General features: G+C 42.6%; 1 protein-coding gene across 1 annotated transcript; it reads left to right on the top strand.

Annotated features, from left to right (window-relative positions):
• Positions 1 to 8,413: 8,413 nt before the first annotated feature.
• On the top strand, positions 8,414 to 41,967 carry LOC124545939 (trypsin-7-like). Its single transcript, XM_047124900.1, has 2 exons — positions 8,414 to 8,803; positions 41,569 to 41,967. The coding sequence occupies exons 1-2, from the start codon at positions 8,414 to 8,416 to the stop codon at positions 41,965 to 41,967; spliced, it is 789 nt and encodes a 262-aa protein (XP_046980856.1).
• Positions 41,968 to 72,089: the final 30,122 nt, after the last annotated feature.

Raw genomic sequence — 72,089 nt, forward strand, 5'->3', positions numbered from 1 at the left:
CTGGCTGCAAAAAGGAGAGCAAAGCGGCACGAATGATCCTTGCCACGTCGTTTCTGAGGCCATCGCCAGTCCATTAGACCCTTAAGTGAACTGTTGATGACAGGTAGCCTCGCCCACGGGGCAGAAGCATAGCTCGCTATTTGTAGCATCATACAGAGAACCTTTGGTTTCGAACCAACTGGAAAGCCTAATAGAAAGGCTCAGACGCTTTGGATCAGTCTTGGAAGAGAATTTCTGGACTTCCAATATCTGGTGGAGAATTATAGGGCCACCCTCAATTGGTCAGATTTGCACTATATAAAAGATGTGTCTACTCGGGTCGTAGAGTGTGTATGGCGTGCAAATACTGCCTTTTAGTTTAGAGGAATTCCTCCTTAGTGTCAAGCCTGCTGAAAACAAAGAGAGATCAGTCACATTAAAGTCAAAAGAGAACTTCGACCACGCATATCGAAAAAATAAAATGTTAATCTGATTTAAGCAAACTGCAAGAGCATCCATAGTACGGTCCTAGCATTAGAACCGCTTCTTAGAAGGTAACAACGCCAATACAGTATTATGAACAGAAAGCTGGCTGAAACTAGAAGTAAACAAAACGAAATTTTAAGTTCATACTGTAATAAATATCGCAAGTATAGGCTCGATGCCACTCGTATTGTCTTATTCATGGCCATAAAGAACACAGTGGTACCTTTTCTCGAGACTAGAAATCTACTCTGTAGGAATCAGCATGGCTTTCGAAAAAGACGATCGTGTGAAAACCAGCTCGCGCTATTCGTCCACGAGACTCAGAGGGCCATAGACACGGGTTCCCAGGTAGATGCCGTGTTTCTTGACTTCCGGAACGCGTGATACAGTTCCAAACAGTCGTTTAATAAACAATGTAAGAGCATGAGGACTGTCAGACCAATTGTGTGATTTGATTGAAGAGTTCCTAGGTAACAGAACGCAGCATGTCATTCTCAATGGAGAGATGTCTTCCGAAGTAAGAGTGATTTCACGTGTGCCGCAGGGGAGTGTCGTAGGACCGTTGCTATTCATAATATATATCAACGACCTTGTGGATAACATCGGAAGTTCACTGAGGCTTTTTGCGGATATTGCTGTAATATATCGAGAGGTTGTAACAATGAAAAATTGTACTGAAACGCAGGAGGATCTGCAAAGTATTGACGCATGGTACAGGGAATGGAAATTGAATCTCAACGTAGACAAGTGTAATGTGCTGCAGATACATAGAAAGAAACATCCTTTATCATTTAGCTACAATATAGCAGGTCAGCAACCGGAAGCAGTTAATTCCATGAATTATCTGGGATTAGGCATTAGGAGTGATTTAAAATTGAATGACCATATAAAATTAATCGTCGGTAAAGCAGATGACAGATTGAGATTCATTGGAAGAATCCTAAGGAAATGCAATCCAAAAACAAAGGAAATAGGTTACAGTATACTTGTTCACCCACTGCTTGAATACTTCTCACCGGTGTGGGATTCATACCAGACAGGTTTGATAGAAGAGATAGAGAAGATCCAACGGAGAGCAACGCGCTTCGTTACAGGATCATTTAGTAGTCGCGAAAGCGTTACGGTGATGATAGATAAACTCCGGTGGAAGACTCTGCAAGAGAGACGCTCAGTAGCTCGATACGGGCTTTTGTTGAAGTTTAGAGAACATACCTTCACCGAGGAGTCAAGCAGTATATTGCTCCCTCCTACGTATATCTCGCATGAGGATAAAATCAGAGAGATTAGAGCCCACACAGAGGCATACCGACAATCTTTCTTTCCACGAACAATACGAGATTGGAATAGAAGGGAGAACCGATAGAGGTACTCAAAGTACCCTCCGGCACACACCGTCAGGTGGCTTGCGAAGTATGGATGTAGATGTAGTGTAACACAAGCTGTGAGTGGAGTGGGGTTTGGTTTGGAAATTGTGCAAGCTTGGGATTGTACTTAATATCCTTTTCGTAACAGTCATACATCGTTACCAGGAATCACCTACAAGTTACAATCTCTGTATTTCATAACGAAGCTATCCTTAAACCGATAGTACCAAAAATAAACAACATTCCGCCCAGACACTAAAAATTCTTACTCAAAATGGGCACAGTAATATATGATGAAAAAACTCGTTCTAAACGAATTCATATATTTCATAGCCCGTTATGTAAAGCAGACCAGGTGACATTATCAGTAGGCGTCAACAAAGGGGTACCAATATTACACAGTAATAACTTTACAAACACACATTCACAATGAATAAATATGACAAGTAACTGCTACTGAAAGATCTATGTTATATAACCAATGACCTCGACTGTCTACCGAACTAGTGCTAATGAACAATGCAACTATGCAAAGATAACTGCTATATAAATAAGAAAATGCAACACACTGCACAATAACTTATGACTATGATATACTGGTAAAAATGACAACTTCATGAGCAATATCGTCACAATACAATAAAGTATAACACTATCATGCACCATGGTTCCACTGTATGATACAGTAATTCACTTGACACAATTCACAACAGTTTCATTGTGCCTCAAAACCACCACAACAAAAGCAAGTCAATTTCACCTCTTTTGGCACGCACTGTATCACTAAAATTTACTCCGCCAATAATTGCTGGTTTCCCACTGGCGCACGTGGCCCACAGAAGTACAAAACGTCGCCCTCAGCACAGTTTTGCGGTAACTAAGCTCTCCACCTTTCCTTTTCTGGGTGCGAGCTGTCGTCTTCTTCTGGGCACCAGCAAAATATTAAGCCATCCGTTCTCCATGTAGGTGGTGTCTGTGTACAGCCATTCACGCTCCGCGTCGACCACTATGACTCTGCATACTACACTGCCAGGCTACACTTTCCCGAACAGTTTACTTTTTAATGTGATTACCCCACTGACAGTGACTTCCATATATCATGCATAATACTACGGAGTGGCTCCTTAATTCTTTTAAAACGCAAGCTATCATTCGTGATACTGTCCCTCTGTGCCGATTTTGAATTAATTAATTACTTGTATTTAAAAACATATGTGTTCTGTTCTATCTGCCACAATACAAAATTCCGAATGAAAACGGTCTCTGCAGCGTATGGCATTGTTTGAGGTAACAAGGCATCAACATACGTAGAAAATATGTCGAGAAATAAGAGCAACGACCATGTGATTCTGTTGCGACGCAAAACGCTACTGATTAAGTAACGGATGACAAGATGCCTTCTCCTACGGCAGCAAAGCAATTTAATGTTCGGTGTAACACGCTCAACAGTAGAGTCTTAGAAAAAAAAATAAAGGTGTAGTAGATGATTAAAACGTTATGGGAGGAGTAACGAGTGTGTTCAGTGAAGAACAACGATAAGTAAACCTTAAGTATATTTCTGAAATGAAAAAGTTGTTTTATGGATTTACAGCTACGGCTAGCAGTATTCCATTTGACAGAGCAGAATAAAATACCACATCATTACTACACTGTAAGTAAAAGCCAAGTGAAAACGAAATACATGGAAAAAAGTAAGTAAGCTGTTTAATGATTCATAAATAATCGTCATTACTATTAATACACACTCTGAGACAGGGCGAAATGAGTAAGTAGCAAAGAAGAAATAAATTTAAACGTCATGCATGATGCGAAACTTTTTCATGCGTCTTAGAGTTTACGACGTCTTAATGATTATAGAGAATCCGCCTCGAATGCAAATTGAAACCGGATATTGACCTAGGTTTCGGCGCGGATAAGCGCACCTTCTTCGGAACTCACTAAAACTACAAACTGCCTAAAAAGGCATGGTCCAACATTTATACAGGACGCTCAAAAGGGCAAAAGACTCGCATAAAATGTAAAATTTTGGACGTGCTGTATTAATGTTGGACCATGCCTTTTTAGGTAGTTTTTTAGTGTGTCCGAAGAAGGCGTGGTTATCCGCACCGAAACCTAGGTCAACATCCGATTTCAATTTGCAGTCGAGGCGGATTTTTTACCATCATAAAATGATTCACGAATGCTGACGCGCTGCAATGTTAAAAGTTCTTATGACGACTTATCTACTGAACTACTTTTTTCCTTTTTTTTTAAATCTTCAGTCTAACCTCTCAATCTCAGAGTAGTACTTGGAATGTAGGTCGAAATGTGAAAGTACTTACCACTACACTTCGAATGTAGATGGAATGTAAAAGTACTTACCACTGCATCCTCCATTTTTTGCTAGATATATTCTAATCTCAGTTTCCTCCTACAGTTTCTGCCCTCTACAGCTCCCTTCAATAGCATGGACGTTACTCCATAATGAGTTAACAGTTGTCCTAGCATCCTGTTGCTTCTTCTTGTCAGTGTTTTACATATATTCCTTTCCTCGCCAATTCTCCAGAGAACCTCCTCATTATCTTACCACCTAATTTTCAACAGTCTTTATCTCAAATGCTTCGATTCTCTTCTCTTCCAGTTTTCCCACAATCCATGTTTCAGTACCGTATAATGCTGTGCTCCAAACATACGTTCTCAGAAATTCCTTCCTCAAATTGAAGCCTATGTTGGATACTAGTAGACTTCTGTTGGGCAGGAATGTCGTTTTTACCAGTGCTACTCTGCTTTTTATGTCCTCCTTGATCCATCGATCATGGGTTATTTTGCTGCTTAGGTAGCAGAATTCCTTAGTTTAATCTACCTCGTGATCACCAATCCTGATCTTAATTTTTCTGCTTTTCTCGATTTCTGCTACTTCTTATTGCAATGATATAATTTGACACATTCGTTGGGATATGTACATACTGTTTGAAAATTTGTGAAAATACAGTAAGTAGGAAAGGAGTAATAAATTATAAAGGCATGCCTCATGCAGTACTTTCACTGCATGAAGAGTGGTAAGTGATAAATTTTTCCTTTCATCATTTTGTAGAGGTCCTCAGCTACAAAAAATGTCGTAAGGATTTAAAATTAAGTGGAAAGTTTGTTGCAAGTCGCTAAGTGCTCTCATACTCAAATACTGCATGAATAATGTCTTCTTTTTCACTCTCATCCTCACCCCTTTGACACGCAGATGGTTCTTACCCACACAGCGATAGCTGCCTGGTAGTAAGTGTTTTGCGTACCAAATTAGCTTGAAATCGGGCGTTAAGTTTAGGAGGAAATGTGGAACACACACACACACACACACACACACACACACACACACACATACACATACATCTTTCTGATATGTACGAGGGTCACTCCAAAAGAAACGTATACTATTTTTTTTAATCCATCTTTTATTCCATATCTTTGAAAGTTTTATAGTGTGCAGATACATTCTTTAAGAACAATATTTTCATTTATCCACATAATTTCGATCCCTCTGAACTGCCTGACGTCATCTTGGTAACAGCCCCTGTATACCCGCACGGTAAAATTCTGGACCAACCTTGTGGAGCCACTGTTTGGCAGCGTGCACAAGGGAGTCATCATCTTCGAACCTTGTTCCACGAAGGGAGTCTTTCAGTTTCCCAAAGAGATGATAGTCATATGGAGTCAGGTCAGGATTGTAATGCGGGTGTTTCAGTGTTGTCCATCCGAGTTTTGTGATCGCTTCCACGCTTTTTGACTGACATGTGGCCGTGCATTGTCGTGCAGCAGCAGAACATCCTGCTTTTGCCGATGTGGTCGAACACGACTCAGTCGAGCTTGAAGTTTCTTCAGTGCCGTCACACATGCACCATAATTTATGGTGGTTTCACTTGGCATGATGTCTACAAGCAAGAGTCCTCCGGAATCGAAAAACACCGCAGCCAAAACTTTTCCAGCAGAAGGTGTGGTTTTGAATTCTTTTTCTTGGGTGAATTTGCATGATGCCACTCCATTGATTGCCTCTTCGTCTCTGGTGAAAAATGATGGAGCCATGTTCCATCACCTGTCAAAATTCTACCAAGAAATTCATCTCCACCATTCTCGCACTGTTCCAAAAGTTCGCTGCATACCGTTTTTCTTTTTTCTTTGTGAGCCACTGTCAACATCCTGGGAACCCACCTGGCACAAACCTTTTTTAACGCCAACACTTTCGGTATTCTGCAAACACTTCCTTCCCCTATCCCAGCGTAGCGTGACAATTCGTTCACTGTGATGCATCTGTCAGCAGTCACCAATTCGTTAACTCTCTGCACATTGTCTGGAGCGTGTGCAGTATGAGGCCTGCCGCTGCGAGGACAGTCCTCAATATTGCCGTGCCCGCTTTCATCACGTACCCTGCTTGCTCACCGACTAACTGTACTGCGATCGACAGCAGCATCTCCGTACATCTTTCTCAACCCCTTGTGGATGTTTCCCACTGTCTCGTTTTCACAGCACAGGAATTCTATGACAGCACGTTGCTTCTGACGAACGTCAAGTGTAGCAGCGCTTCTTGAAGACGAGCTGTGACGGCGCCACTCACGCGAACAGGTTGAACTAAGTATGAAAACAAGCGGGAAGGATGTATCTACACACAGTAAAACTTTCACACATGCAGAATGAAAACTGCATTTTTTACAAAAATAGTGTGCATTTCTTTTGGAGTGACCCTCGTATTGATGTCATGTCTCTATGTCAGTTCATGTCAACAGACTGATTTAATACAACTGACTGCCAGATACACTACTGGCCATTAAAATTGCTATACCAAGAAGAAATGTAGATGATAAACGGGTATTCATTGGACAAATACATTATACTAGAACTGACATGTGATTAGATTTTCACGCAATTTGGGTGTATAGATCCTGAGAAATCAGAACCCGGAACAACCACCTCTGGCCGTAATAACGGCCTTGATACGCCTGGGCATCTAGTCAAACAGGGCTTGGATGGCGTGTACAGGTACAGCTGCCCATGCAGCTTCAACACGATGCCACAGTTCATCAAGAGTAGTGACTGGCGCATTGACCAGACGTTTTCAATTGGTGAAAGATCTGGAGAATGTGCTGACCAGGGCATCAGTCGAACATTTTCTCTATCCAGAAAGGCCCATACAGGACCTGCAAGATGTGGTTGTGCATTATCCAGCTGAAATGTAGGGTTTCGCAGGGATCGAATGAAGGGTAGAGCCACGGGTCGTAACACATCTGAAATGTAACGTCCACTGTTCAAAGTGCCGTCAATGCAGACTAGAGGTGACCGAGACGTGTAACCAATGGCACCCCATCCCATCACGCCGGGTGATACGCCAGTATGGCGATGACGAATACACGCTTCCAATGTGCGTTCACCGCGACGTCGCCAAACACGGATGCGACCATCATGATGCTGTAAACAGAACCTGAATTGATCCGAAAAAATGACGTTTTGCGATTCGTGCACCCAGGTTCGTCGTTGAGTACACCATCGCTGGCGCTCCTGCCTGTGATGCAGCGTCAAGGGTAACCGCAGCCATGGTCTCGGAGCTGATAGTCCATGCTGCTGCAAACGTCGTAGAACTGTTCGTGCAGATGGTTGTTGTCTCGCAAACGTCCCCATCTGTTGGCTCAGGGATCGAGAAGTGGCTGCACGATCCGTTACAGCCATGCGGATAAGATGCCTGTCATCTCGACTGCTAGTGATTCGAGGCCATTGAGATCCAGCACGGCGTTCCGTATTACCCTCCTGAACCCACCGATTACATATTCTGCTAATAGTCATTGGATCTCGACCAACGCGAGCAGCAATGCCGCGATACAATAAACCGCAACCTCGATAGGCTACAATCCGACATTTATCAAAGTCGGAAACGTGATGGTACGCATTTCTCCTCCTTACACTAGGCATCACATCAACGTTTCACTAGGCAACGCCGGTCAACTGCCGTTTGTGTACGAGAAATCGGTTGGAAACTCTTCTCATGTCAGGACGTTGTAGGTGTCGCCACCGGGGCCAACCTAGTGTGAATGCTCTGAAAAGGTAATCATTTACATATGAGAGCATCTTCTTCCTGTCAGTTAAATTTCGCATCTGTAGCACGTCATATTCGTGGTGTAGCAATTTTAATGGCCAGTAGTGTACACATCACTCCACTGCCGCGAGTTCATTGACCTTTTGAGGGTCATGTAAGTTCCTGGAACCAGTCCTACACCAAAAACAGCCTTCAAAGCGAACAGTGTGCTCTGTTAACTGGGTGCCTGTGTGATTGTTCGTCTCACTTGTAGCCACACTTTCTACTTTCCAGTAATTGTGTGTCACATGAGTTCTATACTTGAAAACAATTGACCAATACAGATTAGATAAACGACCGGATGTCTAAACGTTTACCGATAACAAGGCACTTCATTATATCCATATGCATGTTATCGTCACTGGAGATACGATCTCGGCCGATGCCGAATGTCGCCAGAAGTCGCATTGTTCGCGGAGTAATCTGCGCCCTAACAGCGCCTGGGCGGTACAAAAGCGGCCTCACCGCCCGCGCCTCGCACCCTGCCTCCGCCATGACGCTCGCAGTCCTCGTCATCGCCGCGGCGTGTCTGCTGGCGCCACCGTCGCTGGCGGCTCCGTGGCTCAGGACTCGCGGCCACGGGCGCGTCATCAACGGCACGGAGGCCGACATCGCCGACTTCCCCTGGATGGTGTCGCTGCAGATCCTGGACGACCACGTGTGCGGCGCTTCCATCATCAGCAGCACATGGGTGCTGACGGCGGCGCACTGCGTCTACGTGTGCCAGCTGTACGCCGACCGCCACAAGAGCATGCGCGCCGGCTCCTCCAGCAGGGCCAGCGGCGGCGTCCGCCTCGACGTGGCCCAGATGATCAAGCACGCCGACTTCCAGATGCCCACTGACGAGGACCCTGACGTCGACTACGACATCGGCGTCATCCAGGTGAGGGGGCATACAAGGGTACATTAGTGGTGGTTCTATGTCGCACCCCCGATCCTCGCCGCTAGTCGGCGTGACCTGTTGATGATGAAACGAGCCCACAGGACCTTACCAGCGCATTTTACCTGCACCGTCGCGGGTCGCCCATTGCTCGCTATAACGCCTCTTCTTCTTGATGATTTGGTTTGATTTGTACTTGGCCTCAGCTAAAACTCGGTGACAGTCGGTAGAGTGTTGAGATCGTTATGAAGTTACGAAGACGACGTTACACAAAATAACAGTGCTGAACCGAAATGTTGACGTGCGTGAGATATTTACTTCACCAAGAATCGTAATTAATCGTTCGTAATCGATGTTTAACTGATTAATAATGAAATATTAATGATAAAACCAATACATTCACATCCACAACAAATTCCATACAAGCTGGTCGTAATTTCAAGTATGTAAGAAATCGTAACAGTGGGCTTGTTATTGGAGTCAAAGATTCTACACAAGCGCCAAGCGCTACAGTCAAATGTTATCGCTGCGCATAATTATTACTGGGGAGTTTCATGTCAATAATTTGATAGAATTTTAAATCACAAATGCACGACTTGGCACGAGAGGGTATTTTATTGCACAATATCAGTCACTTCCTAACCGAGCCTTGAGAAGAAAACTTTCCCAGGTGTTGAGGGGATTTAAATTATATGCTTCGGACCTATTACTGAAGTTTCATAAACCACTGGCTATTATGAATGAAAATTGTCTATCAGTGTTCGTTGCCTAAATCACTGTCTAAGTAATGTTTAGTTCAATTATCTAGTTAAAAGTTCACTTTATTCTAGTAGGTAAAAGTCCTCCGTTCGAATTCTAATGCCGTGATATTTGAAGTCAGAAGATCGTATTACTGCGTCATAATAGATCGCAATTATTCAATCTCAAAAACAATATAAGCACGCCTACATCTACGAGCATTCAAATATATAACCTGCTTCGGCTAACTCTCGTAGCGTAGTGAGAATGCATTTAATTATACTTAGTCATTACTCACGATTCCCAATGAGTAGTCACACGGAGTGTTCTTTGGGATCGTTGGTTCTACTTTGCGGATGTTAATTTACGCTAATTTTGCGATTTATTACGATTTTGATTTTAATTTTATTGAAATTTAATCTTTCTTTCGTAGATTGCTAATTTGTCAAGTCTTAGATTCCTGATTTAATTACTTGTTATTGTCCTAATAATAGTGATAAATGGAACTTCGTTCGCTTATTCACTTTCCTGGGAATTTGGGACTTGGGGGGATATCTTTTGGGTATTGGGAGCTAATTTTTGATTTTTATTTCTCGTCCCAGGAAGTGGCATTACATCGCTACGAACCTCGCTGGGCGATTTTTATGCCTGGAATAGCGATCGTCGTTGCCAGTCCCGAAGCTTGAACTGTGATTGGCTGTCTCAGAGCCACTCTAGCGGACCCGTTGTTTAAATAACTACACCTCGCTTTACGCGCTTCCTCACACAGCATCTAAGTACTTTTACAATCCCACCTACGTTCCATACTCCGCAAGTCACTGTGTAGTCTATGGCGGAGAGTATTTATAGTACTGCATACTAAGGTTCAAATGGCTCTGAGCACTATGGGACTTAACTTCTGAGGTCATCTGTCCCCTAGAACTTAGAACTACTTAAATCTAACTAACCTAGAACCACTCGGCCAGCCCGGCCGGCGCATGTTAAGGCTTCTTCCCGTTTCATTCACGTATGCAGCACAGGCAAAGTAATTTCGTAAATGTCTCTGTAGAAGCTGTAATTAGTCTTGTCTTGGCGATCGCTGTGATTGCCCTACGTAGGGGGCTGTAGCATATTCTTAGGTTCCTCACATCATGCCTCAGAACATGTCCTACCAACCGACCCCTTCCTCTAGTCACGTTGAGCCACAAACTCCTCTTCTTCCCAATTTTATTCAATAGCTCCACATTAGTTATGTCATCTAACCATCTAATCTTCAGCATCCTTCTGTAGCACCATATTTCGAAAGCTTCTACTCTCTTCTTGTCCACACTATTTATCGTCCATGTTTCACTTCCATACATGGCTACACTCCATAGAAATACTTTCAGAAACGACTTCCTGACACTTAAATCAATACTCCATGCTAACAAATTTCTCTTCTTCAGAAACGCTTTCCTTGCCATTGCCAGTCTACATTTTATACTTCTCTACTCCGACCATCATCAGTTATTTTGCTCCCCAAATAGCAAAACTCCCTTACTACTTTAAGTGTCTTATTTCCTAATCTAATTCCCTCAGCATCATCTGATTTAATTCGACTACATTCCATTACCTTCGTTTTGCTTCTGTTGATGTTCATCTTTTATCCTCCTTTCAAGACACTGTCCATTCCGTTCAACTGCTCTTCCAAGTCCTTTGCTGTCTCTGACAGAATTACAATGTCATCGGCGAACATCAAAGTTTTCGTTTCTTCTCCATGGGTTTTAATACCTACTCTGAATTTATCTTTTGTTTCCTTTACTGCTCGCTCAATATACAGATTGAATAACATCGGGGAGAGGCTACAACCCTGTCTCACTCCCTTCCCAACTACTGCCTCCCTTTCATGCCCCTCGACTTTTATAACTGCCATCTGGTTTCTGTACAAATTGTAAATAGCCTTTCGTTCCCTGTATTCTCGGAGCCACTCTAGCAGACCCATTGTTTAAATAACTACACCTCGTTTTACGCGCTTCCTCACACAGCATCTGAGACCTTCACATTCCCATCTACGTTCCATACTCTGCAACTCACTGTGTAGTGCATGGTGGAGGGTACTTATTGTACCACATATTAAGGCTTCTTTCCACTTCTTTCACGTATACAGCACAGGAAAAGTAATTTCATAAAGGTCTCTTTAAAAGCTGTAATAAGTTTAGTCTTGTCTTCGCGAACGCTGTAATTGCGCTATGTAGGGGGCTGTAGCATGTTCTTAGGTTCCTCACATGATAGTAATAATCGAAACTTTGTAACTCGTGTTTTGGCAGATAGTTCCCATCTATCTTCATACAACTGCCAGATCACGCTTTCCTGCATTTTCGTGACGCTCTCTCGTGGATGAAACAAACACGTGAGTACTGATGCCGCTCTTATTATTTATGTTCAATATTGTCTGGCTGTTCTGACCCGCCAGGGTAGCCGAGAGCGCAAACACGCTGCTTCCTGGAGTCGGGTAGGCGCGCCGGCCCGGATCGAATCCGCCCGGCGGATTAACGACGAGGACCGATGTGCCAGCCAGCCTGGATGTAGGTTTTAGGTGGTTTTCCACATCCCACTAGGTGAATACCGGGCTGGTCCCCATGTTCCGTCTCAGTTCCACAGCTCGCAGACATCTGAACACATTCTCACTATTCCATGGATTACACTCGATGCAGACATTTGGGGTACACTACTTCCATCCCAGGGGGTACGGGGTGGCGGCAGGAAGGGCATCAGCCACCCCTTAAACATTAACAAGCCAATTCCGATTAACGATGGCTGACCCTGCATTACTACGGAACAAGGCTCAAGCGATAGAAATTGTCTGACTGTCGTACTTGGTTTGGATCCAACACAATTGACCAGTATTCTAGGATGATGTTTTATAAACAGTCTCCTTTGTACGTTGACTGTTTTTCCTAGTGTCCCACCAATGAAACGACCATACAAGACAGTATTGTTTGTTGTCAGCTTATGAGAGCTATATGCGGCGATTTTAAACACGTACATATTACAGCCTTATTTGGACACAACGTTACCTGGGAACACACGCAAACGTATTATAGGGTTACCGTTAATAGGTCAGCCGTGCACTACAAGCAGATATCAGCTACTAGCGTAGCAGAGGACGCGTGGCGTGCCCATATCGTATTTTTAGGGTACAGAAACCCCTCCACAGACCGATAAGATGCCTTCTTGGTCCAGAAAGTGTGACACTGGTCACAAATATTGGAGAAAGAAAATGTTAACACAGTATTAATTAACAGTAGGAACATCTACATAAAAGTGTTGGAACTAGTCTCGCTTATAAACGAAAGTATTTCCCACATAATATTACGGACAGAAAGGTCGCTCAAACTAGAAGTCAATAGCAATGGAATTCAACATTTCGATTGGAATGTATATGGCAGAGACAGGCTGAACGTGATGGTGGAGGTGTTTTTTTATTTCTATAAGAAATTTGGTGATATCTAGCGAGGTTAGTACAGATTCCAAATGCGAAATAATTTGGGTGAAGACATGCGTTAATGGTTGATCAAATAATATTATCCGATGCGCTTATAGACGTCCTGCCTCAGCTGTAGAAGTGGTGGAACAGCTAAGGGGAAACTTGGAGAATATTTCGCGCAAATTTCCTGGCAATGTGACGGTTTTATGTGAAGATTTTAACCTATCAGCTGTATGCTGGTTTCGGACATAATCATGTTAAATTATTCTAAATGCTTTACATAAAATTACTGTGAGCAGTTAATCACAGAATCGACTTTTGAAGATAATATCGACGACCTGCTAGTGGCAAATAGACCCTAACCTTTCGACTCATTTAATGTAGAACAGGGAATCAGTGATCACAAGTCTATTACAGTATCACTGGATTAGGCAGTAAGTAGGAAGACAAAGAAACAGATTCAGATTACCTGAGCAGTCAGCAAGAAAATGTCATCTCCAGCAATACCAACACAAAGTATCAATGGAAAAAGTTCAGGAGCTGCCCGGGATTAGCCGAGCGGTCTGGGCCGCAGCAGTCATGGACTGTGCGGCTGCTCCCGGCGGAGGTTCGAGTCCTCCCTCGGGCATGAGTGTGTGTGTTTGTCCTTAGGATAATTTAGGTTAAGTAGTGGGTAAGCTACGGGACTGATGACCTTAGCAGTTAAGTCCCACAGGATTTCACACACAAAAAGTTCAAGAGCAAATGGTTCAAATGGCTCTGAGCACTATGGGACTAAACTTCTGAGGTCATCAGTCGCCTAGAACTTAAAACTACTTAAACCTAACCAACCTAAGGACATCACACACATCCATGCCCGAGGCAGGATTCGAACCTGCGACCGTAGCGGTCACTCGGTTCCAGACTGTAGCGCCTAGAACCGCTGGGCCACCCCGGCCGCCGTTCAAGAGCGTTCTGCAGACAACAATCTTTAGACAGTTATGAAAAGACCCACCGATGTTCGACAGTCATGTTAGAATGCTGCTATTAACGTAAAGAGAGATTCACAGCAAATTTAAACGTAGCCAAAGCCCCACGGACAAAGTTAATGAAGCCAAAATTAGCTTAAGGAGAGTCATGCGTGAAGTGTTAAAAAAATTCGAAAGTAAAATTCTACCTACCGACCTGACACAAAATCTTAAGTAATTTTGGTGTTACGATAAATCAGTGAAGTGGTCGAAGTCATCTGTCCAGGCATTCTGTGACCATAGTGGAAGTGAAGCGAAGGACGACAGAAAATGCAGAAATACTAAACCTCTCATTCCAAAACTGTTACGCGGGGGAAGACCGTACTGTAGCGCCTATTTTAAATCGTCGCACAAACGACAAAATGGCTGATACCGAAATAAGTGACCATGAGACAGAAAAGAGCTCAAAAGGCGGAAGGCCATTAGACCTCAATGGATACCAATTCGATTCAACTCATGGTTTGGGATAGGACTGGTCTCTCTTCTAGCAGGTCTCTAGAGGAGCGTGGCGTTACTAATGACTGAAAAAAAGTACAGGTCGTTCCCGTTTTCTAGAAGGGTCGTCGATTCACAAAAAATGTTGGCTTAAATTTCTTACCTCGGTCAGATCTAGAATTTTGAGGTATTTTTCTTGCTTGCGTGTTGTGACACTTCTGGGGGCCCGAAATCTCCTCTGTAGTAATCAACATGGCTTCCGAAAACAATGATCGTGCTGAACCCAGATCATTCTGTTCGTCCACGAGACATACAAAGTAGCAGGTACGGGAACCTAGGTAGATGCCGTGTTCCTTGACTTCGGGAAAGCATTCGGTTCAGTTTCGCACTCCCTCGTAATGAACAAAATACGAGAGTACGGTGCATCAAATCATCTGTGGGATTGGATCATAGAGTTTCTAGCAAACAGAACGCAGCATGGCATTCTGAACGGAGAGATGTCTTCAGAAGGAAATGTGACTTCGGGTGTGACCCAGGGGTGTGTTATAGGAGCATTACTTTTCGCAATACATAGAAATGACCTAGTAGCTAACACTGAAAGTTCCTTGAGGCTTTTCACAGATGACGCTGTTGTATTCAAAGGAGTCAAGACGCTAGAAAATTGTAGCGGAAGGCAGGAAGACCTGCATAGGACAGACACTTGCTCCAGGGAGTGACGGTTGATCTTCAGTGTAAAAAAGTTTAACGTATACCTAATACATAGGGAATAAGACCTTTTATTGTATGATTATACAACTGAAGAATGTTGAATGGAAGCAGTTACTTTCAAAAAAATACCCAGGATTAGGCGTACGGAACGATCTGAAATTGAGCGACCACATAAGATTAAACTCGAGTAAGGCAGATGTCAGACTGACAAGGAAACATCATCAAATCGACCTCACTTTTTAACGGGAAAAAATACCCATGTAAGATTTCAGCCATAGAAATCGATTCTGAGCGAAAAGTTTGGCCATATTTCTAATAGTGTGCGCTTATGACCTACCGAACGTACAGCTTTTAAATTTCGCGCGCACCGGTTGTTTGCACTCGTTCCGACCCACTGCAGCCGTTTAACACACGAGCGTAAAGTACAGTACAGCGTACTAACAAGTTTGTGAAATACTGCTGTGAAATTGGTAAGGTGCTTCGTCAAAGTACGCGTTTTCCAACTTGTAGCCTATACCAGAGATCTCTGTATGGTGAACATTTTTATGCTGCAAGTGACAAATGAAATGAATGTGTCGTAGAAGCAGCGAAGAGTTATTTCACTATTAACTTCGCCGCTGTGCGTCATTTCCCTTGGATTTTGAAGCTGACATTGCTAAAGTAACGTCGATATGCAGAAATACGCTGTTCTTCATCTTGATTGGTCTGATGAAATTGTAAACTGAAAATGATGAACTTCATTATAATTATTCAGTCACCTAGGTTCACCCATTTTGTTTCTGAGGCATAAACGATGTTGAATATCATTACGAGAATATTGTTAAATAGTACTGAATAAATATGTTCGTCAGGTTAACACATTATGTTCTGTACTTACCTATTTTTCGCATAGAACGGCATGTATTCTTGAGCAAGATTTCATTACACGTTTGGCAGATGTGTCCAAGTTGTCCCTCCTCTTCCCTCACCTTCAGCATCCCGCAAATAGGAGGTCACTGGTTGTCACTCCTATGTCAATGCTTCGCGCTCAGGCATGAGGCGGAAAAGCTGTATATTCAGAAAGTCGTAACTGTGTACTACCAGAATTATGGCTCAAATCTGCTCACGGGATTGACTAGTGGGGTTGATATATTGCGCGTGTGCTTTCTTCTCCTTGAAATATGAGATCGAATTGGTGACATTTCCTTGTGACATTCACTGAAAAATCCTGAGGAAATGTAGTCCATCAATAAAGGCAGTAGCTTACAAACACACGTTGAATCAATACTTGAATACAGCTCGTCAGCATGGGAGCTTTGTCAGATAGAACTGAGACAGGAGGAAATCTACAGAAGAGCAGCGCATTTCGTTGCAGATACAGTTAGCACGAAAGCGTCAGAGAGATGATAAACTAACTCCAATGGCACACGCTGTAAGAGGCGTTCTGCATCACGGTGTGGTCTATTGTTAAAGTTTCGAGATTACACGCTCCTAGAAGATTCAACAAATATATTGTGTGCTCTTACACTACTCGTATACCTTGTGAAAAGACCATGAAGATTAAATCAAATGTGTGTATATTCCTAAGGGACCAAACTGCTTAGGTCATCGGTCCCTAGACTTACACATTACTTAAACTAACTTATGCTAGGAACAAGACACACACCCATGCCCGAGGGAGGACTCGAAACTCCGGCGGGACGAGGAAGATTAAATCACAGAGATTCGAGCCGACTTGGATTCTTCCCGACAATCTTTCTACCCGCAACTATTCGAAACTGGAACAGGAAATGGGGAAAGCGAGAGTGGAACACACAATAATTTCGTCATACACCCCAAGGTGGCTTGCGGAGTATCGATGTGTAGGTAGATCATCACAAACTCTTCTTGATTTACAGAGTTAGGTGTAATAAATTTTGGAAATTCGTTCCGCTGATTCACCTAATCTATCATTTTCTCCTTTTAATGAAATATCACGACAAAAATTTACAGGTGGCAGATGCAGTACATGAAGCAGATGTGGATACAAACTGACGAAATAATACGTCAGAGTGAGTACTCCCATGAAAAGCTCTTCCACAGAAGCGAAGTTAACAAGATTGAGTCGAACTTTTGTATCTAACTAGTCTGGTTCAATAACGTTTAAATAAACTGGAATACTTGTTGCGACTGTCTTCAAAAGTTCTCAGCATAACATTAGAGATGTTGTTAGAACTGGTGAAAGTATCTGCAACGCGGACAGTCTTCAAAGAGTGCAGGCGTATCTCTTCTTCTTTCTCCTAGTCACTAACCACATTTTCGTTGCCAACGAAGCATTATCCCTGTCGTCAGACGATGGAGAGAAAATCTTTTTGCTGCAAACACTGCAAGTAATCCACTCAACTAGCAACGTAAACAGCCGCAGGGTAGACGCTCCCAGAAAATAGAGAGACGCCCGTGTGACCAGCCGTGTCTCAGTAGAGAGCCTGCCGCGTAAATGTGACTGTAGGGTAAACGTCCTCAGCGAGTAGCGAGATGCGGCAGGCTGCAGCATAAACCTGCCCTTGAACCTGCACAGTCCCTTGTGGAACACCGCTGCTCGCCGCTGGAACATCGCATCTCGCTTCTGGCTGGGAGCCTTTCCCCCTCAGCTGTCCACATCGTCAGTTGGAGGGATGTTCTCCGCATTGTCTGGGGACAACGATATTGGTCGCTTCCATACAAAAATATGTTGAGTGTCGTGGACGAAGAAGAAATATGAATGTACACTTTGAATGTAGTCTGCCCACATTGGAGATAATCACCCCAATTCTATCAATAGCCAAAAGTTACCCAGAGAACTTTCCCAGAAAATTGCGAGGGTCACCACAAACGTTCCAGTTTATTTAAAACAATAGCAGACAAACCCGGCATTGTCCAGGCTTTCATTTTGCCAGTTCTCTATTAGAAACGAAAACACAAAATGAAGTGAGTTTCTAATGAAGTATCTAAAAAATTTCATTTCCATGTATTGGCGAAAAAAACCTTTGAAATTATGAAACAGACCTACAAACAAATACTCATAATATACAAATTTATAAGTGCAGTACCCAAATTAAGAAACACTTCTCTGGACGGTTTCTGTACGCTGGGTGCAGGTACTGCACGCGTCTACAACGCTATTTTGTAAACTTCTCTATGGTAACGCCTTTTCATCCGTTGTATAGACGGCTGTCGTTTCCGGCTACGGCCGTTTGTGCTTCGCATCCGAAATCCGTTAGAATCGTTGCCAGATGTCAGGGATTTTCCTAAGTTGACTCGACTACACGAGTATCTTACCAGTAAAGAATGAATATGTTAAAGCTTCAGGCACAATATTGCATTTTTTGGCGTATTTCAGTGTTTATGACTTCATATTTCTTGAACTGTGTGTCCTACAATGATATATTTGTGTAGGTACTTTCAGTGGCATAAATGGATACTGTCTGCGAAATGCGTTGCCAATATATTTAGTAGAAACGAAACAACAAATTTAAACGTCATTCAATATGCGAAAGTTTTTCATGCATCTAAGTGATTAAGACTTTATATCCCTTGAACTTTGATTGGTGGGCGGTTCTTATCCCCACAGCGATTGTTGTCTGACAGCAAGGAATATGTGTGTACAAATCGGTCCAGTGGTTTAGGAGGAAATATGGAACACACACACACACACACACACACACACACACATACCTGCTTTTATAAGATGTATGAATTACCGAACCGGAATAGTTAAACATATTCAGATGCGGACCAACAATATTAATTTAATTTGTATGGATGTGTGATTCGTAAGCCCACTCAGGCTGTGGTAACATATCTTCAGATCGTGTTCCCGCCTGCTTCACTTACTGCAGTATGTTTCGGTAATGCAAGCAAACGATAAGGTCAAGTACAGAACAATGAAACAAGCAAGTAATCTTAATTATCATAATCCAGAAACCAGTGATTTCCCTGAGGCTTCGTATTATGCCTGAGTATGTGAACATCTCCAGGGGATCCACATTGCAGATGGGCAATAGAGGACAAGCACGCTACGGCAGCTGTTCCATATGGCCACCGTTCATGTGAGAGCAATCTCCAACACGTCTACTAATTGATGCCCCTACATGTTAAGAAATCTCACTCACGTTCGAAATGCATTTAGAGTCATCGAATTTATATTTCCGGAATTCATCGGCACTATCAACAGAGCTCGAATACACCAAAGCTTTTAAATATTCCGACTGATGACCACAGATGTTAATCCCATAGTGCTCGGGGCCATTTTTTTTAAAAATATTCCACCTAAAGGATCTGGGAGGCCATAGTATTGGCGAGACTCGACAAATATACTTGTAGTCGAAAGGCTGTTCATCAGCGCTTCGGTTTCCGGAGAGCGGTTTGTTGTTTTGTAATTAACACCTCACTTGCCGTGTTTCCAAGTAATCGCGGTCTTAGACATTAACAGTGTTGTAACATTAGCACGACTGCACTTATGCATACATCGTATCAGGCAAACCATTGGTTTCTGAACTCATGTCTACCAGGATTGCCGGCCGGAGTGGCCGAGCGGTTCTAGGCGCTACAGTCTGGAACAGCGCGACCGCTACGGTCGTAGGTTCGAATGCTGCCTCGGGCATGGATGTGTGTGATGTCGTTAGGTTAGCTAGGTTTAAGTAGTTCTAAGTTCTAGGGGACTGATGACCACAGTAGTTAAGTCCCATAGTGCTCAGGGCCATTTGAATCTACCAGGATTGTCTGCTTGTTTCGTTGTACTCTACTCGCCTTTAATTTGTAACTGTAATGCAATTTAATGTAATTAGAAAATCCTCTATATCGGCTGCTTTTAGATTTTGTTCCTGACATTTTACGAAAGAAAAGACAAAACAATAAATCAGGTCAAACGGAGGAACTGATTTCTAAAAATTATTGCACTAATATTATCGGGGATGAGGCGATTGTGATACTCTGTATGCCTTTTGTCATAACTAGCTTTGTTTCCACAATCAGCTGAAATAAGTGCCTGTTTAAAAAGTCAGTTGTAGTTCTCACTTTTGAAGTCACCTCGTAAGCTCGCAACAAGCATTTCATTCTTGTAGATGTAGGTTTCATCCATAGGATACTCGGATAATGCAAACAATCTATAAGGTGAAAACTTACAAAACAATGGTCCGACCCATGATAGAATATCGTTGACGTGTGTTGGATCCATATCAGATCACAGATGGGACTATCAGTACAAACCGAATGTATACAAGGAAGGGTAGCTGCAGTGGTAACATGTTTGATCCCCCAAGAGAGTGTCATGGAAATGCAGAAAAAATCGAGGTGGCAAGTGTTTCGAGGTAGATACAGACTATCTCAACATATATTAACAGTTACATATTTTCAAAGCAGACAGTTTGACAATATAAAAATTATTACACGAATTTTTTAAATCATGACAATCATATTACTGCGAACAAAAAAGAAATGAAATAATTATTTTTCGTCTAGCAAGTTGAGATCTACTTACTGTTTATTCTAAAAGGCATTATTTCAAGCCCACAACAATAATGTAGACTCGTAAATCCAGAAATTTCACAGATGTGCCGTTGCTGGTCCAGCGCTGCAGATGAACGACTTCATGTGTATGTTTGAAATGATCTTTTAACTTCAAAATGACAAACAAAAACTTTAAATAATCTTGGGTTGACGAGTGTTATTGTTCAGTACATAAACAACATCAAATCGATGCACTGAACCACAGAGGCATCGCAGCTGCTGCCTCACTGAATCAATGTTATCACCTTCACCTTACGTAAAAACAGTGGAGTGCCATCTTGGAAACATACGTACGACTGTCGTCTTCTAGAGTGTCTCCCACGACTCTCACCACAACAACCATCCAGACTTGTTTTGCTGTGGGTGCTCACCCCCCCCCCCACCCCCCCCCCCCCCCCCGCCCCCCACACCCCCCACACACACACTTTTCCGTCTGCCTCGCCGTTCAGCGGAGGCTGCTGCGTGTATTCTAGTGGCTACTGACGTCACTCCCACAGCGTCAGGACTACGATGTGTCTAATGGTTCAAAAAGTAAACTGTAATCTAAGTTGGTAACTAATAACTGTTCTGTGCATCCAAATGACAATGGGAATCCCTCACAACCTGCCATTTCTGACCGGATAGAAATTCTATTTATGGCGTTTTGATTGTGTTTAAAATAGTAGGAACAGAAAAAATATACAAAATCAAAAATCACTATAAAAATACCTAAAGGAACATTAAAGAGAATGTTATGATGATGTACATCAAACGATTCCATTTGCTCAGGGGATGATAAAAATTTCATTGATTCCGTTTATGTAAAGTCTAATGAAAGTTATTGAGACGGCTTTATTGATGTTTTTGTTAACTAATAGTAATTAAATCATCGTATTTAAGTGAAACTAGTTTTCAGATTCGAGGTATTTCGAACTCCTATTCCGACCGAAATACATCATTTGCGTCAAAAGGCGTTTCTAGAAAAATGTGAAAAAGTAATACGAGCAAGGTCTTTCTGTCAGGATTAGCTGACCCACAACAAAAACTATTGCGCTAATGCGAATACGAGTTGGTTTCGACTTCACATACATGTTAGTAAGGCTGTGGAAAATTTCTAAACTAGAAACCAAATATCTAATTTTTAACCATATGAAGAAATCTGATAGAGTAAAGTTATTTGAATAAATAAGTAACAGCAACAGCTGTCGTGAGAAGATTTATTGAACCACTGGTTCACAAGTAGTCCACGACTATAAAGTCACCTCCTCTGGCGCCAAACAGTTGAACTAAAGAAGATGCAAAAAGCCTTTTTTTTAACCTACATAGGGTAAACTTTCTGAAAGAACTTTTAATTACGTTATAAATAACGAGAGAGAGATCACAGACCTTTTTAGATATGGAAGCCGCCCCTCAATAAAAAATAGATGTCACCTATTCTCAAGCTGACAGTGCACCACTTGTGATGTGTAACCTAGAACAAATATCGGCACAAAGAACTAGTCAAATTATAAAAGAATCCCAGTGATCAAGAAGGATACCCAGAAGATAATGAAGACTCATCCTGAGAACCCCCCCCCCCCCCCCCCCCAAAGCAGTGCTTTCACAAGCAGCGGTGAGAGGATGTACGAAGAGAGGCCCGGCCCACAGCAAAGCAGGTACTGGCAATTCAGGAGTAATACACTGAAGTACCAACCTGTCATGCAAGCGAGAAATAATGGGCCCAGCTATGGCAGCTCGTAGCTTCGATAGTTATATGAATGTGGCACAATGCCAGTTTAATCTAAATTAACATTTACAGTACCTGCCAGAAAGGAAGCTAGGGTGACCTCTGTACAATGAAACATTGGCACAGACAACAGATAACATATTAATGAAGAACATGTAATTTCCCCTGGAAGAAGTATGTAAGGTGGCAGAATAAATGAAGGTCAGATTCGCACCTTACATGAGAGCTTCATACATCGCAATGGGAAGGTGAATATGGCACCTCACTTAATTTGGCGGTACTGAGCAAATTTGCCTATCAGTATGTAATGCAAAAAGGGATGACATTCAATCGATGGTAATTAACACACTATTCCTATAATGCATGTTTGAGCGGAAGATGAAACAAGCAGCGATAGGTGCTTTAGTTTGGAATTCAGAAGGACAACGCAGAGACACGGTCACGCTACAGGGGGTTCCATGGAATCCACTTAAAGGCGTGTCCCAGACGGAAAGTCGACGACTGACCAGGTGACTGAGATGGGGAGAGTGAGTACAATGGCCCATCTTAGGGAGGACAGGAAAGAAAGCTTTTATAAAACTGCATTTCGAAATTCCAAAGGGATACGAAACAAGACCAGTGACGCATTTTCAATCATGTATCCAGCAAGTGGTACACACATGAGAGAATCAATGTACGCTTTTAGGCATTTGGAACAGGCACAAAACTTCCAATTGGCGGAAACGCGCTAGGAAGGAGAAAAGAGCCAAAGTTTCGACGCAATTTGATGGTAGTGACCTTGCATTGGTAGAGAGAGTTTCCACAAAATAAGAGGAACGCTCCTTTTGGTCGAAAAAAGCTGTGACGTGAAGAACGAAAAAACCCAGGTGGGGAGAGAGTGCGGCTACGAGTAAGACAAGACGGAAATTTTCAGGGACTCTTCTCTGAAGTGGCGTCAAGTGCAGAATGGAGTGCATAACGCTCTGTATCATGCAGAGAAGTAATTTGTGTGAACACTGCGTTCACAGTGGCTGATATCCAGCTAGAAATTAGCTGTAGCATCGCTTAGCTCCAACTGTGGAGAAACGAACCAGTCAATTAGTTAACTGTTCTTGAGTAAACTGAGCGGGCATTATAATACGTACGCTGCTCCAAGCATCCGCGTGTATATCGCCACTTTCTAAGACCATGGATTAGTACATGTTCTCTCGCATATCAAGAAACATAGGGAAAGTTTCTGCTCGAAAATTCAGTAAAGACTTTAGTTTTAGTAAAGACTTTAGTTTTATAGGAATTTCAGCGGAAGACAGCAGCCTAGCAGATGACAGCTCATGAGTACATGTTCTCTCGCATAACAAGAAACATAGGGAAAGTTTCTGCTGCAAAATTCAGTAAAGACTTTAGTTTTAGTAAAGACTTTAGTTTTATAGGAATATCAGCGGAAGACAGCAGCCCAGCAGATGACAGCTCATGAGTACATGTTCTCTCGCATAACAAGAAACATAGGGAAAGTTTCTGCTGCAAAATTCAGTAAAGACTTTAGTTTTAGTAAAGACTTTAGTTTTATAGGAATTTCAGCGGAAGAGAGCAGCCTAGCAGATGGCAGCTCATGAGTACATGTTCTCTCGCATAACAAGAAACATAGGGAAAGTTTCTGCTGCAAAATTCAGAAAAGACTTTAGTTTCAGTAAAGACTTTAGTTTTATAGGAATTTCAGCGGAAGAGAGCAGCCTAGCAAATGGCAGCTCATGAGTACATGTTCTCTCGCATAACAAGAAACATAGGGAAAGTTTCTGCTGCAAAATTCAGAAAAGACTTTAGTTTTAGTAAAGACTTTAGTTTTATAGGAATATCAGCGGAAGACAGCAGCCCAGCAGATGACAGCTCATGAGTATCTCTCGCATAACAAGAAACATAGGGAAAGTTTCTGCTGCAACATTCAGTAAAGACTTTAGTGTTAGTAAAGACTTTAGTTTTATAGGAATTTCAGCGGAAGAGAGCGGCCTAGCAGATGGCAGCTCATGAGTACATTATTGCAAAATTCAGTAAAGACTTTAGTTTTAGTAAAGACTTACGTTTTATAGGAATTTCAGCGGAAGAGAGCAGCCTAGCAGATGGCAGCTCATGAGTACATGTTCTCTCGCATAACAAGAAACATAGGGAAAGTTTCTGCTGCAAAATTCAGAAAAGACTTTAGTTTTAGTAAAGACTTTAGTTTTATAGGAATTTCAGCGGAAGAGAGCAGCCTAGCAAATGGCTGCTCATGAGTACATGTTCTCTCGCATAACAAGAAACATAGGGAAAGTTTCTGCTGCAAAATTCAGAAAAGACTTTAGTTTTAGTAAAGACTTTAGTTTTATAGGAATTTCAGCGGAAGAGAGCAGCCTAGCAGATGGCAGCTCATGAGTACATGTTCTCTCGCATAACAAGAAACATAGGGAAAGTTTCTGCTGCAAAATTCAAAAAAGACTTTAGTTTTAGTAAAGACTTTAGTTTTATAGGAATTTCAGCGGAAGAGAGCAGCCTAGCAAATGGCAGCTCATGAGTACATGTTCTCTCGCATAACAAGAAACATAGGGAAAGTTTCTGCTGCAAAATTCAGTAAAGACTTTAGTTTTAGTAAAGACTTTAGTTTTATAGGAATTTCAGCGGAAGAGAGCGGCCTAGCAGATGGCAGCTCATGAGTACATTATTGCAAAATTCAGTAAAGACTTTAGTTTTAGTAAAGACTTACGTTTTATAGGAATTTCAGCGGAAGAGAGCAGCCTAGCAGATGGCAGCTCATGAGTACATGTTCTCTCGCATAACAAGAAACATAGGGAAAGTTTCTGTTGCAAAATTCAGAAAAGACTTTAGTTTTAGTAAAGACTTTAGTTTTATAGGAATTTCAGCGGAAGAGAGCAGCCTAGCAAATGGCAGCTCATGAGTACATGTTCTCTCGCATAACAAGAAACATAGGGAAAGTTTCTGCTGCAAAATTCAGTAAAGACTTTAGTTTTAGTAAAGACTTACGTTTTATAGGAATTTCAGCGGAAGAGAGCAGCCTAGCAGATGGCAGCTAATGAGTACATGTTCTCTCGCATAACAAGAAACATAGGCAAAGTTTCTGCTGCAAAATTCAGAAAAGACTTTAGTTTTAGTAAAGACTTTAGTTTTATAGGAATTTCAGCGGAAGACAGCAGCCTAGCAGATGACAGCTCATGAGTACATGTTCTCTCGCATAACAAGAAACATAGGGAAAGTTTCTGCTGCAAAATTCAGAAAAGACTTTAGTTTTAGTAAAGACTTTAGATTTATAGGAATTTCAGCGGAAGAGAGCGGCCTAGCAGATGGCAGCTCATGAGTACATTATTGCAAAATTCAGTAAAGACTTTAGTTTTAGTAAAGACTTACGTTTTATAGGAATTTCAGCGGAAGAGAGCAGCCTAGCAGATGGCAGCTCATGAGTACATGTTCTCTCGCATAACAAGAAACATAGGGAAAGTTTCTGTTGCAAAATTCAGAAAAGACTTTAGTTTTAGTAAAGACTTTAGTTTTATAGGAATTTCAGCGGAAGAGAGCAGCCTAGCAAATGGCAGCTCATGAGTACATGTTCTCTCGCATAACAAGAAACATAGGGAAAGTTTCTGCTGCAAAATTCAGAAAAGACTTTAGTTTTAGTAAAGACTTTAGTTTTATAGGAATATCAGCGGAAGACAGCAGCCCAGCAGATGACAGCTCATGAGTATCTCTCGCATAACAAGAAACATAGGGAAAGTTTCTGCTGCAACATTCAGTAAAGACTTTAGTGTTAGTAAAGACTTTAGTTTTATAGGAATTTCAGCGGAAGAGAGCGGCCTAGCAGATGGCAGCTCATGAGTACATTATTGCAAAATTCAGTAAAGACTTTAGTTTTAGTAAAGACTTACGTTTTATAGGAATTTCAGCGGAAGAGAGCAGCCTAGCAGATGGCAGCTCATGAGTACATGTTCTCTCGCATAACAAGAAACATAGGGAAAGTTTCTGCTGCAAAATTCAGAAAAGACTTTAGTTTTAGTAAAGACTTTAGTTTTATAGGAATTTCAGCGGAAGAGAGCAGCCTAGCAAATGGCTGCTCATGAGTACATGTTCTCTCGCATAACAAGAAACATAGGGAAAGTTTCTGCTGCAAAATTCAGAAAAGACTTTAGTTTTAGTAAAGACTTTAGTTTTATAGGAATTTCAGCGGAAGAGAGCAGCCTAGCAGATGGCAGCTCATGAGTACATGTTCTCTCGCATAACAAGAAACATAGGGAAAGTTTCTGCTGCAAAATTCAGAAAAGACTTTAGTTTTAGTAAAGACTTTAGTTTTATAGGAATTTCAGCGGAAGAGAGCAGCCTAGCAAATGGCAGCTCATGAGTACATGTTCTCTCGCATAACAAGAAACATAGGGAAAGTTTCTGCTGCAAAATTCAGTAAAGACTTTAGTTTTAGTAAAGACTTTAGTTTTATAGGAATTTCAGCGGAAGAGAGCGGCCTAGCAGTTGGCAACTCATGAGTACATTATTGCAAAATTCAGTAAAGACTTTAGTTTTAGTAAAGACTTACGTTTTATAGGAATTTCAGCGGAAGAGAGCAGCCTAGCAGATGGCAGCTCATGAGTACATGTTCTCTCGCATAACAAGAAACATAGGCAAAGTTTCTGCTGCAAAATTCAGAAAAGACTTTAGTTTTAGTAAAGACTTTAGTTTTATAGGAATTTCAGCGGAAGACAGCAGCCTAGCAGATGACAGCTCATGAGTACATGTTCTCTCGCATAACAAGAAACATAGGGAAAGTTTCTGCTGCAAAATTCAGAAAAGACTTTAGTTTTAGTAAAGACTTTAGTTTTATAGGAATTTCAGCGGAAGAGAGCAGCCTAGCAGATGGCAGCTCATGAGTACATGTTCTCTCGCATAACAAGAAACATAGGGAAAGTTTCTGCCGCAAAATTCAGAAAAGACTTTAGTTTTAGTAATGACTTCAGTTTTATAGGAATTTCAGCGGAAGAGAGCAGCCTAGCAGATGGCAGCTCATGAGTACATGTTCTCTCGCATAACAAGAAACATAGGGAAAGTTTCTGCTGCAAAATTCAGAAAAGACTTTAGTTTTAGTAAAGACTTTAGTTTTATAGGAATTTCAGCGGAAGAGAGCAGCCTAGCAAATGGCAGCTCATGAGTACATGTTCTCTCGCATAACAAGAAACATAGGGAAAGTTTCTGCTGCAAAATTCAGTAAAGACTTTAGTTTTAGTAAAGACTTTAGTTTTATAGGAATTTCAGCGGAAGAGAGCGGCCTAGCAGTTGGCAACTCATGAGTACATTATTGCAAAATTCAGTAAAGACTTTAGTTTTAGTAAAGACTTACGTTTTATAGGAATTTCAGCGGAAGAGAGCAGCCTAGCAGATGGCAGCTCATGAGTACATGTTCTCTCGCATAACAAGAAACATAGGCAAAGTTTCTGCTGCAAAATTCAGAAAAGACTTTAGTTTTAGTAAAGACTTTAGTTTTATAGGAATTTCAGCGGAAGACAGCAGCCTAGCAGATGACAGCTCATGAGTACATGTTCTCTCGCATAACAAGAAACATAGGGAAAGTTTCTGCTGCAAAATTCAGAAAAGACTTTAGTTTTAGTAAAGACTTTAGTTTTATAGGAATTTCAGCGGAAGAGAGCAGCCTAGCAGATGGCAGCTCATGAGTACATGTTCTCTCGCATAACAAGAAACATAGGGAAAGTTTCTGCTGCAAAATTCAGAAAAGACTTTAGTTTTAGTAAAGACTTTAGTTTTATAGGAATTTCAGCGGAAGACAGCAGCCTAGCAGATGACAGCTCATGAGTACATGTTCTCTCGCATAACAAGAAACATAGGGAAAGTTTCTGCTGCAAAATTCAGAAAAGACTTTAGTTTTAGTAAAGACTTTAGTTTTATAGGAATTTCAGCGGAAGAGAGCAGCCTAGCAAATGGCTGCTCATGAGTACATGTTCTCTCGCATAACAAGAAACATAGGGAAAGTTTCTGCTGCAAAATTCAGAAAAGACTTTAGTTTTAGTAAAGACTTTAGTTTTATAGGAATTTCAGCGGAAGAGAGCAGCCTAGCAAATGGCAGCTCATGAGTACATGTTCTCTCGCATAACAAGAAACATAGGGAAAGTTTCTGCTGCAAAATTCAGTAAAGACTTTAGTTTTAGTAAAGACTTTAGTTTTATAGGAATTTCAGCGGAAGAGAGCGGCCTAGCAGTTGGCAACTCATGAGTACATTATTGCAAAATTCAGTAAAGACTTTAGTTTTAGTAAAGACTTACGTTTTATAGGAATTTCAGCGGAAGAGAGCAGCCTAGCAGATGGCAGCTCATGAGTACATGTTCTCTCGCATAACAAGAAACATAGGCAAAGTTTCTGCTGCAAAATTCAGAAAAGACTTTAGTTTTAGTAAAGACTTTAGTTTTATAGGAATTTCAGCGGAAGACAGCAGCCTAGCAGATGACAGCTCATGAGTACATGTTCTCTCGCATAACAAGAAACATAGGGAAAGTTTCTGCTGCAAAATTCAGAAAAGACTTTAGTTTTAGTAAAGACTTTAGTTTTATAGGAATTTCAGCGGAAGAGAGCAGCCTAGCAAATGGCTGCTCATGAGTACATGTTCTCTCGCATAACAAGAAACATAGGGAAAGTTTCTGCTGCAAAATTCAGAAAAGACTTTAGTTTTAGTAAAGACTTTAGTTTTATAGGAATTTCAGCGGAAGAGAGCAGCCTAGCAGATGGCAGCTCATGAGTACATGTTCTCTCGCATAACAAGAAACATAGGGAAAGTTTCTGCTGCAAAATTCAGAAAAGACTTTAGTTTTAGTAAAGACTTTAGTTTTATAGGAATTTCAGCGGAAGAGAGCAGCCTAGCAAATGGCAGCTCATGAGTACATGTTCTCTCGCATAACAAGAAACATAGGGAAAGTTTCTGCTGCAAAATTCAGTAAAGACTTTAGTTTTAGTAAAGACTTTAGTTTTATAGGAATTTCAGCGGAAGAGAGCGGCCTAGCAGTTGGCAACTCATGAGTACATTATTGCAAAATTCAGTAAAGACTTTAGTTTTAGTAAAGACTTACGTTTTATAGGAATTTCAGCGGAAGAGAGCAGCCTAGCAGATGGCAGCTCATGAGTACATGTTCTCTCGCATAACAAGAAACATAGGCAAAGTTTCTGCTGCAAAATTCAGAAAAGACTTTAGTTTTAGTAAAGACTTTAGTTTTATAGGAATTTCAGCGGAAGACAGCAGCCTAGCAGATGACAGCTCATGAGTACATGTTCTCTCGCATAACAAGAAACATAGGGAAAGTTTCTGCTGCAAAATTCAGAAAAGACTTTAGTTTTAGTAAAGACTTTAGTTTTATAGGAATTTCAGCGGAAGAGAGCAGCCTAGCAGATGGCAGCTCATGAGTACATGTTCTCTCGCATAACAAGAAACATAGGGAAAGTTTCTGCTGCAAAATTCAGAAAAGACTTTAGTTTTAGTAAAGACTTTAGTTTTATAGGAATTTCAGCGGAAGAGAGCAGCCTAGCAGATGACAGCTCATGAGTACATGTTCTCTCGCATAACAAGAAACATAGGGAAAGTTTCTGCTGCAAAATTCAGAAAAGACTTTAGTTTTAGTAAAGACTTTAGTTTTATAGGAATTTCAGCGGAAGACAGCAGCCTAGCAGATGACAGCTCATGAGTACATGTTCTCTCGCATAACAAGAAACATAGGGAAAGTTTCTGCTGCAAAATTCAGAAAAGACTTTAGTTTTAGTAAAGACTTTAGTTTTATAGGAATTTCAGCGGAAGACAGCAGCCTAGCAGATGACAGCTCATGAGTACATGTTCTCTCGCATAACAAGAAACATAGGGAAAGTTTCTGCTGCAAAATTCAGAAAAGACTTTAGTTTTAGTAAAGACTTTAGTTTTATAGGAATTTCAGCGGAAGACAGCAGCCTAGCAAATGGCAGCTCATGAGTACATGTTCTCTCGCATAACAAGAAACATAGGGAAAGTTTCTGCTGCAAAATTCAGAAAAGACTTTAGTTTTAGTAAAGACTTTAGTTTTATAGGAATTTCAGCGGAAGACAGCAGCCTAGCAGATGACAGCTCATGAGTACATGTTCTCTCGCATAACAAGAAACATAGGGAAAGTTTCTGCTGCAAAATTCAGAAAAGACTTTAGTTTTAGTAAAGACTTTAGTTTTATAGGAATTTCAGCGGAAGAGAGCAGCCTAGCAAATGGCTGCTCATGAGTACATGTTCTCTCGCATAACAAGAAACATAGGGAAAGTTTCTGCTGCAAAATTCAGAAAAGACTTTAGTTTTAGTAAAGACTTTAGTTTTATAGGAATTTCAGCGGAAGAGAGCAGCCTAGCAGATGGCAGCTCATGAGTACATGTTCTCTCGCATAACAAGAAACATAGGGAAAGTTTCTGCTGCAAAATTCAGAAAAGACTTTAGTTTTAGTAAAGACTTTAGTTTTATAGGAATTTCAGCGGAAGAGAGCAGCCTAGCAAATGGCAGCTCATGAGTACATGTTCTCTCGCATAACAAGAAACATAGGGAAAGTTTCTGCTGCAAAATTCAGTAAAGACTTTAGTTTTAGTAAAGACTTTAGTTTTATAGGAATTTCAGCGGAAGAGAGCGGCCTAGCAGTTGGCAACTCATGAGTACATTATTGCAAAATTCAGTAAAGACTTTAGTTTTAGTAAAGACTTACGTTTTATAGGAATTTCAGCGGAAGAGAGCAGCCTAGCAGATGGCAGCTCATGAGTACATGTTCTCTCGCATAACAAGAAACATAGGCAAAGTTTCTGCTGCAAAATTCAGAAAAGACTTTAGTTTTAGTAAAGACTTTAGTTTTATAGGAATTTCAGCGGAAGACAGCAGCCTAGCAGATGACAGCTCATGAGTACATGTTCTCTCGCATAACAAGAAACATAGGGAAAGTTTCTGCTGCAAAATTCAGAAAAGACTTTAGTTTTAGTAAAGACTTTAGTTTTATAGGAATTTCAGCGGAAGACAGCAGCCTAGCAGATGACAGCTCATGAGTACATGTTCTCTCGCATAACAAGAAACATAGGGAAAGTTTCTGCTGCAAAATTCAGAAAAGACTTTAGTTTTAGTAAAGACTTTAGTTTTATAGGAATTTCAGCGGAAGACAGCAGCCTAGCAGATGACAGCTCATGAGTACATGTTCTCTCGCATAACAAGAAACATAGGGAAAGTTTCTGCTGCAAAATTCAGAAAAGACTTTAGTTTTAGTAAAGACTTTAGTTTTATAGGAATTTCAGCGGAAGAGAGCAGCCTAGCAGATGACAGCTCATGAGTACATGTTCTCTCGCATAACAAGAAACATAGGGAAAGTTTCTGCTGCAAAATTCAGAAAAGACTTTAGTTTTAGTAAAGACTTTAGTTTTATAGGAATTTCAGCGGAAGACAGCAGCCTAGCAGATGACAGCTCATGAGTACATGTTCTCTCGCATAACAAGAAACATAGGGAAAGTTTCTGCTGCAAAATTCAGAAAAGACTTTAGTTTTAGTAAAGACTTTAGTTTTATAGGAATTTCAGCGGAAGACAGCAGCCTAGCAGATGGCAGCTCATGAGTACATGTTCTCTCGCATAACAAGAAACATAGGGAAAGTTTCTGCTGCAAAATTCAGAAAAGACTTTAGTTTTAGTAAAGACTTTAGTTTTATAGGAATTTCAGCGGAAGAGAGCAGCCTAGCAGATGGCAGCTCATGAGTACATGTTCTCTCGCATAACAAGAAACATAGGGAAAGTTTCTGCTGCAAAATTCAGAAAAGACTTTAGTTTTAGTAAAGACTTTAGTTTTATAGGAATTTCAGCGGAAGACAGCAGCCTAGCAGATGACAGCTCATGAGTACATGTTCTCTCGCATAACAAGAAACATAGGGAAAGTTTCTGCTGCAAAATTCAGAAAAGACTTTAGTTTTAGTAAAGACTTTAGTTTTATAGGAATTTCAGCGGAAGAGAGCAGCCTAGCAAATGGCTGCTCATGAGTACATGTTCTCTCGCATAACAAGAAACATAGGGAAAGTTTCTGCTGCAAAATTCAGAAAAGACTTTAGTTTTAGTAAAGACTTTAGTTTTATAGGAATTTCAGCGGAAGAGAGCAGCCTAGCAGATGGCAGCTCATGAGTACATGTTCTCTCGCATAACAAGAAACATAGGGAAAGTTTCTGCTGCAAAATTCAGAAAAGACTTTAGTTTTAGTAAAGACTTTAGTTTTATAGGAATTTCAGCGGAAGACAGCAGCCTAGCAGATGACAGCTCATGAGTACATGTTCTCTCGCATAACAAGAAACATAGGGAAAGTTTCTGCTGCAAAATTCAGAAAAGACTTTAGTTTTAGTAAAGACTTTAGTTTTATAGGAATTTCAGCGGAAGACAGCAGCCTAGCAGATGGCAGCTCATGAGTACATGTTCTCTCGCATAACAAGATACATAGGGAAAGTTTCTGCTGCAAAATTCAGAAAAGACTTTAGTTTTAGTAAAGACTTTAGTTTTATAGGAATTTCAGCGGAAGACAGCAGCCTAGCAGATGACAGCTCATGAGTACATGTTCTCTCGCATAACAAGAAACATAGGGAAAGTTTCTGCTGCAAAATTCAGAAAAGACTTTAGTTTTAGTAATGACTTCAGTTTTATAGGAATTTCAGCGGAAGAGAGCGGCCTAGCAGATGGCAGCTCATCGCAGCACAAGGAGAATACAGCGTGCAGAGGTGTTAACTTGTTGGTTCACTACCTCGCGTCCACTGCAAACTCGAGCAACCTTAGGTAATCTTTTGCTCAATTTGTCACACAACTAACCATCCTCTGTAGACTTGATTGTCATCCTAAAAATAGTACCGAACTTTGAACCGGAATCGGACTATTTTCGTAGTACTGACCAACATGGTAACGTGAGTGTAGGAACGATTTTGTAAAGAAATTTTTAGTTAAACTTTAATACTGTCGTGTTTAGGATACTTTAACATTCTGACAGTTAATGTTTAATATTGTTGTGTTTAGCATTATTTCACTTTTTCATGGTGGTGTTATCCTGCCAACTGTTTTTTGTTGCCACATTGAAAACTGTATAAAAAAGTGTAATTTTGTGCTAATATTGAGACATTAAACAGGTCATTTCAACTTAAACAGTTGTCTTCAATCCTAGAATAAGTAAACCAGAAGTATTGCACCTTACAATTAGAAGTAATAAAATCATTAAAAACAATTCCGGAACCCACCGTCAATGCGCATTTTGGAGTATACCATCATTCTCTGATGGATAGTTATGATTACCTACAAGGAAAACATGCGAATGAGATCTGACCATTACGTGGAGGTCACTTGTTCTTTCTAGTACACTTTCAATCACTTAGGTCTGTTTTCATGATTCTTAGTTTAAATACCTAGTGTATTCTACCCATCTGGTTCTTTTTTCCTCTAAATACAAGTGATATGTGTGCTAGGCACCTGGACCTTCACACTGCTGCTACAGTCACAGGTTCGAATCCTGCCTCAGGCATGGATGTGTGTGATGTACTTAGGTTAGTTAGGTTTAATTAGTTCTAAGTCTAGGGGACTGATGACCTCAGATGTTAGGTCCCATAGTACTTAGAGCCATTTGAACCATTTGAACCTGCACCTTGGTGTCCAATCTTGGCCTTGGGTTTCCTCAATGTTGTTGGTAACTCTCAGGTTACACAAAAATTTTTTTAGTTTATAATCTTTCTTGCTTTTGTATTTGCTTATACGTTGTGTTTGGCAGCTGTTAAGCACCTACCTACCTGGCGTCTCACATGAGGGCAAGCTGCGTTGGATCCTGCCCAGTTATATCTTGCCGACAGCTGGCGACGGATGTTCCTTTCCAGTCACAAGTAGTCGTTCCGTGCGCCTGTGAACCGACGAACATTTCTTGACATTGCGCTGTCTTGTAAGCGGATCTTGGATTGCTAAGCTCGCAGAAAAACATACAAAACGCTCGAGTTCCAATTCGATCCTAGTTCCCCTTTGCTGCTCGGTCTGTGTGTATACAGACTCATTGGAACAGCGGTCGCATATCAGTTTGGTTGGTGAGCATCTTGCTCGGTCATGTGACGTGCTTGAGCCCACTGGTTAAGCAAACACACTTACAACGGGGGTGTAGCAGTAGCGGCGTTATTGGGTTCTTTTGCTAATGTGCAACTGCAGCACTTGCATTTTGGTGTGTATGTGTTTAACACATGTCTACCAAATATGTGTAGTACATGGGCGATCTCAAGTTTCGTAATGATGCCTTTCATTGAGCCCGCTGAACTGGTATATACTGCCCTTATTTACGTGTGCTGGACAAGCTGAAGTTGTTTTGTTAAGCATGAACCATTTGAGTTGGCTCTGAGCACTATGGGTTCAACTGCTGTGGTCATAAGTCCCCTAGAACTTAGAACTACTTAAACCTAACTAACCTAAAGACATCACACACATCCATGCACGAGGCAGGATTCGAACCTGCGACCGTAGCGGTCGTGCGGTTCCAGACTGTAGCGCCTGTAACCGCTCGGCCACTCTGGCCGGCAACCATTTGAGTCTTTCAGGCTCTACGTCAATGGTACCCTTTTTTAACCTGTTGTTAATTTGTTTAAGTATCATTTAAATTGAAAGGAAACATTTTTGCGTGTAAACCATGACAGCCAAATAATTGGCATTAAAAAATTTTTTCGGCGTAATGTGGCTATTTGCTTGAAGTTTATGGTTATTGAAAAGATATTCTTTAATGTGTACTGTGCGCTTTCTTAGAAGTTCACTATTTTGAGCACAAATGCTCGTGCGGTAGTAGTGATCCCATTTTCTTAACTGTACAACTTGTAAGTTGTACTGCCCCCACTTGTTCTTATAATCTTTGGTTATGAGGGCTTACTGGTTGATATGGTCCGATTCTTAAATCTTCTTGAATATCTTCTGTAATGATATTATTGAGATCTCAGTCTTTTTAAAATTATAGCTTATTTGCTTAATTATTGTTTTAATAGCGAACTCTTTTTTGCTAAAATATTATTCCTCCCTAACTAGCATTATCAGTCTCAATTTTTTTAATTTCTTTAAGACGTAAGAGTGATTCATCCTGCTGCCATAAGCAACCGTGTCTGATAAACTGCAAAGTGGAATATTTCAGTTTTTATGGAAATTAATTTTAATATATATTCTCAAATAAACGTATTTTATAGTGCAAATGTCACTTCTATCCTCTCAGCACCTTAACGCTCCCAGTTAGCTTCCCCATTTGGCGTTGTTAGTTAGTGATTTTTTGAAATTTTGTAACTTCTGTTATTTTTGTTCGCGCTGGTCTTTCGTAATATGTGACAGCTCCATTTAAGACAGTATATAGTTACAATGTATCTTACTATAATCCTTGATGGTTAACTCGACTGGAATTTTGTCTTTCATGAACACTTGGGCTCAAAAGAGTCCTGTCATATTATTTTTATTTTCATTTTATCGGAAGAAAACCTGTTCTACTAATATGTCTGATCGATAATATGTATATGTTCCCCTACAATTTGTCGCTTCCCCTACAGGTAAATATAACTGTAAATATTAGTCTGCCTACACAGTATACCCTTAGCGTTGGGGAAATTTACAGGTTTTTTGTTAAATATTCTCTGTACCAATGTTTCATTGTACAGATGTCCCCTACCTTCCTTCCTGACAGGTACCTTAATTTCAGTGTTAATTTAGATTAAATTGGCATTGTGCCACCTCTTATGACTATCGCGGTTACGACTTGGCGTAGCTGAGCCTATCTTCTCACGCATGCCCGACGGGGCCGTACTTCCATGTTTTACTCCAGAATTGTCAGTACACGGTTTGCTGTGGGCTGGGGCCCTACGCGTACGTCCTCTCACCGCTGCTTGTATAAGCACTGTTTGTTTTTGGGGGTTCTCAGAATGTGCTTTCAGTTTCTTTTGGGTATAAATCCTTATCACTGGAATTCTTCTGTAAGGATTATACCTAGCATATAGGCAACTGTCGAGTTTTTGATGCTTGTGTTTTTATCTGCATGAGAGTACAAAGCACTTATGTTTCATTGACAGAGGATTTCCATGTCTAAAAAAGTCCGTGGTGGTTTGTTATTTATAATGTAATTAAAAATTGTGTCGTAAACGGTGTAACTTAACAAAAGATTATTTGTGTCTTCTTTACGTCAATTATTTGGCACCGAGAATGTGACTTTTTAGTCATGAAACTAATAGTGAACAACAGGTGATCAATAAATCTGTTCATGGCAGCTGTTGCAGTTATTTATTACCATCTTACTGGTTTCGGACACAAGGACATTCCGTCTGCCTATAAACCAGTAAGATCGTATGGTGACACGTACTATCGCGATGTTGGATGTTACACAAATGCACTGAAGGTGGTTATTTATAGCCGAAATCTAGAGTAAGAATGACTAGTGGGATTGCGACTGATTGCTGTGCGCCTCTCCTTCCTCATTGTCTATGGTCGCTGCGCATAGCAGATCCTTATGGAATCGAAGTTCATTAACTGTCTGTGCACGACATCCAGGCTGATTTTTGAGGAGGAGAAACAAAATGCAACAGAAACATGTTTTGAGCCACCTGAAGCTGATGTGTGGTAGGATTAAAGTTCTAGCGAAGAAGATGGGTGTGGAAAGATAGACAGTCTTGGACCAATGCAACAACATGTTGGTGCAGAAGCGCTTTTGACCTATAAAAACAAGTTGGGTGGTGAACATGAGAAGAAATGTTCTCACTATGACAAACCAGAAATTGTCAATACAGATGAAACTGAAAAGCTAGATATCAGAGATTGGAGAAGGAAGGATCTGCAAAGTGATAAAGCTGTATTTACTGAGAGTGGTCATAGTAAATACAGAAGCTTCTCTGTAGTTTAATGTTTTGAACCGTTGTGGAGTGATGAAATAATTAAAATTCTCATTACTGAATCAACAAAATACACTTCGTTCAAGAACTGCCCAGATCCCAAAATAATACATGAAGAGATAAAAGATTTTCTAGGAATTCTAATTCTGTGCTTATTAGAAGATGTTACCGGAATTCAGGATGGAACATGAGAAATCATATGTTGCACAACATGATGAGGAGAGACAGATCTGAAACATTTACGAGATTGATTCATTCATGTCATATCACATAAATCAGCGTAACTGATAAAACGCGGAAACTCCGGCGATTAACAGATATGCTAAGAAAAAAATTTTCACTTTGAGTCTGTATAAGATTTGGATTATGTACCGTATCACAGAAAGTGAGTGTTGTTACCTAAACATAATATAAACAGAAACTACCAACTTCCATCACTGCTGGCTGTTCACCTCCAACTGTGAGTCCGACCAGCCAGAGAGAGTCTCTTACAGACTGCGCACAACGCAGTCAGAGATTTAATACAGAGCGCTACATAGCGCTAACAACATACTAACACATAAACAGGCTACTTACAAAGTGACATACATTGCATTACTTTATTGGGTCACGTATTTCACTTAAAATACACCGCAGAGCCAAGGAAACTGGTACACTTACCTGATAACTTGTATGGCCCCCGCAAGCACGCAGAAGTGCCGCAACACGACGTGGCATGGACTCGACTAACGTCTGAAGTGGTGCTGGAGGGAACTGACACCATGAATCCAGCAGGGCTGTCCATAAATCCGTAAGAGTGCGACGGGGTGGAGACCTCTTCTGAACAGCACGTTGCAAGGCATCCCTGAAATGCTCAATAATGTTCATGTCTGGAGATATCTTCTGAGTAGCGTAACATGTATGTTATACCCTCTTTTATTAAAATTAGTAACTGTGTTTTTGTTGTATTTTTGTTTGTTGCCTGCCAACAAGCATATACCATATTAGTACAATTCATAAGTGAAAATTAATTCAGGGTGAAATAGGTTAATTCTTGGAATATTGTATCATCATCATTTAAGACTGATTATGCCTTTCAGCACTCAGTCTGGAGCATAGTCCTCCTTATAAAATTCCTCCATGATCCCCTATTCAGTGCTAACATTGGTGCCTCTTCTGATGTTCTTAACCGAATCCAGGTACCTTCTCCTTGGTCTACCCCGACTCCTCCTACCCTCTACTGCTGAACCCGTGAGTCTCCTGGGTAACCTTGCTTCTCCCATGCGTGTAACATGACCCCACCATCTAAGCCTGTTCGCCCTGACTGCTACATCTATAGAGATCACTCCCAGTTTTTCTTTGATTTCCTCATTGTGGACACCCTCCTGCCATTGTTCCCATCTACTAGTACCTGCAATCATCCTAGCTACTTTCATATCCGTAACCTCAACCTTATTGATAAGGTAACCTGAATCCATCCAGCTTTCGCTCCCATACAACAAAGTTGGTCGAAAGATTGAGCGGTGCACTGACTTCCTTCTTGCAGAAGAGAGTAGATCGTAGCTGAGCACTCACTGCATTAGCTTTGCTACACCTCGCTTCCAGTTCTTTCACCATGTTGCCATTCTGTGAGAATATGCACCCTAAGTACTTGAAACCGTCAACCTGTTCTAACTTTGTTCCTCCTATTTGGCACTCAATCCGTTTATATCTCTTTACCACTGACATCACTTTCGTTTTGGAGATGCTAATCTCCATACCATAGTCCTTACATTTCTGATCTAGCTCTGAAATATTACTTTGCAAACTTTCAATCGAATCTGCCATCACAACTAAGTCATCCGCATACGCGAGACTGCTTATTTTGTGTTCACATATCTTAATCTCACCCAGCCAGTCTATTGTTTTCAACATATTATCCATAAATAATATGAACAACAGTGGAGACAGGTTGCAGCCTTGTCTTACCCCTGAAACTACTCTGAACCATGAACTCAATTTATCGTCAACTCAAACTACTGCCTGACTATCTATGTAAAGACCTTTAATTGCTTGCAAAAGTTTGGCTCCTATTCCCTAATCTCGTAGAACAGACAATAACTTCCTCCTAGGAACCCGGTCATATGCGTTTTCTAGATCTATAAGGTATAGATACAATTCCCTGGTCCACTCGTAACACTTCTCCATTATTTGCCGTAAGCTAAAGATCTGGGCCTGACAACCTCTAAAAGGCCAAAACCCACACTGATTTTCATCCAATTTGTCCTCAACTAATACTCGCACTTTCCTTTCAACAATACCTGAGAAGATTTTACCCACAACGCTGATTAGAGAGATACCTCTGTAGTTGTTAAAATCTTTTCTGTTTCCATGTTTAAAGATTGGTGTGATTACTACTTTCGTTCAGTCTGATAGAACCTGTCCCGACTCCCACGCCATTTCAATTATCCTGTGTAGCCATTTAAGACCTGACATTCCACTGTATTTGATGAATTCCGACTTTCATCCACCCCAGCCGCTTTATAGCACTGCAATCTATTGACCATTTTCTCCACTTCCTCAAATGTGATCCTATTTCCATCATCATTCCTATCCCATTGTACATCGAAATCTGAAACATTACTGATCGTATTTTCATCTACACTGAGCAACTCTTCAAAATATTCCCTCCATCTGCCCAAGGCATCAACAGGATTCACCAACAGTTTTCTGACCTGTCCAAAATAGTTGTCATTTCCTTCTTACCTCCCTTTCGAAGACTGCTAATTACACTCCAGAATGGTTTTCCAGCAGCTTGACCCAAAGTCTCCATCCTGTTTCCAAAGTCTTCCCAAGATTTCTTCTTGGATGCTGCAATTATCTGTTTGGCATTTTGTATTTGCTAAGAAAAACTTATTACTATTTTACAAAACATTTTCAACAATATATTCTACTGCTCGATTAATTTTACATTCTATTTGTGTCATCTACATCACATTGCACCTTATTTGTTCATGAGACCCAGAATATATTAGATACAGGCTCCCAGGTAGATGCTGTTTTCCTTGACTTCCGAAAGCCGTTCGATACAGTTCCGCACTGTCATCTGATAAACAAAGTAAGAGCCTACGGAATATCAGACCAGCTGTGGCTGGATTGAAGAGTTTTTAGCAAACAGAACACAGCATGTTGTTCTCAATGGATAGACGTCTACAGACGTTAAAGTAACCTGTGGCGCGCCACAGGGGAGTGTTATGGGACCATTGCTTTTCACAATATATATAAATGACCTAGTAGATAGTGCCGGAAGTTCCATGCGGCTTTTCGCCTCTGTAGTACACACAGAAGTTGCAGCATTAGAAAATTGTAGCGAAATGCAGGAAGATCTGCAGCGGATAGGCACTTGGTGCAGGGAGTGGCAACTGGCTCTTAACATAGACAAATGTAATGTATTGTGAATACATAAAAAGAAGAATCGTTTATTGTATGATTATATGATAGCGGAAGAAACACTGATAGCAGTTAAGTCTGTAAAATATCTGAGGGTATGCGTGCGGAACGATCTGAAGTGGAATGATCATATATTCTTTGGGAGAGTCCTTAGAAAATGTACTCCATCAACAAAGGAGGTGGCTTACAAAACACTCGTTCGACCTATACTTGAGTATTGCTCATCAGTGTGGGATCCGTACCAGATCGGGTTGACGGAGGAGATAGAGAAGATCCAAAGAAGAGCGGTGCGTTTCGTCACAGGGTTATTTGGTAAGCGTTACTCAAGTGGCAGACTCTGCAATAGAGGCGCTCTGCATCACGGTGTAGCTTGCTGTCCAGGTTTCGAGAGGGTGCGTTTCTGGATGAGGTATCGAATACATTGCTTCCTCCTACTTATACCTCCTGAGCAGATCACGAATGCAAAATTAGAGAGATTCGAGCGCGCACGGAGGCTTTCCGGCAGTCGTCCTTCCCGCGAACCATACGCGACTGGAACAGGAAACGTAGGTAATGACAGTGGCACGTAAAGTGCCCTCCGCCACACACCGTTGGGTGGCTTGCGGAGTACAAATGTAGATGTAGATGTAGATTCTCAGCATTCCCAGTAGTTCGCAAATACGTCACCGTACTAGCATTCCGCAGGGCGACGGTTCAATCCCGCGTCCGGCCATCGTGATTCAGGTTTTCCGTGATTTCCCTAAATCGCTCCAGGCAAATGCCGGGATGGTTCCTTTGAAAGGGCACGGCCCAATTCCCTCCCCGCCCTTCCCTAATCCGATGAGACCAATGACCTCATAATTTGGTCTCTTCCCCCCAAAACAACCATCCAACCACAAATACGTGTCCACACTTGCAGTATACGTAATTTGGTCTTTTTTTTATTTTGCGCAGGCTTCTGAACCGTTTCCGCTGGGCACGAACATACAAGTGGCGAACCTCGCCGCCGACGGATACGACGCCCCGGCGGGCCTGCCGGTCACCGTCACGGGCTGGGGCGACACCGGGATCGACTACGACCCCGTCTACCTGCAACGGGCGGACATGCACGTCGTGGACCGCGACACCTGCCGTGAAATGATGGCCGACGTGGCGCCGGTCACGCCGCGCATGGTGTGCGCCGGGGACCCCACCATGGCCGCCTGCCACGGCGACTCGGGCAGCCCGCTGGTCGATGGGGACACTCAGATCGGCATCGTGTCCTGGAGCCGGTCCGACTGCATCAGCGCTACGGCCGTCTATGCGGATGTGGGCAACCTCCGGGCCTGGATCAGGAACAACACTGGAGTTTAACAGACACAGTGTATGCCCTCACATCATATATGTGTCCCTTGATTATGAATGTATAATCTGCTTTATCCATGTTATAATAAATATCCTACAAATTTATGCCTACAAACTGAAAATCTCGCCTGCTATTTCTGTCCCAGTACATGAAATTTCCTTGTACGTTCCACAAGGAAACATATACACCCTTATGCTAAGTCATATCTTCTAAACACAAATATCTGATTCTCTTTATAGTTTTCGTTTCTCAAGAGCTAAGATGCAAACCCAGTTCTAAGTAAAGAAGGGAAAGCAGAAAGGTGGACGGAGTATATAGAGGGTCTATACAAGGGCGACATACTTGAAGACAATATTATGGAAATGAAAGAGGATGTAGATGAAGATGAAATGGGAGATACGATACTGCATGAAGAGTTTGACAGAGCACTGAAAGACCTGAGTCGAAACAAGGCCCCGGGAGTAGACAACATTAAATTAGAACTACTGATGGCCTTGGGAGAGCCAGTCCTGACAAAACTCTACCAACTGGTGAGCAAGCTGTATCAGACAAGCGAAATAGCCTCAGACTTCAAGAAGAATATAATAGTTCCAATCTCAAAGAAAGCAGGTGTTGACAGATGTGAAAATTACCGAACTATCAGTTTAATAAGTCACGGCTGCAAAACATTAACGCCAATTCTTTACAGACGAATGGAAAAACTGGTAGAAGCCGACCTCGGCGAAGATCAGTTTGGATTCCCTAGAAATATTGGAACACGTGAAGCAATACTGACCCTACCACTGATCTTAGAAGATTAAGGAAAGGCAAACCTACGGCATGTAAAAGTACTTAGTTGCTGTGTGAGGAAGCGCGTAAAACGAGGTGTAGTTCTTTATACAATGGGTCTGCCACCGTGAGTCTCAGACAGGCAATCACAGTTCAAGCTTCGGGACTGTCAACGACGATCGCAACTCGTAGCATAAAAATCTCCCGGCGAAGTTCGTATCGAGCAACGGGTGAGCAGCGATGGTGCAGCATAAACGCGCTGGTAAGGCAAACCTACCTTTCTAGCATTTGTACACTTAGAGAAAGCTTTTGACAATGTTGACTGGAATAATTTCTTTGAAATTCTAAAGGTGGCAGGGCTAAAATACAGGGAGCGAAAGGCTATTTACAATTTATACAGAAACCAGATGGCAGTTATAGGAGTCGAGGGGCATGAGAGGGAAGCAGCGGTTGTGAAGGGAGTGAGACAGGGTTGTAGCCTCTTCCCGATGTTATTCAATGTGTATACTGAGCAAGCAGTAAAAGAAACAAAAGAAAAATTTGGAGTACGTGTTAAAATCCATGGAGAAGAAATAAAAACTTTGAGGTTCGTTGATGACATAGTAATTCTGTCAGAGACAACAAAGGACTTGGAAGAGCAGTTGAACGGAGTGGACAGTGTCTTGAAAGGAGGATATAAGATGAAACATCAACAAAAGCAAAACGAGGATAATGGAATGTAGTCGAATTAAAAAGGGTGATGCTGAGGGAATTAGATTAGGAAATGAGACACTTAAAGTAGTAAAGGAGTTTTGCTATTTGGGGAGCAAAATAACTGATGTTGGTCGAAATAGAGAAGATATAAAATGTAGACTGGCAATGGCAAGGAAAGCGTTTCTGAAGAAGAGAAATTTGTTAACATCGAGTATAGAGTTAAGTGTCAGGGAGTCGTTTCTGAAAGTATTTGTATGGAGTGTAGGCATGTATGGAAGTGAAACATGGACGATAAATAGTTTGGACAGGAAGAGAATAGAAGCTTTAGAAATGTGGTGCTACAGAAGAATGCTGAAGATTACATGGGTAGATCACATAACTAATGAGGAGGTACTGAATAGAATTGTGGAGAAGAGGAGTTTGTGACACAACTTGACTAGAAGAAGGGACTGGCTGGTAGGACATGTTCTGTGGCATCAAGGGATCACAAATTTAGCATTGGAGGGCAGCGTGGATGGTAAAAATCGTAGAGGGAGGCCAAGAGATGAATACACTAAGCAGATTCAGAAGGATGCAGGTTGCAGTAGGTACTGGGAGATGAAGAAGCTTTGCACAGGATAGAGTAGCATGCAGAGCTGCATCAATCCAGTCTGAGGACTGAAGACCACAACAACAACAACAGTTTTCCAGGAAAGTTGCAGAGCTTAGATGTTGGTCAGCCAGTGCCGCAAGAAGCCAAATCATCAATCCGGACATCGCTGTACTATACATGTGGCGATTTTGCAGGTTAATGGTTGTGTTGGCACCATTGTGCCATGGCGTAAATCGTTATGATATGAGCCAGTGTTCAATTATAGATCTTCTAGCATCAAAATTCATTAACTTCGCAATATTAATTTGATTCTCTGTTAATACAAGTCGAAATTTATTAACAGTTACATGATATAACAACTTTGTTGACGTTCTACAACAATTTTTATTTATAACTTATTTTGTATCCCGCCTGTAAGGCGGCGTGTAGGTCTGTTTCTGAAAACTGAAGGGTAGGCCGAATGTAGGAAGGAAGGAGGAACAGGTGAAGGTGAAGTGTAAATTTAAATCCCCTTTACTACAGGAAGAAAATGAATATATAACTTTGCACTGAGGAGCACCTAGGTGCGAAGCCGGATGTATGAAAACTCACAAAAGTTACACAGGCAAAATCTGTAGTGGCTCGCCCAGTATGAAATAGAAACAATGTTGCTTGCTCGTCTACTCGTAATCAAATGGGTAGAAACTGGAGCGACGCTCGTAGAGCTGTTGTCGGTGTCGTATTCGTAGTGCCAACCTAAGAACTTTTACCTAATCCGTGGCGTCGTAGCTATCGATATCACAACTTGTATGTGTCCAACTTAATAGACTGTCTTCAGAGAGTGTGGCAAGTTATGAAAACATGTGTGTCTCCATGTATTATTTTTATTATTACCGTTTTTCCTAGACTTCTCACTGAGTAATATTGAAACAAGATTAGTTAAGAATCGTCAAGTGGGCATATATTTTCCAGTGGGTAAAAGTATCTTTTCTTAATGATACTATATACCAAAGTAGATTAATGTAGTATTTTATGGGTTCGACTCTAAGCTGGTAAAGGATGGAATTGTCAAGTTAATTGTCTTTTGTCACCTTGGTGAAGTAATCTAGCCTCAACTAAAGATATCAGTATAGACAAGTACTTCAGAACACTCCTGAACACTGAGCTAGAACATACTTCCCATAGAAATCATGTGAAAAGATATTATTTGAGCATCTACCATAACAAACAGCAGATACCTGTCTACTGAATAAGGAATGACTGAAAGAAATAGTGTTTGTGAAGTATTTCATATAGCAGCCTTTGCTTTCATTACGTTATGCTGGTTAGCATTATCGCCTATAGCGACATCTAACAGAGCGAAAAGCTAGTTTTCATTTTGCCTCTTTAGCGTTTATAAATGGATAGGGACTGCGCTTCTTGAAGTCTGGCACAGGGTTAGTGAACTGTGAAACATCTAGAATCTGCGCTGGCCAAGTTCGAAAGGCCTTAGGCTGCTACTCTAAGTTGTAGTGATACCTATGGTGCCGCTGGAATTTCTTGAGAACACAGACGTCACTAAGTCCTCAGATACGCAACACCACACCCGTTTGTCCTCACTGGAGGGTGACTGGCAGCAGAGGTGCGTTTGTATTTCTCTCAGAGAAGAATGAATGTTGAAAATGGCCAGTCTCTTCTACCCTTACCTCTTAACAACATGTAGGAAATGCTTCGCTGTGTTGGTAGCATATCTGAGCCAGCTCAGAACGGCTTGTATGCTGGGCCAGTGGCCAATTTTCGTGCTAAGGTAGGTTTGTTGGTCACTGGAGGCGCCAGAGTTATGTGGATAGTCGGGCCTGTTAAGAAAATAGGAGGCATGTTGGAAAAGAATGCACGTGTGCACTACACACGCTTTCCGAGACCTCTTGTCCAAGATGTGAAGAAGGCTCTGTCAGCAGCTATTGAAAGCATTGGTTGCAACCGGTTGTCAAAAGTCGGCACGAATGGCGCTTGCCACGTGGCTTCTGATGTCCCCAGTTCCTTTGGACCCTCGACTGAACTGATCAAGACAGGTAGCATCTCCCAAGGAGCGGAAGCACAACTCGCTATTTGCAGCATCGTACCGAGAAACGGCTGCGGTATTTTGGTTCGGAGCCAAAGGGGAAGTCTAAACCAGGGGTTCAAATGATACTGCGTCGATTTGGCTGACATTTTCTAGACCTCCTGCATCGGACAGAGAACTGTAGGGCCGCCCTCAGTAGGTCAGGTTCGTGCTGTGCGGCGGCGGGGTTACGTCCGTCCATTACCTGCACCTACCGGTGAACTCGTTGCAGCAGATCGCCGGTAGGAAAGCCGAGCAGAAACCTACCGTACTGCAACTCGCACCAGGCTGCATACAACGTAAGTATTCTAAGAAACGGGAAAAGGTCTTAATTTTGAATGAAAGGTGGTAATCCTGGTAAACCTTCGGTATATTCTGAACCTTGAGATGCACACGTCCACTGCTAAGTCCACTGCTACACAGTCATGCACAAACACGTTCATTCACGTTAGCAAGTTTATAGTAACGTGTTTCCATAAATCTGGACAGCTACTAAGCACGGATTGTTCTTAGATGAAAACGCTCGCCATACTATTAAGTTTATCGGTGTCAAACGCACTCAAGTTTTTAGTCACCGATCTGCTTAATATGCTACATGAAATTACTGTCTTTTCTCAAACACTAAATTATTTAAAAAATGCGTAATTTCTAAAAACCACACCGAAATAAATATGCCTTCACTTTAAAACACTTCATAATTCAAGACCGTATCTTTGAAAGGCTGTAAGCATTCTATACTTCCAAGAGGAAAGACGGGCGAAGAATTCTCCGTTCTGATTGGTCAGTTTCGTTTAAGGCCAATAGAAAAATATTATTCTCCCACATAGTCCGCGCTTTCCGTGACTAATCAAACAACCAATAACGACTCCCGAGCTGTACTTTTCCCTGAAATAAATATTTAACATTCTCATATTTTGTTTATACTTTACGTTATTAACTATTCTGATTTGCACTAGAATTAGCTATCCTTTTACCATAAACTTATTTAATATATTACGATACAAAATTCCCCATCGTCCGCATTCACACTATCTTTAAAACTTTCTCACACTAGTTCGTACACCGTTCATCAGTGGAACAATGATCTACAAATTTACTTTAGACAACATTAATGTATCATTCACACTACTAACAGCATATTCAAAACTGTACAAACGTAAATAAATAAAAAATCCTTCACGAAGTAAACAGAACAATTCACAAAAACATTCCCTTGACCTGTTTCTTGAATGTCTCTGTGCACTACTGGACTCTGGTGGTCAAAATTCCTAACTACATTATATTTCTTTCTGTTCAGTCTTGTCCGCTACTATCCTCTAGCAGATGAAAATTAGAACTACGTACTTGACTGAACCCGCTTCAGACCATCTGTCACTGTGCACGCATGAGTCATTCTCTCGATACACAGGCTCTAGACTAGACGGGCGATTTAAGGCGCCACACCTCAACTGCTCAAAAGAAGCGGCTACTCAGGTAACAAAATATCTGTGGTGTGTACATATTGTTAGAGGAACACCTCCTTCGGGCCAATGACGTATAGGCTGACAAAAACAGAGACTAGTCACTGTACCGACAGAGGAGAGCTTGAAGATTGGAAGAACAAAATCATTTTAATAAACTGCAAGAAAATCCATATCAAGGCCCCAGCGTTAGAACCAATTGATAAAAGATAACAATGGCTACACAGTGTTACGAAAAGAAAGTTGGCTGGCGCCAAAAGAGAACAGCAACGAAATTCTAAATTCAGAATGGAATACGTGTAGCAAGGATTGGCTACATGAAAATGGTGTCGGCTTATTCATTAGCACAAAGAACTCGGTGACGTCTAAAGCAGCACAGACGTTGGGTAGAGTGGGGTTTGTGTTTGGGTTGTGTGAGCTTGGGCTTATTTTAAACATCCTTTTATGAACAAGTGTATATCACACCAAGGAAGCACATACAACTGTAAATTTTTTGCTTGATAATGAAAATACACTCCTGGAAATGGAAAAAAGAACACATTGACACCGGTGTGTCAGACCCACCATACTTGCTCCGGACACTGCGAGAGGGCTGTACAAGCAATGATCACACGCACGGCACAGCGGACACACCAGGAACCGCGGTGTTGGCCGTCGAATGGCGCTAGCTGCGCAGCATTTGTGCACCGCCGCCGTCAGTGTCAGCCAGTTTGCCGTGGCATACGGAGCTCCATCGCAGTCTTTAACACTCGTAGCATGCCGCGACAGCGTGGACGTGAACCGTATGTGCAGTTGACAGACTTTGAGCGAGGGCGTATAGTGGGCATGTGGGAGGCCGGGTGGACGTACCGCCGAATTGCTCAACACGTGGGGCGTGAGGTCTCCACAGTACATCGATGTTGTCGCCAGTGGTCGGCGGAAGGTGCACGTGCCCGTCGACCTGGGACCGGACCGCAGCGACGCACGGATGCACGCCAAGACCGTAGGATCCTACGCAGTGCCGTATGGGACCGCACCGCCACTTCCCAGCAAATTAGGGACACTGTTGCTCCTGGGGTATCGGCGAGGACCATTCGCAACCGTCTCCATGAAGCTGGGCTACGGTCCCGCACACCGTTAGGCCGTCTTCCGCTCACGCCCCAACATCGTGCAGCCCGCCTCCAGTGGTGTCGCGACAGGCGTGAATGGAGGGACGAATGGAGACGTGTCGTCTTCAGCGATGAGAGTCGCTTCTGCCTTGGTGCCAATGATGGTCGTATGCATGTTTGGCGCCGTGCAGGTGAGCGCCACAATCAGGACTGCATACGACCGAGGCACACAGGGCCAACACCCGGCATCATGGTGTGGGGAGCGATCTCCTACACTGGCCGTACACCACTGGTGGTCGTCGAGGGGACACTGAATAGTGCACGGTACATCCAAACCGTCATCGAACCCATCGTTCTACCATTTCTAGACCGGCAAGGGAACTTGCTGTTCCAACAGGACAATGCACGTCCGCATGTATCCCGTGCCACCCAACGTGCTCTAGAAGGTGTAAGTCAACTACCCTGGCCAGCAAGATCTCCTGATCTGTCCCCCATTGAGCATGTTTGGGACTGGATGAAGCGTCGTCTCACGCGGTCTGCACGTCCAGAACGAACGCTGGTCCAACTGAGGCGCCAGGTGGAAATGGCATGGCTAGCCGTTCCACAGGACTACATCCAGCATCTCTACGATCGTCTCCATGGGAGAATAGCAGCCTGCATTGCTGCGAAAGGTGGATATACACTGTACTAGTGCCGACATTGTGCATGCTCTGTTGCCTGTGTCTATGTGCCTGTAGTTCTGTCAGTGTGATCATGTGATGTATCTGACCCCAGGAATGTGTCAATAAAGTTTCCCCTTCCTGGGACAATGAATTCACGGTGTTCTTATTTCAGTTTCCAGGAGTGTATGTTCAAATGGATAGTACCAGAAATAAACAATATTCCGTCTAGATCGTAAAAACCAATACATAAAATGGGCCCAGCAACATAATGATGAAAAGAAACTTAACCTAATCATGTGCAAATATTTCAGTTATCTAATTTAGTCCAGGAGACATTACAAGTGGGCACCAACAAACGAGAATCAGTAGCACCTCACAGTAACCTTACAAAAAGACCCACAGAAACATGCTGACTAGCTGAGACAAAACCTTCCACTGAAAGATCTACCGTATTCGACCGATGACGTCCACCATCTATCACATCAGTACTGACGACAACATAACTACATAAGATTGACTAGAGAAGAAAATGCTTCACAACAGAGAATAACTATGAGTATTGAAACAGTGTAGACAGCGAAGAGCTGGGAGTAGAAAGGTACAGGGTAAACACTCAAGAAACATCTGTACCATGTACGTGCTTCATTGTTTTAGCACACTTCCAGCAAGCGTGAGAGCTTTTAACACATACAGTCAGGCAGATAATAAAATTTTGTAATTTGAAGTTGTACTATTTAGCATTATTTCATGTCAAGTTCTCCAGTGATTCAATTTCCAACTGCATTGCGCAAGCACATAGTAACTAAAACAAATAGGAAAACATCTTTATTAGCAAATTACGTACTAATAAAGCTAATACCAACCACTAGCTGAGACCACCCAGTGAGCCACAATTACAAAACACTGAAATAATAGTTCGCAATTATCAAAATATGTGTAAGCAAATTTCACGGCAGAGCAACCAACTGATTTCAGTAACAAGTCATGTGCACTAATGAATTCCTTAGAACAGAAGGTTCACGGTATTACATAAGCGGACAATAATCAAAATATGTACAAAACGTGAACCAGACCGCGTACACTAACGGGCAGTTGATCTAAATGGCAAGTAGTGAATAACTACAATTAGTCTGAATCCAGAACTGACCTGTTCCAAACAAGCAAATTAAACAAATGGGCAAAGATAAAAGATATATCGGGAAATCCATGAAACGGCCCAGCCGCCTTCCACTAACAGAATATTTGTAGCGTAGTAGACGAAACTCTTAATAAAGAACACTATCTTTTAAAATTTTATCTTCGTGGGGCTCCACACCCACAACGTGTTTTTAGAATGAAATCATGGTCCAAGTACGCTGTATTCTGAATACAACCTACTTCGACCATGTTTTCATTCTTAATGAATGCCACTTGCTCTTTTGCCAATTTAATAAACAAATGTACACTGAAGCGTCAAAGAAACTGGTAAAGGCATGCGTATTCAAATACAGAGATACGCAAACAGAACACGTTGCTGCTATATAGGGCGACAAGTGACCGCCGCAGTTGTTAGATCGGTTACTGCTGCTACAGTGACACTTATCAAGATTTAAGTGAGTCTGAACGTGGTGCTATAGTCGGTACACGAGCGATGGGACACAGCATCTCCAAGGTAGCGATGAAGTGGGGATTTTCCCAAACGGCCATTTCACGAGTGTACCGTGAATATCAGGAATCCGGTAAAACATCAGATCTCAGACATCTTTGCAGCAGGAAGCAGATCCTGCAAGAACGGGACCAACGACGACTGAAGAGAATCGTTCAACGTGACAGTAGCGCAACCCTTTCGCAAATTGCCGCAGATTTCAGTGCTGGCCATCAACAAGTGTTTTCATGGGATTTCAGAGCCGAAGGCCCACTCGTGTGCCATTGATGACTCACGACACAAAGTTTTACGCCACGCCTGGGCCCGTCAACACCGACATTGGACTGTTGATGAGTGGAAATATGTTGCCTGGTCTGCCGAGTCTCGTTTCAAATTGTATCGAACGGATCGATGTGTACGGGTATGGAGACAACTCCATGAATCCATGGACCCTGCTTGTCGGAAGGGGACTGTTGAACCTGATGGAGGCTCTTTAATGGTGTGGGGTGCGTGTAGTTGGAGTGATATAGGACCCCTGAGACGTCTAGCAGCGACTGTGACAGATGACACGTATGTAAGCATCCTGTCAGATCACCCGGATCCATTCATGTCCATTGTGCATTACGACGGACTTAGACAATTACTGCAGGACGATGCGACACCCCACACGTCCAGAATTGCTACAGACTGGCTCCAGGAACACTCTTCCGTGTTTAAACACTTACACTGGCCACCAAACTCTCCAGACGTGAACATTATTGAGGGGTGCCTTGTAACGTGTTATTCAGGAAAGACCTCCACACCATCGTACTCTTACCGATTTATGGACAGCCCTGCAGGATTCATTGTCTCAATTCCCTCCAGCACTACTTCAGACATTAGACGAATCCATGCCACGTCATATTGCGGCACTCTTGCATGTTCGCGGGAGACCTACACGATGGTAGGCTGGTGTACCAGTTTCTTTGGCTCTTTAGCGTATATAAATACAGTCTGAAGCAGGACGCTCCAGTGGTTTCGATATAGACAGGAAATCTGAGATTGTCTACACCCTGAAGACATGCTACAGGAACAACACAGAATCTTTCCCTGTTACCCAATGTACAAGACGCAAAGTCCACAAACGCACATAATCGTAATGAGAAGTCTAATTCACGAACGTAACTACCGGTAAACACGTCTTAACAAGTGGGCCAACTAGAGCACAGAAAACATGCACCCCAAGAGCACGAAAAGACGCTCACCAAACAAGGCCGTATGCTTCCGTCTCTCCACTCTACCTGCGTATCTGCAGGTAACCAACAGCGGTGTGAAACTAAGGCCATATTGCAATTCGAGCACTGTCTATGAGATGTTGAAATGTGTGTGAAATATAATGGGACTTAACTGTTAAGGTCAGCAGTCCCTAAGCTTATACACTACTTAACCTAAATTATCCTAAGGACAAACAAACACACACACCCATGCCCGATGGAGGACTCGAACCTCCGCCGGAACCAGCCGCACAGTCCACGACTGCAGCGCCCTAGGCCACTCGGCTAACCCGCGCGGCCGAGCACTGTCTGTCCGCGCTATGTGAATCTGGCAGGCAATCCAACCTTCCGACTCCAGGGGGTGCCTGCAGTCATCAGGTCCACCATAGCTGCCAGTCAGAGCTTCTCAATGGCCTTCCTCCAGCTAGCGGTAAACAACAACTGAGACCGAGCCAATCCCGAGAGGCATTAGGTCAACGCACCAGGCCGTGTACATGTTCCCTGATAGGACGCTGAGCGGAACGTTACTTGGCTACTGGTAGAGAGGTTACACTGAGGTTTCGAGTAGATATCTAAAGCACACATGTACGAACTATGATGTGATGGTGAAGTAACAATCTCTCCATGGGCAATATGACACTAAACCAATAAAATATAACACTCTTTTCACCAGCTGCGACATGTCGCGTATACGAACAATGATACAATAATGTCAAATGTTTTTTATTCCAGTCTTTTACAATGGTTCAGATGGCTCTGAGCACTATGGGACTTAACTTCTGAGGTCATCAGTCCCCTAGAACGTAGAAGTACTTAAACCTAACTAACCTAAGGACATCACACACATCCATGCCCGAGGCAGGATTCGAACCTGCGACCATAGCGGTCGCGAGGTTCCAGACTGTAGCGCCTAGAACCGCTCGGCCACCCCGGCCGGCTATTCCAGTCTTTGATCACAATATCAATTCTTTTGACGATGACCGGTTTCAGTCCGTAATGACCATCCTCAGATCTTTCCTATACCATGTCCTATAGTGATAAGGCCATAATGGCATCGTCAAAACACATAAATGCTGTGCTGGCTGTATTTATATGTTTTGACGATGCCGTTATGGCCTTATCACCATAGGACATGGTGTAGAAAAGATCTGAGGATGGTCATTATGGACTGAAACCGGTCATCGGCAAAAGAAATGATACTGTGATCAAAGACTGTAATAAAAAACATATAACACTCTTACGCTCCACGTCCCAAATGTGTGATACAGCAATTCACTTGAAGAGCTTCATAATGGCTTCTTCGTGCCTCAAAACCAACACAACACGAACAAGCCTACCGTACCCTCCTCGGCGCACACTGCTTCGCTGTGATTTACTGTACCGATTACTATCATGTTCTTCACACTAACGGATGTGGGACACAGAATCATCATGCTTTCTGTTCTGCACGATCTAGCAGGAACCGAGCTCGCCTCCGTTTCTTGCCTCTGGCTGTAAGCTGCCGTCTTTTCCTGCACACCGTCAAGAAAAGACGCTACCTGCTCTCCAAGTACACGATGGTTGTGTGCAGCTGTTCACCCCCTGCATTGACCATTACGACCGCGCACAGAACGCTGTCCAGATCCATGGCGCTCTTCATTCCACGTTCCTCATTTGCTGGCCATCAACGAACTCTTATTGTGGCACTCACTGTGACACGTTACACAGATGACTACGGCAAACCCCTTCCGTAGCCACGGCGATAAAAGACAGGTCTGGGCAGCACGCCAACAAGACACTGACGCTGCCACACAAGTTGTCTGCCACCGAGCCAGTGGCACGCGGTGCTGGCACAAGGCGATGTCACCTCCCACGCTCCGTACTGCCGCTTCATCTCTGATACAAGAGAAGTGAAAACGCAGCTGACAAACAAAAGCTGAACGAAGCAAAAATGAGCGTAAAGAGAGCAATGAGAGAAGCGTTCAATGACTTTGGAAGTAAAACTTCGTCAACCGGTCTGAGTAAACACCCCAAGAGGTTTCGGTCGTATGTGAAATACCGAGTGATCAAAAAGTCAGCAGAAATTTGAAAACTTAATAAACCACGGAATAATGTAGATAGAGAGGGAAAAATTGACACACATGCTTGGAATGACATGGGGTTTTATTAGAACCAAAAAAAAAACAAAAACAAAGTATTGCTGGACTCGTGAAAGATCTCTTGCGCTCGTCGTTTGGTGATGATCTTGTGCTCAGCCGCCACTTTCGTCATGCTTGGCCTCCCAGGTCCTCAGACCTCAGTCCGTGCGATATTGGCTTTGGGGTTACCTGAAGTCGCAAGTGTATCGTGATCGACCGACATCTCTAGGGATGCTGAAAGACAACATCCGACGCCAATGCCTCACCATAACTCCGGACATGCTTTACAGTGCTGTTCAGAACATTATTCCTCGACTACAGCTATTGTTGAGGAATGATGGTGGACATATTAAGCATTTCCTGTAAAGAACATCATCTTTGCTTCGTCTTCCTTTGTTATGCTAATTATTGCTTTTCTGATCAGATGAAGCGCCATCTGTCGGACATTTTTTTAAACGTTTGTATTTTTTGGTTCTACTAAAACCCCATGTCATTCTAAGCATGTGTGTCAATTTGTACCTCTCTATCAACATTATTCCGTGATTTATTCAGTTTTCAAATTTATACTGACTTGTTGATCACCCGGTAAGTATGTGGGTCAATATCATCTATTCGTTCACTCAGTGACCGTACTGGCACCGAAACGGAAGATAACTCGGAGAAGGGCGAAATAATGAACTCAGTCTTAAGAAATTGTTTCATCACGGAAGGTTGTAACACGGTCCCTCGTTTCAATTATCGTGGTTCAAATGGTTCAAATGGCTCTGAGCACTATGGGACTTAACTTCTCAGGTCATCAGTCCCCTAGAACTTAGAACTACTTAAACCTAACTAACCTAAGGACATCACACACATCCATGCTCGAGGCAGGATTCGAACCTGCGACCGTAGGGGTCGCGCGATTCCAGGCTGTAGCGCCTAGAACCTCAACCGTCATGCAGACGCCGAAATGGCAGATATTGAGACAACCGATAGCGGACTAGAAAAAAAATCGCTTTGTAGTAAAAATGAATCACGACCAGATGAGACACCAATAAGATGCTACAAAGATTATGCGAAAGAACTTTCTCCCCTTCTAGCACTAATTTGTCGCAGATCGCTTGTGAAGGGTACCTAGCGACTGGAAGAAAGCGAAGGTCATTCCCGCTTTTAAGAAGAGCCTTAGGACAGATGCACACAATTATGGATTTACACCGTCGACGTCAGTCTATTATAAAATTATGGAACATGCTTCATGCTCAAGAATTATGACGTTTTTGCAGAATGAAAATCTCCTCTATTAAAATCAACATGGATTCCGCAAAGAGAGATCCAGCGAAACTCAACTTGCTCTGTTCCTCCATAAGATTCACACCGGCGTACGCAACGGCGCTCAGGTTGATGCCGTGTTCCTAGACTTCAGGAAGGCATTTGGCACCATCCCGCTCTGCCGTTTAGTGAAAAAATACGAGCTTATCGAGTATCGGAGCAGATTTCTGACTGGATTGAAGACTTCCTTGCATATAGAACTCAACACGTCGCTCTTAACGGAGCAAAGTCGGCAGATGTACAGGTTACTTCCAGAGTACACCAATGAAGTGTGATAGGACCGTTACTATTTACAATATACGTAAACGTTCTAGCAGAAAGCGCCGGGTGCTCTTTAAGGCTGTTCGCAGATGACGCGGTTGTCTACAACAAAGTAGCAACGCCAAAAAATAGTAACGATTTTCAGAATGACTTCCAGAGAACTGATGAATGGTGCAGGCTATGGCAGTTGACCCTGAATGTAAAGAAGTGTAACATATTGCTTGTACATAGGAAAAGACATCCACTACTGTACAGCAACACCACTGATGACAAACAGCTGGAAACAGATCTGCCATAAAATGTCTAGGAGTAACTGTCCAAGGAGACCTTAAGTGGAATGACATAAAACAAACAGTGCGAAAATCAGATGTCAGACTAGGATACACAGGAACAATCTTAAGAAAATGTATATCACTCACGAAGGAATGAGTTACAAGGCGCTAGTTCGATCGATTCTTGAGTATTGTTCATCAAATTGGGATCCTTACCTGGTAGGAAGGGAGGGGGGGGACGCTAAGTCGGCCCAAGACCGTTACGGAGATTCACAAAAAACTCCATTGGTAGACGTTACAAGAGAGGTGTTGCGTATCGCGGAGAAATTTCGAGAAAGTATTTTCCGGGAAGAGTCGGACAACACATTACTTCCACCCACTTACGCCTTGCGGGCTCCACTAGGAAAAAATTCAAGGAATTAGAGGCGATGCATAGGCTTACTGACAATCATTGTTCCAAAGCGCTATTCGCGAGTGGAACAGGGTTGGAGGGCTCAGTCAGTGCAGTGGTACAAAAAGTACCCTCCGCCACAGACCATTACGTGGTTTCCGGAGTATGACGTAGATGTAGCTGTAGTCCCTTGACGACTCTTTGGTCAGCCAAGCCGATACAAAACAAGTATGGCCACTGCACCGTACAAGACAAAGTAAGAGCCTACTGAATATCAGACCAGCTGTGTGGCTGGATTGAAGAGTTTTTAGCAAACAGAACACAGCATGTTGTTATCAATGGAGAGACGTCTACAGACGTTAAAGTAACCTCTGGCGTGCCACAGGGGAGTGTTATGGGACCATTGCTTTTCACAATATATATAAATGACCTAGTAGATAGTGTCGGAAGTTCCATGCGGCTTTTCGCGGATGATGCTGTAATATACAGAGAAGTTGCAGCATTAGAAAACTGTAGCGAAATGCGGGAAGATCTGCAGCGGATAGGCACTTGGTGCAGGGAGTGGCAACTGTCCCTTAACATAGACAAATGTAATGTATTGCGAATACATAGAAAGAAGGATCCTTTATTGTATGATTATATGATAGCGGAACAAACACTGGTAGCAGTTACTTCTGTAAAATATCTGGGAGTATGCGTGCGGAACGATTTGAAGTGGAATGATCATATAAAATTAATTGTTGGTAAGGCGGCTACCAGGTTGAGATTCATTGGGAGAGTGCTTAGAAAATGTAGTCCATCAACAAAGGAGGAGGCTTACAAAACACTCTTTCGACCTATACTTGAGTATTGCTCATCAGTGTGGGATCCGTACCAGATCGGTTTGACGGAAGAGATAGAGAAGATCCAAAGAAGAGCGGCGCGTTTCGTCACAGGGTTATTTGGTAACCGTGATAGCGTTACGGAGATGTTTAATAAACTCAAGTGGCAGACTCTGCAAGAGAGGCGCTCTGCATCGCGGTGTAGATTGCTCGCCAGGTTTCGAGAGGGTGCGTTTCTGGATGAGGTAACGAATATATTGCTTCCCCCTACTTATACCTCCCGAGAAGATCACGAATGTAAAATTAGAGAGATTAGAGCGCGCACGGAGGCTTTCAGACAGTCGTTCTTCCCGCGAACCATACGCGACTGGAACAGGAAAGGGAGGAAATGACAGTGGCACGTAAAGTGCCCTCCGCCACACACCGTTGGGTGGCTTGCGGAGTATGAATGTAGATGTAGATGTAGTGTTGCCCCACAAGTCTTCAGCTGCTGCCACAGCCATCGCCATTGCTGGCCCAAATAGATATCGTCCGTTTTTCCTGGTAGTGCAGACTTCTGTTCCAATTCCAGGACATACCTGGGCAGGCCATTGAAGGCCACCACGCGAATGACGGGCTTCCGGCGATGCGCCGCAGGATGGTCAGCCATTCCCACAGTGTCTTCGGTGTTGGCCTCAGTCCGTGGAGCTGGTTTCTCTCCGTACAGCAGACGGACTTTTGCTGACTTGCACACAACCAGGAAACTTCAGGGTAGCGGCACAACTGCCCTTGTATTGCCGCACTCAGTCTCTGGCAGGAACATAGACTTTCACACATGCAGGTGCGATATACCGAGCCAGAGAGAGGAGAAACTGCCACAAGACTCAGTTTCATGCCACAGTACAGAGGGTATAACAGAATCCGAAATGTGAATTGGCCTGGGTAAAGGTAAGCATCAAATGAAATCGGATGATTTTATAGGTCACCTGTCTCAATAACCGCGGTGGCAGAGCGCTTCAGAGAATACGTGGAGAATATTGCGAGTAAGTTTTCCGACCATACCGTTGTAATAGGGAAAGACTTCAATTTCCCAGCTATAGAAAGGGAGAGCCAAGCAATTAAAACTCGTGACAGAGAGAATATTTCGTGAGAGATCGTTTTGAATTCCTTCCGAAAATTACTTCGAGTAGACAGAGAACCAAACCGTTACGGTAACATTTTAAATCACGAATTAACTGAATCACTCAAGCTTCCCAAATCAGGTGTGCAGAAGATGGCATCGTACGGCTGTTGTATTATCAATGATTACATCTGTTTCATAGTTTGTTAAGAAATGTAGGAAAATAGTTTTGCTTTGCGCGAATGAGAGGAAACAAATTCCAAAGTATCTGAGTGTTTCTGACACTTTTACAATTGGCTGCTCCACGCCACTGGGGGACTTAAGTGACAAGACAATACAAAACATCGGCAGCAGGGCCATAGGTTATACTGACAAGCAGTAGACCACTGGAATTCAAATGGTTCAAATGGCTCTAAGCACTATGGGACTTAACATCAGAGGTCATCAGTCTCCTAGACTTAGAACTACTTAAACCTTACTAAACTAAGGATACCACACACATCCATGCCCGAGGCAGGATTCGAACCTGCGACCGTAGCAGCAGCGCGGTTCCCGACTGAAGCTCCTAGAACCGCTAGGCCACAGCGGCCGCCCCATTGGAATTCAACTCCCTTTTTTTTTAAGCTGATTTAAGAACGTTACATTCTGTATAAACTAACCATAACAGGTTGTCTTGCCCTAGTACTACTGGCGCTCCACCAAGCCTTTGGCCGCAATGAGATTATCAGTCGCTTTAATGTCGTTTGATGTGAGCTGGAGGCGATCTCAGCTAGGTATGTGGCCAAAATACTGAACATACATTTGGAAAAAAGATATAACTTCATTTACGTTTTGCCCAGAAGCTTTTAGCTGTTTTAATTTGATGACGTGCTGCTCCTGGATGGACTAAGTGATTATAACGTCTGCCAGATACTTAACATACGGTATACCCTACGTAGGCTAGTCTACATATTTCTTTAAATATTGCAGGATCATTGATGTAGCGCCATGGGCATACTGATTAACACAAAATAGTTTCATTTTAATTTAAAAGTTTTCTGAGCACTGCGCTAAATCATATTGTAAAATAACTATCTCTGGATGAAACCGACGTTTCGGCGATCGTCACAGTGGCCTTTTTCAGGGCCTAATGCTGTATTTTGTCTTTCAGGAACGAGGAGACTGGCAAGCAGAATATTTAGCTTTTCTTGTGCTCCCAGTTTAATTCTTAAGTTGTTTGCATGTCTTTGTGTGCTTATAAAGTTTAATTAGGTGACTATCGAGTCACATAGTCAACTTTTTCTGTTTGTTTTCATAATTTAATCGTAAAATTAGTAGTAGTGCTATGAATAGGTTGTGTGGGTGCTGCATGCGGAGCTGATTGCATTTCGTGACAGCTGAAGACGCTTATGGCCACGGTCAGTCGTTTGCAGGCCCCTGCCTTGGAGTATGACAACAGCGGAGAAACTGGTGCGTCATGTGGGATGCCTCAGGTGTCACCTGTTTCGCCCACCGATTCTGCTGTCGGAGCACCTTTCAGCCGACACCAGAGATCCGCGTTCACTGCCAGGTGAGTAGCCGATTGTTACGAGGTCTCGCCGCTCGAGGTGGAGAGCCAGTGTGGAGGCTGACCGTCTGACCCCGTCCATCCACTCTGTGACTGGACAGGTGGCCGCTCCTTCAGCAGGATCCAAGTGGGCACATCGCTGGAGGAGGCATTGCTTGTGGCTATCGAGCGTGCAGGGTGTTTCGGCTCACATCTGCACCAATCGCCTGGGCTCTGAGGCTACTCATGTGGGAATTCGTGAAGACTGCTGACCTCGCTTGCTGGGTGTAAACTGAGATCACAATTTGCAGCATCGCACTCAGAGGCGAATGGGATCTTTTGGTTTGGAGCCAAGTGGGGATAGACACCCTATCGATTCTGTGACAGTCGTGGTTGCTGATTTCTGGACCTGTATTATGGTGTGGAAAGTTGTAGAACTCCCCGGGTGGGTAAGGGGTGCACTGCACAAAAGAAGCAGCTACTCGGATAGCGAAATTGTTGATGAGTGCGCATAGGGTTTTTTAGGCTAGGTGGTAATTTGGTGATGAACGCTCGCCAGTCGATACTCGTAGAGGGGAATCAAATCGCATATACAGTAAAGAAACTTCGACTGTCAAAATTTTAACAGTAAATTGTTGAAATATCCGTAATAGATCTCCTGAAGTTGCTGCCCTGCAGGAAATCTCTCGCGCTCAAATTATTCTGGAAACCGAGAGATGGCTCAAGTCCGAAGTAGAAAGCTCTGAAATATTTAGTAAGGCATGGACCATATGTCGAAAAGACAGATTAGACACCATAGGAGGTGGAAAAAAACATTGTTTGTATCGTAGTCTAAACTAAGTTATCTGGAAACTAGTACCAAGCCTAGGTGAACTCAAGTTAATTATCGGAAGTTTTTACCGCCCAACTGATTCCGGCTTCGGGGTGCACTCAGCCTCGTGTAGCCAATTGAGAAGCTACTCGACCGAATAGCAGCGGCTCCGGTCAAAGAAAACCATCATAACGACTGGGAGAGCGGTGTGCTGACCACACGCCCCTTCTCTCTGCATCCTCTACTGAGGATGATACGGCGGTCGGATGGTCCCGATGGGCCACTTGTGGCCTGAAGACGGAGTGCTTAACTGATTCCGGCGTAACAATTGTAGAATCATTCAAGGGAAGTCTATGCTCAGTGGCGCAGAAGAACCCAGATCATGCCATATTAGTTGGAAGCAACATTAATCTGCCGACTGGGACGTCTATCAGTTCACTGCACGTGGCACAAAAAGGCAGTGTTATCAAGTACTTTGGAACACGCTTTCCGGAAACTGCCTTGAACAGCTAGTTACACAACTCACACGCAGTGTAAATATCTTAGACTTTGTACTTACAAACAGGCCTGACCTTATCAACAGTGTCAGTATAGTGACAGGGAGTAGTGTTCACGATGTCATCATATCAACGATCGTTAATAAAGTTAATAAATCCGTCAAGAAAGATAGGAGAATATTTATGCTAGGAAAGGCAGATTAGCAGTTGTCAGCATTCCACTTAGAAAATGAATGGACATCATTCATCTCTAAGAAACGGAAGCAGAGGAATGAGGGGCAAACTTTAAATTTTTTTAATTCGAATTCTGGAGACGTATGTGCCCAGTAAGCGGTTTAAGAATGGAAACGACCCTCGGTGGTTTAATAATAAATTTCAAAAAATTCTGAGAATACACAGATTGTGCCACTCTCGGTATAATAAAAACACACACACACGCGATTGTTGACGGACCAGAGTTAGTAGAAATTTATGTGGCCATAAGAAGATCAATGCGTGAAGTATATAACAACTTCCACAAGTCATATCTTAGCAAAAGATCTTGCCGACAACCTGAGAAAATTCCAGTCACACGTGAAATCAGCAATCCAGCCAAACACTTCTACCCAGTCACCAGTCTGAGGTGGCAATAGAAATCAGCAAAAGGAAAGTTGAAGTTTTAAATTTCGTGTTTAAGTAATCGTTCAATCATGTGGATCATCCAGACATATCTTTGTACAGTCTCCCGCAGGGGGAACAAAGAAACAGGAATCTTGCCGACAACCTGAGAAAATTCCAGTCACACGTGAAATCAGCAATCCAGCCAAACACTTCTACCCAGTCACCAGTCTGAGGTGGCAATAGAAATCAGCAAAAGGAAAGTTGAAGTTTTAAATTTCGCGTTTAAGAAATCGTTCAATCATGTGGATCATCCAGACATATCTTTGTACAGTCTCCCGCAGGGGGAACAATGAAACAGGAATCTTGCCGACAACCTGAGAAAATTCCAGTCACACGTGAAATCAGAAATCCAGCCAAACACTTCTACCCAGTCACCAGTCTGAGGTAGCAATAGAAATCAGCAAAAGGAAAGTTGAAGTTTTAAATTTTGCGTTTAAGAAATCGTTCAATCATGTGGATCATCCAGACATATCTTTGTACAGTCTCCCATAGGGGGAACAAAGAAACAGGAATCCCTGGCTTAGAGACGCAACTGGAAAAATTGAAAATAAGTAAGGCGCAAGGTGCAGGTGGAGTCCCAAATCGGTGTTACAGACAGTACTCTGCACCATTGACCTATCACTTAGGTTTCGTTTATGACGAGTCTCTTACCCACCCAAAAGTCCCAAACGATTGGAGAAAAGCGCAAGTGGTTACTGTTCGTAAGAAAGGTAATGGAACTGACCTGCTTAATTACGAACCCCTTGTCTAGGGGTAGCGTCTATAGTAATCAAACCGGCCCTGGCGCCCGTTTGGAAACTCATTGTTCAAAAAATGGTTCAAATGGCTCTGAGCACTATGGGACTTAACATCTGAGGTCATCAGTCCCCTAGAACTTAGAACTACTTAAACCTAACTAACCCAAGGACATCACACACATCCATGCCCGAGGCAGGATTCGAACCTGCGACTGTTGCGATCGCGCGGTTCCAGACTGTAGCGTCTAGAAACTCATCATTGTTTAAATATTGAATACAAATCATCATCAGTGCTGGCCGATGACTTCCAGCGTAAGAAATCACCCTCATTCAATCGGTGCCCTTGTCAAAGAGGGAGTTGAGGAGCGGACTGACGTTCACGGCACTTTCTTGCCCTTGGAGGTGGGAAACTTCCTTAAGGGGCTCCGGAAAGGCTCAAAATCATGAAAAGTTCAATTTTTACTTTTTTGCGTTTTCTGAATCTGCAGACTATTACCTTTTAATAGATATATAATTTATTCAATTCCGAAGACTACAACTATTTTTAAATTTTTTTTGAAATGTGTTCTACATGGCCGCGACCCACTGTGGCGCTGTTAAACTGCTGTCAAATGGTGTTATTATTAACGTCCGTGTTCATCAGGTACATTTTAGTGATGTGAGATAAAGTATGTGTTGTGGCTAACCTGTGATGGTTCAATATATATCGCTGGTGTGATTGTCGATTGTTTCATGTTTATTTACTCTGTCGTTATCTCGAAAATATTCGTAATTAATTCTGTTTCTTGAGTCTCTGTTTTGTTGAAGTATAATAATGAGTAAAAGTAAAGTTATTAGAAATCCTCTGAAAGCTTTTAAGAAAAGGAGAAATGTTGGAAAGCCAAAGGTATGTGTTGTTACTGTAAACAATAAAGACGATAACCAAGTGAGTGAACCTAACCTCTCAAGTACACCTGCCCATAGCAGTCAAAGTGGGAAAGAAAATACTTCACAGAAGAAGCTTGGTTCAATGAGTGAAAACTATGAATGTTTTATGGGCGAATCGGATGTGAATGAAATATTTGATATGTCGGTTCTCAAAGGAAATTTTTCAAACTGTGTAAGATGTATTCATTGTAGTGAAGTTGGTCTGGAACTCTCCATAATAAAGCACGTAGGACTTGCTAGTGAAATACAACTGAAATGTGATAAGTGTTCATACATAACCACCTTTTGGAACAGTGTTGCAGTAACTGCAACTGAAGAAAATGGTAGCAAAATCTACGAACACAACAACGAGCGATGCTTGCTTTAGACAAGGAACGCCTTCGGGCTGCAGACAGGGCTGTAAAGAGTCTAGAAATACAAGCAAGAGTAAACAGGAGGAGGAATAAGAAGAAGCTGGAGGAGGAGTTTGCAGAGGATGAAGATAATCCATCCTATGGACCTGGAATGCACTAAAAAGTTAATCCAATCTTTGTCGCTCGATTCCCAAAACTTTTATTTTCTCATACTAATTACATGTTTTCTAAGGATCTTCCAAACATATTTGTTTCAAACTTTCAGTAAATGGTACACAGTACCTTCTGCATAATTTAACACAGCCTTTTTCCAAAAAAACTGTATATTTTTGAATATATAAATAAAAAATTGCAAAAAAATGTTGTGAATTTTCACTACAATTGAAAAAAAAATCATCTTTAATAACTGAACTAAAATTTTGTAAAATCCCTGTGTTAAGTTGTAGCCCATATTCCAATAAATAATCTGTAAAAAGTTCAACTTCCTACCTCAAATACTTTGTGAGGAAAGATGTAATTTATAAGCGTTATTTTAACATTGCAAGTATAGGGCGTTCCGGAGCCCCTTAATAGGCGGAAGAATCAACAATGACCGACGGCATCAGAATGCAGAAGGCAATGGGAAGCACTGCGTTAAAGACACACAGCGTGTATCTACAGCTCATGTGGCCTATAATTCAAAAAGCGTCATTACGATCTCTCCATTGAAACTTCCTGGCAGATTAAAACTGTGTGCTGGACAGAAACTCGAACTCGGGACCTTTGCATTTCGCGGGCAAGTGCTCTACTGCTGCGCTACCCAAGCACGATTCACGACCCGTCCCGGATTCGAGTCTCGGTTCAGCAAACAGTTTTAATCTGCCAGGAAGTTTCATATCAGAGCACACTCCGATGCAGAGTGAAAATCTCATTTTGATCTCTACATTGATAAACGATTCTGGAATAATCCCTCATTCGTGTCTCCAGAAAGGGGGTGACCAAGAGAAGAAGAATGAATAACCAACGAAAGGATAACGTTCTACGTGTTGTGGTGTGGAATGTCAAAAGTTTGAACGTTGTAGGGAAGCTAGCTGTAGTGGGGCTCAGTGAAGTGAAATGAAATTAAGGCTAGGATTTCTGGTCGGCGAAGTATAGGGTAATATCAACAGCAGCAGAAATTGATATAACGGAAGTAGGATTCGTTGTGAACAGGAAGGCAGGACAGAGAGTGAGTTACTGTGAACAGTTCAGTGACAGAGTTATTCTCATCAGAATCGACAACAAACCAACACCGACAACAATAGTTCAGGTATGCTGATGTTCTTCACGAGTTTGTAGCCGGATCATGTGGTCGTCCAGACGCAATATCTCATAGTTCAGGTATGCTTGCCGACAAAAGCAGAAGATGAAGAGGAAGTATATGAGGATATTGAGCGGGTGAGTCAGTGTGTGATAGATCGAAATCTAATAGTCATGAGGGATTGGAACGCGGTTATGGGGAAGGAGTAGAAGGAAGGTCTAGGGGAGAATATCGGCTTGGTAGCAGGACTATGAAAGGAGAAAGTGTAATTGAGTCCCGCAAAAAAATTTAAATGGTAGCAGCAATACTCTGTTCAAGAACTACAAGAGGAGGACGTATGCTTGCAAGAGGCCAGAAGATACAGGAAGATTCCATTTAGATTACATCACGATCAGGCAGGGACTACGAAATCAGAAACTGCATTGTCAGATGTATCCAGGAGCTGATATAGAGTCACATCACAATTTGGTAATGGTGAAGAGTAAGCTGAAGTTCAATAGAATAGTCAGGTAGGATCAATGCGCAAAGAAGTGGGATGCGGAAGTACTAAGGAATGAAGAGATATGCCTGAAGTTCTCTGAGGCTGTAGGTACTGTGATAATGAGTATCTCAGTAGGCAGTTCAGTTGAAGAGGAATGGATATTTCCAAAAAGGGCAGTCACAGAAGAAATTTAAGGTGAACGGATAACGAAGTTCAGATTCACTGATGACATTTCTACCCCCAGTGAAAGTGAAGAAAAATTACAGAATCTGTTGAATGGAATGAACAGTCTAATGAATATAAATATAGACTGAGAGTAAATCGAAGTAAGACGAAAGTAATGAGATGTAGCAGAAATGAGAACAGCGAGGAAGTTAACATCATAATTGGTGATCACGAAGAAGAGGAAGTTAAGGAATTCTGCTACCTGGGTAGCGAAATAACCCATGACAGACGGAATTAGGAGGACATAAAGAGCAGACCAGCACTGGAAAACAATCATTTCTGAACAAGTCAAATCTATTAGTATCAAACATAGACTTTAATTTTATAGAGAAATTTCTGAGAATCTACGTTTGGAGCACAGCATTCCATAGAAGTGAAACATGGACTGTGGGAAAACCGGAACAAAACATCGAAGCATCTGAGATGTGGTGCTACAGTCGAATGTTGAAAATTAGATGGACTGATAAGGTAAGGAAAGAGGAGGTTTTCCCCCAGGATCGGCGAGGAAAGGAATGCGTGGAAAACGCTGACAATAAGAAGGGACAGGGAGTGAACTCTAGGGTACTAGAGGGAGCTGTAGAGGGTAAAAACAGTAGAGGAAGTTAGAGATTGGAATGTATACAATACATAACTGAGGACACAGTTTGGACGTGAGATACTGAGATGAGGAAGTTGACCCAGGACAGGATGCATCAACTGAATCAGAAGACATAAAAAAAATAAAAGATACGCAGATACGCTTCACTGTGCAAGAATGTAAAAGACAGGACTTAGTGGTGTCTTGTAGCGCTTACAGACAACGCATCGACTGGGCACTTGATCACGCCAAGTACTCCAGTTTTCGTTTCTTGACTTCGAGGTCGTACATTTCCAGTATTTCCTCGAAGTACATATAACAAACGTAATTGTAGGGTGTAACTGTAGTGTATCTGCGATGTCGCGACAGGATTTAACCAGTTACACAAGCACTTCACCAATTTCTCGATTTGACATGCTAACAAACCGCCATTTCTTTTTTCTTTTTATACCAGTTTTTCTATTGTACACCCGGTACTACAAATTTCCGGCTTCAGTGCCACTGAACTAGTTTTTGCAGACTATGCAATAACGCCGTTACTTTATTCCGCTGTGATTTTTCGCTGGTATGTGTGTCGCAAATGATACAACGATGTAACACAACGTGACGTATGTGTGTAGCACATGTGTGATGCCATCAGATAGTTTTGATACTTTTGGCCAAAAAAATTGATTTACTAAAACAAATACCTGAGCAATGAGCTAGAATGGAGAGCATATTTGCTCGAAAGCAGTGGAAGCCCCTTCATCCTTGAAGTACAGATAGCAAATAATGACACTTTTGCAATCATATTATAAAAAAATTGCTCGAAGGGTGAGGAATTAAGTTTGCATTCTATTGGCTGACAGAATTATGACAACGGCGATAGCCACATTTGGGGCAGAGGGCGGGATTGGGGGTTGGGGTTTGGGTTTCACAGTAGGGGTTAAGGGTGGCCTTGATAATAAGACGGTGCTTATGCTGATATCAGTGAATTCCTGGTTCTTCTCTCCCTGATCTATTGGCGTATTCAGTTCAAGTTTGATCATTTCTGACTCTCGCAGAGGATTCTGCAGGTCCCAGGAAGAAAGTGTCTCTAGCTGTGCAAATTTCACATGAAGGGTCTGACCGTAAATCCGGCCTTCAACACGCGCTTGAGTACTTCCCTAACACGCCCTATTTGTTTTGGACAATGCTGACTAAAAAGGACTAAGTAATCCAAGTAGCAATACACGCAAGTGAACTTCATATCAGAGAAAGCGTTGTCCAACATGCGTGACAACACCGCTGCCACAACTGAGACGCCGAACGGAACCCGATCGTACTCGTACAGATCTGAGTCCGTCACAAAGGTATCGCAAAGAAAAAGCGCGAATCCGGCAAATGAAAGGACTGCAAGAACATTAGACGATCTATTCACACCATCCCTCAAATTTCATCCCCTGCCAACTTTAATCGTTCCACTTGTTGAGTGTTACTTAAGTAAATAGATTAGTGAAATCAAAGTGAACTAGAAATTAGAATATAAATGGAAAACTTGGTTTGGTTTAGAGAGTTACATACTGGCATTCAGCGGGCAGAACAGAAGAGACAATGACCATATGAAGTCAGCAAGTTCCACATAAGCGGGCGCTGTCGATTCAGCCGTCAGGGCATCGCCCGACCGGCTCACGTGTTTCTCAGTTGTCGCATGTGAGCAAAGGCCCTCGCCTACATTCCAAGAGCCAATGACCGACGTCAAGAAGATTCTTCGAGAAGCTTTCCAACGTGACGGAAGAGGCAATGACCGGCTCACGTGTTTCTCAGTCGTCACATGCGATCAGAGGCCCCCGCCTACATTCCAAGAGCCAATGACCGAGGTCAAGAAGATTCTTCGAGAAGCTTTTCAACGTGACAGAAGAGGCAATGGCCGTGAAGTCGTTCACCTCCAGTAAACTGAAGTGTATAAATACGCGAGACGCGGTGGGCCCGACAGATGAAGAGAGATGACGACAGATGAAGACAGATGAAGACAGATGAAGACAGACGGAGACGAAGACGAGAGACGAAGGAAGAAAAGAAGAGTAGCAGTAGTTTTCAGTCAGTTTCGGTGCTGAAGACCGTCATGCAAGAAGAGACTACATCATGCACAGTCGCACCAAGTCCGCCGCTGTAATGGAATAGCAAGCAGCAGCCGCGGCGCCAGAAGACAGAAGTTAAAAGGTATTGGAAGTCTGATTTTTACATACCCGGGTGACTCGTGAGGACGGGAAGGAGACGGCCTCACATCAGTAGTTACCTGTGAGCTGGGATGAAGACCTGACAGCCGAAGACTGGCAAGCGGGAGTCCGTGGTTCGAGTTCGGGACACTGGCCTTCCCCCGCCGCGCCGCTTCGCTGGTCGACGCACAACACACGCGGCCGCTTAGAGAAGAGAAACACTGGGACGCCACATCCAAGGTATCACCATCCGATGCACGACTTCGCTCGCAATAATTAAACGGGCCACCTCGCGCTGCGCGTCTCCGGTCAGTGGGCGAGACGGCGACACGAGATACACACCGCTACGCGTAATCAGACGCCGCCGCCGCCGCCGCCGCCGCCGCCGCCGCTGTCGCAGCAGAAGGCTACGCAAACGACACGGCTGCCGCTCTCCGAACCAGAACGTCCCAGTAAGATACAGTTGTACGAAACTTTCAATAAAAGTTATCTTATGTAAAAATGATGTTTCATTCGACCTCATACCCGAGCCAAGGGAGAACCCACCCTGCCCACATGTTGTAAGAGAGAAAAGTTAATTTATTTAATATTTTCACCCTGACAGAATGCTTTAGAATGCTCATCCTGACAATTGACAGTATCAAAAGAGAAAACCCAGTTACATTGGGTGACAGAAGTGTCACATTTAGTAACACAATTGTTACATTTAGTGTCAGAAGCCGTTCTAGTCGTTACACACTTGTGGTCGAGGCAGCCGTTATGGGGGAAGCCTCTCCAGAATGTTATCACTCAGTTCTATTTTATACTCGCCCACACTCGACCAGGTCAAGCCGGTTAGTAAGAACATTCTTATATTCCCGATATAGCTGTTCCAACTGCTCCCACTTTTCACCGATTAAATTACTCAACTCAAAGACTAGGATCACTACTGATAACCACTGTGTGTACACCAACTTGTGCAACATGTTAACAAAATTCAAAATTGAAATGCGGCTCAAAATGAAAGAAAACTCCATGTCACTTCAGTTATGGATTACCCCACGCGGTAAACGAAATTCGCCCTCAGAATCATTAGTACTGATAATTCTTCCGCCACCAAGACCTGAAAGTGCCACGTAAATTTGTTAATGGATAAAGTTACGTCCAGGTCTCCCAATAAAAACATATTACTTAAACTGACTATCTCTGCACACTTCCTCTTTCCGTGATAGGGATCCAAACTTATAAGTCACTTTATCTGTATAATAAAATTCCTTATCAACCAATGTCGCGAAACTGCTTGTGTCTAGCAGTTCACAAACAGGTTCTCATTAATCTCCCTACATATAAAAGCATCGCGAGGGGAGGGGGCCGCAAATATCTTTTTACAGCCTGAGACGGTTTCTCAGCCCTCTCTTTCTCTGGCGTCATCTGCTAGTGTCTTTCACCTTGTCAGGACAGTTCCTCACTAAATGACCCTGCCGTTTACACCCATAACACTTTCCTTCCTCCCTCTTATACACCCCAAAGAAAACCCGGTTTACCCTTCTCCTGTGCCAAGACCAAGTTATTTTCCTCGATGCTCGTTCTATCAGCCTTCCTAACTGCTTCGAACAATGGCAAGAGCTGTTCCAGCTGTACAAAATTCGTATCTATCTTCTGGGCACATACATTCTAAGATGTTATTAACCCTTCAGAGAGCGCACTGGCGTTTAAGGTACGCCAAATGCAAATTAAGTTTAATTTGTTCCAGTTTAGATCCTTTGGTAGATACGGGCAACAACGGCTTCGTTATTACTGCTTCGTTCACCGTGCTGATAGGTTGTGTCCATTGTCCTGTAAGAAGTTTAAGCATGAGTGCATCTCGTTTGGCGTATAAAGTGCACCGCGTGCCTAGTCATGTAAGTAAAATTTCTCTTGGTTTTGAAACCTCCCCAGCGTAGGGAGTACTCCACGAAGTTTCAAGATTGCAGTTAGATTGATTCGACTTCTTGCCACGATATTTCGGCTGACAACCATTAAGCCCTCTTCAGGTGAGAAGAGGGCAACTGATTCCGCAGAACTTAAACCAAAAGTCTGCAGGCGACAAGTAGATGATACTTCTATAGTGTGGCCCCATGGTAAAGGAGAACAGTCACGCATTTTGCATAATCTGAATTTTATGGACGAAATTATCAAATTTACGATGCAAGTGGAAAAAGGTGGCTGTCTGCTGTTTCTGGACGTCTTTGTCAGTCGGAAAGTGGATAAATCATTGGGCATTCCGATTACGGCAAGACAGCACATACAGACCTGTATCTGCAGGGGTCTAGTTGCCACTACCATCAAGAAATGTGGGCGTCCTTCGAACATTGCTGCACCGGGCACAAGTGGTGTTTTAATGGAGACAGCCTTGCAAAGAATCTGGAACAAGAAGAGCGCCGCGATTCGTCACAGGGTTATTTGGTAACCGTGATAGCGTTACGGAGATGTTTAATAAACTCAAGTGGCAGACTCTGCAAGAGAGGCGCTCTGCATCGCGGTGTAGCTTGCTCGCCAGGTTTCGAGAGGGTGCGTTTCTGGATGAGGTATCGAATATATTGCTTCCCCCTACTTATACCTCCCGAGGAGATCACGAATGTAAAATTAGAGAGATTAGAGCGCGCACGGAGGCTTTCAGACAGTCGTTCTTCCCGCGAACCATACGCGACTGGAACAGGAAAGGGAGGTAATGACAGTGGCACGTAAAGTGCCCTCCGCCACACACCGTTGGGTGGCTTGCGGAGTATAAATGTAGATGTAGATGTAGATGTAGACACCTACAGTTTGTGTTCAAAGATGATCATGGATAAACGTAACCATCCAGAAGGTCGAGAAGAGAAGGTGTGCCTTCAAGTCCAGGATGTTCCTCCAGTATGTCTGCAATATTTCGTAGAAAATAGGCATAATCTTTACGAAAAAACATGTCGAAGTAATCTACCGCCTACGTGCAAAGGCTGTTTATTATCTGTAATTGCAACGTGGTACCATGTGCGATTTTATTTACGATGAGTCGTGATGACTTGGATATAACTCCACTGTAGATAGCTACACAGCAGCTGAAATCGATCCGCAAACAGCGTCCCCAGCGAAATAATAAGAAAAGACTTTAAAAAAATAGTATTTATAAAGAATAGACACTTAAAAATTGAATTATATACAATTATCTCATGTACCAGTAAAATAATAATTTCTCTGTGTAAGTTTCGAGAGCAAATAAATATAACAAAATGATCTAAAGAGACGACAAGATATGCTCTTTTGTTAATTTTTTAGTTGTCTTCACTTCTTCTCTTGTCTTCGTTGCGTGTAGACGGACATCTTGCGAGTGCTGGCAAATGTAAGCATATTTGTACTAATTAAGCGTATAATATACTGACTTAATATTATTGTTCACTTTTAAGTTGTAAGAGGTG

This window comes from Schistocerca americana, chromosome 8 (genome assembly GCF_021461395.2).
Source record: "Schistocerca americana isolate TAMUIC-IGC-003095 chromosome 8, iqSchAmer2.1, whole genome shotgun sequence".
NCBI lineage: Eukaryota > Metazoa > Arthropoda > Insecta > Orthoptera > Acrididae > Schistocerca > Schistocerca americana.

Bases quoted from the DNA above. Each gene is read 5' to 3' on its own strand.
- LOC124545939 (XM_047124900.1), top strand. From the start codon at position 8,414: ATGACGCTCGCAGTCCTCGTCATCGCCGCGGCGTGTCTGCTGGCGCCA. The intron at 8,804-41,568 runs GTGAGGGGGCAT...TATTTTGCGCAG, and splicing joins ACGACATCGGCGTCATCCAG to GCTTCTGAACCGTTTCCGCT.